Below are 72089 nucleotides of genomic sequence, written 5' to 3'. Positions count from 1 at the left end.
ATTAGTCAGTGAAATGCTATCTAACAATTGCTCCTTTCGATTGAGGATTAAAAAATAAGATTTACATTTAGGCCATTTACTAAATCTGCTTAAAACTATCTTTTAACATCCTTGATCAAGGCATTTTTGACTTTCTATTATTTATTACAAAAGGCTAATCAAACTAGAAATACCCAATTGCAAACGATTTCACAAAGTAATTTAAATGTTAACCCGCATCACATATGCCGACTCTTTGGGCAAACAATTCAATCAAAGTAAAGTCGTTCTTATTTGCCGTGTTTGTATTTGGGTTCCGTTTTACAACTTTATGACCGGCAGCATTTACGACTTATAAACATATTGGCGTGATTTGTAGCAATTTACTCATAATTCCATAAAATGGAGGGACAAGAAAACCAAATACACAAAACAGGGGGAAAAAAAGGAAACGACAAACAAAAAAATAAAAAAGAAGCAAAAAACCAGAAAAAGGAAAATGCGGCAGAAACCAAAGTTGCTAAAGCAACACACCATTATTGTAAATATTTCATTAAGTTTTAAGTGCCTTGCCTCGGATACAGCAGAGTAAAGTATAGCCCAGCAACAATAACAATAAAAATGGGCCATCAGATCTAGAGGGATGGCGAGATGGCGAACGAAAGTAAAACACAAGGAATGGAACGTTACTCATACGCAGCGTGAGACCTTTGATGCGTTAAGCGGAGTCAGTCAAGAGCAATTGCCACCACTCATATCACCACACCCATGTTTAGCTCCACGTCCTGCTTAGATTTTAACTTTGGCTCAGTAATTTTAATTGCCCCATGGCCGGCAGTCAGTGCCATCACTGGCCGTTGAGGCATACTAAAACTTTTGCTCGCTTGAAGCGTCACCTCCCTCTCCATATTCACTTCACAAGCGCAGTCTGTTTGGTCCTCTTCAATTCCTCTACTTGCTCTGCGATTTTTTTCCTTCTTGTCGAAATAAATTAATTTATATGCCCCCCGTAAGGGGACCGCCCACAGATGTTGAGTGTTTTTATTGGCTTCACGAGCTTTTAACATAATTGAGTGCAGGGAATTATATTATTGACAATTAGAAGTGTCAATAAATCTACTTTTTTAGATCATACAAGCGCACTCATACTCATTATTACCATAATAAAAGTACTTTGGACATCTCAAGAATTTAAAGAAAGTTCTCTGAAAATAAAAAAAGAAAAGAACTTTTTATCAAAATATAAATGTATTAAATTTATTTACACGACTGAATTGCTTTTCGAATTGTTAAAAAGGACCTTACCTATACTTTTGGACACACTGCAAATCTATTTGAAATATCTGCTGGGTATACTCTAGTCGATTTAGTGCCAAATCTCAGTGACTTGGCTTAACAATTTGGCGGAACAAATGTGCCCGCAATGACTTGTTAATTTGTCTGTCTCGAATAGACATTGATTTTTATGGACATTTTTTTTGTATAAGTATGTGGGTTTGCTGTGTGGGTGTACGGTGCATGACTGTTGTACTTGAGGGTGGGAGATCCTCAAAATGAGAGAGGTTTTTGACAAATTTTTTGTGTTGCCAAGAGTTTTTTCTGTCTCTTTGTGTTCATTTGGCATCAAGTTTGGCCCTCTCTTTAAGGGCTTTTGAATTGAGGCATTGTGCCCTGGGCATGACAACCATTTTCCTGACTCTGTTGTTGTTGTTTTTATTGTTTAATTTTTTAATTAATTTTGTATATATATTTTTTTTTTTGCTTCTGGACTGGGCAAATAAACAATGCCACATTTCCGGCAGGTAACTCACACACGCCTACGGGGAAAAAATAAAAACAAACGGAAAATTTCATTAATTAAATTATATCTTTATTCTTGTTGTGAAATGGGATCTTTTGGGGTCATCAAAATTGTCTACTTCAGTATCTGGCATTAATCGAATTCGCTAACTTATAATCTTGTACACCAGACTTTCTATAAAATTATTTACTGAATGCGCCTCAAGGCGCATTTTACTGGCTAAAATACAAATTTTTCTTTATTCAAACCATTTTTCATATCATTTTGTTTATTTGTTACGTAGTCCTCGGGCTCTAAAATTATGAAAGCAACAAGAGCAATATACAAACATTTACACACCAATATATATGTATATATATATATATATATCTACAGACAGATCTCATCAGGATTCTTTTGATTTCTTTGCTACACTTCAATACGCCTCTTGGCAGGGCAACAAATAAGCGAGAGAAAAGGCAAAATGAAGCACAAAAAAAAAGGAAACGAATGACGAATGAATAAACGCATGACGGGCACACACTCCTGACACACTGCCTACCTCCCTCTACCTTCTTTAGTGGCCTTGGTGCCCTTGTGTGTATATGTTTGTATGTTGCTATCTGGCTGTCTAACTGTCGTTTCGACTCGACTCTTTGACTGGCATGAATGACAAGAAAATCGTTACTCGCGCAGGCTGACATTAATTGAAGCTGATACATAAAGAGTATCGCACACACAGAACCACTCACATCCACACATATGTATGTAGCTACACACCAACAGAGATAATAATAATAATAAAAAATAAATATATTTTTGCCTTACCTACATTTCCTTTACCTACTTTTCCTCTTCTCATTTTTTGCATTACATTTCTTTCAAGGTGAAACTAAAGCTCATGGCAAATATTTCGATTGTTGCATCTCTTTGGCTGCTTTCACGGGTAAAACTCTAGATATAAGAAGAGAACAAAACAAAACAAAAAAAAAATGCCTTAAACTTGCACTTTTATTAAAGATCTGTTAAGTAGTAGGTATATAAAACAAAATCTATGATTAGATTCAGTTTTAAGTTCAAAAAAAAAAAGTACTTCACATAGACATAAGTAAAATAACAGCAATAACACTTTATTTTATATAGAAACCTTTATTTGAAGCAATTGTTAAATCACCATCTAAGAAGATCTCTTTGATGGCGTAAACAAATATTATGACGTAACATACTAAGGGCATCAGATTACTGTTGCTTAGTTTGTTCTTTTTAATCAGTGTTTCAACTTTAAAGACGTATCAAATTTTTGTCAGTGACGCCACTGATTGTGCCACATATTATTAAAACTCAAAAGTTTATTTTAAAATATATTCACCCAAACATAAAGAGACAGGTAAGCACACACATGTGATGTATTCTTTTTCAAAGGATCTCACGAAGTCCAATCAATGGAAATAATAAAAAACGCAAACAAGTAAAGTAAGAAAGTGGAAAGAAAAAGGTAAGAACCAAAAATAAACCAGGAAAAATCAACAAAAATAAAACCAATTGCTTCGCTGATGGCCACTTTGAGTATGTAATTACGGTGGGAAATTAAAATTGGTGCCGCCCTTTCAGCCAGACACAACCAAACACACACACACACACAACCCACACACATGCATACACATGAAGGCCACAAAAGAATAACATTGGAAACTTATTTCCTTCGAAATATTTATTTATTTTTTTTTTTTGCCCTTGTGTTGACCTGTTTTTTCTGGTTCAGGTGACTGCCGGCAAACGAATCCAATATGAATCGTAATGGCAATCCAAATTGCTCTGGTGTCTTGGCAATCTTCCACTCAAATTTAATATATATTTGTTCATACTTGAAATGATCATTATTATGCCGATTTTCAATGAAATTAAAAATTCAATATCCTGCAGGAGAAAAAATAAACCTTAATAAATAAGTATTTATTGTAATTATTGCGTTTCATGTCGTCGACTGGACGGGAACGTTTTTCCGATAAGCTAGTCATGAAATGGCCACAGCTGTTGTCCTACCAGCCTCCTGTGTCCAGCATTCTGTGTGTGTGTGTTTGTGTTTGTGTTTGTATGGTGAAGAGGAACCTACTTTACTTACATTTTATTCATGGCTACGCTTTGTTTTCCCAAGTGTTAAATTTTTTACGTTTATTGTGTGAGATATACCACCTTACCACAACCCCTCTGCCCCTCGAGAAACAGGAGTACCAGTACCAGCACTCTATTCCAACTGTTCCCCTTATTGTTGGAGCATCTCCATGTCTTCGTCGTCGTCAGCATCATCGTCACAGCTGCAGCCTCTGAGTGCCTCAATGAGCGCACTTGAAATTAATTTTTAACTTCCGTCTATATTACTTGTGTTTTTTTTTTGTTTCACTTCCTTCTTCCCTGTCGCAGTGTGTTTGTTTGTTTGTTTGTGTGTGTTTTTTTGCTTTTTGGTTTTTTAGCGACGTCATTTTGGCCCATTTGCCACACGCCATTTCGCCTCTGCCCCTTAATGACGCACATGCATCAAAATTAGCTGCCAGCACATAAAACTGAACCCTCCTCTTCCACCAAAATAAATAAATAAATAATTACATGATAAGATTTGTGAAGGTAAATTTATTTTTTGTGATTTGTTTGTGAAACATAAAAGATATGCCAACAACAAACAGAAAATTTGTTATAATTAACTACAAGCTATAATAAAAACGGTTACCCCGCAAATAGGTAAGTATATTTTTAATGGCCAAATGAAATTAAATGAAAATGTAGCAAGCCGACTATTTCCATAAAACCGAATGGCTTTATCAAGGCAGATGATATGCAGTTTGGGACTTCTTCGTAGCACACAAAATTTGCACTTAACATGCATTCACCACGTTCTAATCAGAATGAACGTGATTGGGTCATTAGGAGCTCGTAGCAAAACAACTGAATGACTAACACTGCGTATACGCAATTTAAAGAAGCTGCTAATATTAGTGGCGAGATACCACAGGAGGGTAAACAATATTAGTAGGAAAGCATAGAAACTCACACTGCAATAAATTTTTTAAGAAATCTTTGACTACGAATGGAAACTTTAAATAATCGCTGGCTTGGCTAGAAGTACAGCTGCACTTTGCCCTGCCTTGCCCCAACCGGACAGACAAATTGCCAAGTTTTTTTGGCCACATTTAGAAGGCTGCTAAATGTTTTTGTTTTTATTGCTATGGCCGCATAACCGATGTGAAATTTTTGCGGCAGGGGAGTAACGCAAAAGGGCTAACTATAAAACTCAGCAATGCGTTAAAACTACCACACACAGTTTCAACTCCCACACACATACTCTAGGCGAGAGGAAGAGGATGGGTTAAGAGGGCGAGGAAAGTAAATTTGCCATTTCCATTTCTGTTTTTCATAAAGCATGACAGGAGGCAAGGCACGAAAAATTTTTAATCCTTTTTGTTGGGGCAATAATATATTTGCTCTATATATGTGTTAGTGAGTTTCACTGTGTATATGTACTTTTTGTTGTGAATGTATAAATTAAACAGTTGGCACACAGAAAAACTTTTTGGCTAAATCCTTTATGAAATGTTTCGCCCTTTATGGGTTTTCACAATATATACATACATTCATATGCATGTGTGCGTGCCTGCCTCAATTTCTCTTTGAGGGATGTAAAGAGGGAATAGTATCTGAGTGTGTATGCGTATGTGTATAAAAACCTAATTAAGTCATTATCAATTGCATGAGTGAGCGAGTGTTAAGAGGATCAACTTTCTGTGTGTTCTGGGTAAGCCTTTTGTCATCTATCAAAATTTTTGAACTGCCATTGTTAGGAGCAAATGAATTTTCCTTTCCTTTCACCATCCCTATTTACTGTATTACCCGTTTTGTTATCTTTGGACCAGGCATATTAATCAATTAGTGACCTTCACTAAAAACTTATAGCACAGTTTTCAGAGCCGCCGGACCTAGAGCCTGTGCCAGTCCAGGCTAGGCCAAGCCAGGCCAGGCAAAAGGTTAAAAGTGCCGAGCAACATTGTTCTATAGTTAGCCCACTGCGTTGCCTCAGTCGAGCTTTTTTCGAAAAACCAACACTGGAAGTTCGAAAAAACAGTGAAAGAGAGAGAGAGAGACCAGCCAGCCAGTAAAGAAGAGAGGAAGCGTTTATAGCGTGTCTGAGGGTTAAGAGAGAAAGAGAGAGAGTCTGTGGTAAAGACAAACTCTCTTGTAACTGCTTACCTATTTGCTTTACAGACGTCAGAATTAGAAATTATAATTGCCGCGCATTATTCAAATCCTGTACATGACCTATACGCACACAAATGCAGATACACCCACACGATTGCATACTTGCATACGCCTACGCTGAGCTCTATATGCAGGTGAGCTTTGGCTTTGGAAACACACTCGAAGTGAATTGAATTCTAAATTCTTTTCCGTTGCAATGGCATTCATTGTTCCCATTGTCGTTTCTGTTATTGTTTGTGTAGTTTATTGTTGCTTCATTGATTCGGAAACTGCAGACGAGATCCGTTAAGATATATATCCTTTATAACCCCACCCACACATTGACATTGCATTCAATTGCACTTGACAACCGCATCGAGGTTGCTGCCTAGCATAATTTACCATTTGACCTTTAGCCTTTGCCTTTGCCTTAGCCGCAATATTATGCGAACAAAAGAAAGTTTGTCGACGCCCATTTAAATACATAGTAGAAATATAAATATATAAAGTAAACTAAAGTCCACTTTGCATTCAACTTGCAGACAGGTAAACACACTCTTTCATCGCTCTCTTGATGTCACTTCCAGTTGTCAGAATGTCTTCAAGAAATATCTGAAATTGAAGCGAATGAACTTAACTGAAACAGATAGTGGGAGAAAGGATTTCTATATGGTTTGGGGTTATGCTAAATGACATCAAAGAAGTTGCTTATAAAATTGTTTAAGCTGGATCAAATTCATTTAAATGGACTTAAATAGCCTTGGCTTAAAATACCAATCGTCTTAATTAACATATAGTTTGATATATTTTAGACTCCTAAATTGTTAAGTAGTTTGCATAAATATAAATGAGTTCTAAAGGTTAAAAGTCTAGCCTATATTACCCAGAACGTTTGCATAAACGAGAATTGTGAACCCTATATAGCAATTATATATCCTCTATCAACAAATACACACACTCACATACACACACCCACACCCACACCAAAACACACACCCACGTACTCTTACACATATGGCTGAGGGCAATTTCTGTGGGCAGTTTTATTTTAACGATCTCACTGAGTCGGTCTCTTTATGTCTAATGGAAAATCTCTGCGGCATAGTTTTTCACTCTTGCCCTCATTTTGAAAACTTGAAAGTTGTTTTATTTTTTTTCATATCCAAGTTCTGCTATTCATTAAAGTTTTACAGCTCACACACACCCACACAGATCTTTAATCATGCATGAGAGTTTTTGGTGAACTCCCTCGGCAATATGGCATTCATATATGTGTAAACTTACATATATGTTCATATGCATATGTATGTACTCGTTTGGTTATAACAAGTCAACCACTATGAGGCAACCTTCAGCTGCTGGTAAACTAATCAACACTATGGGAAAACTTAACTTGCCAGACAGTGAAGGAAAATCCTTCATATGCAATCTTAAACGAAACTTGTGAAAGTTGTTTTCTTTCTCTTTTTTGTGTTTTTTGTACACTTTGTTTTACATTTGGTGACGAAGTCGCTGCCTTGCCACACAACCTCCAACTCCTCCCCAATCCCTTGCCAAAGCTTCAGAAAACTCATTAGGGAATTTTGAGGAACAAAATTCTTAGCATACTTCAGGAACAGGCGCAGATGCTGCCGCTATTGCTGTTACTCACACATGACCGCAAAAATGAAGCCCTAACCGCAAATACTGTGCTGGCATGCAAATTATGCGTAGTTAATGTGTCCTATGCCTCCATACCCTCGTCCTTCAGCCATCATATGCGTTTTGGTTAATTTTCATCTTTAAGACACTCAATGCTGTGGTCAAAGTTCTGGGTTGCTCTGTGCCTTTGAGGAATCGTTGTGTGGGAGAGAGTCAAAGAACCGAATGAAATGTAAAAGCATTCCATGTGGCTGGGCCACAAGAACCACAAAATGCCTTAACCAGATGCTGGATATATTCGCTGCAACTGGTCAGACAGTCAGTCAGTCAGCAGGTCGGACCAGTTACTTACTCTCAGTTGGCTGTGAATTATTTACTTTCACACACACAGTCATAAATTCTTTCGCTAAATGGATAAAAGTGAAATTTCTTTATGTTGAAAGTGTTAATAATGTTTAAAGAGAGCTTAAATTGAGATACATTTATCTCACTTTTACGACAAGGTCACTATCATGATTTTGCAGAATATTAGTTTTCGTTTATCAATTAGAGAATTTTTATCAAGTGATATCCAATAATCTTAAAATCGCATCTCAAAAATCATTATTCCTTAAATGATTTTTTCATTTATTATGGAATATAAGTAATAAAATAAGTAACAGTTTCGATTTATTCCAATTCGAAACCGCATTAAATATAATCGTTTTACATTTGCCTTTCTATATTCAAAGATCCAATCAATCTGTTACCAAAATCCATTCAGGCAGTGGAAATTGTATTAGTAATCCAATTGGACATTTACCATTAAACAATACAAGCTCAAGTGTCTGGCAAACACACAAACACACACATACAGATTCACATAAAGCTGTAAAATGATAATCAAAATTGTACATTTTAATATGTTTGTGCGCATTTATGTACATATGTGTATGTTTTTTTTTTTATTGTAAATGAAAACAATAAACATTTAAAACCTAGAACAAACAGATTTTTGTTCTTGTTGTTTCTGAAGTTTTTGTTTTTATTCTATATAAAGGAGACATCTATTTTCATTGTTATAGGAGAGACGATTCAGACACAGATACAGATACGGATACAGACAATGCTACAGCTGTAGATACAGATACAGGGCAAATGGAATACGCCCCAAGGACATTCACGCCAGTCAATAACTGTTGAAGCACTTGGTTGAACTGGCAAACTCTCCAAAAAGAAAAAGAGGCAAAGGGGTGACCAATACAGCTGACAGTGACTGAGAGGGAGAACAGGCAAAGAAAGGGATAGAGTTATAGAGCGAGGGAGAAAGACAAACAAGCAAACATATCAAGTCGTTTTATGTTTGACAAATTTAATTTGATTTTGTGTGAAGTTTATTGCCAAAACGTTTTGCCACAGAGACAGACAGAGAGGGAAGTAACAGCAAAGGACATAGATTTGCTTCTAAGCGTGCGTGTCCAGAGAACGGCAAAGATTCCGAATGGGAAATTCGAGTGAACTTTTAAATAATAATTTTTACATTTGGACAAATGAAATTAAGACAGGGATAAATAAAACTAAATATTTATATAAACCACCAATTCTAATTCTCTGAAAAGTCTGTTCTACAAATATATAAACTTCTAGCTTAGTTTGGGTATAAACCATTTACAATATCAATAATTTTACTAGTTTCTAAATTCATTAATACATAGATGATTAAATATTTATGAAATTCTTATAAACTTTATATTTTTCTTTCCTTTGATGCTTAGCAACAGGAAAAAGATGACGTTTCTGCTTTTCGTTGACTGAAATCAATAAATTTTCCCATATTTTGTACAATCTGTTACGCGTAGTGACAAATTAGTAGTCCAAAGTTCAGTTTTGGCAAACACATTTTCTATTTTTATTCTTGTCCAAACTCTGATGTGACCCATGACAGTGACAGTAGCTTTAGCAACGGCTATCAAATGTCAAAATGACAAATGTCAGAGGACCATATGCATATTTTTACTCCCACGAGGGTGTGGAAAGCAGTTTTTAAAGAGCAAATGCTGCGTCACTTAATTCGAAAACAAATGAGAATACGCAGGAATGCGAAAAAATTAAATAAAATTGAAATAAGTTTATTTTTAATTGGAAGATATTAATTGATGCCCGGCGATTGAAAGTTCTTTGCTCTTTTCAGAACTCCCTTTTATTTTGTATATATTTTCTGATTCAGCATCAAAAGTTAAAACATTTCATACGAACGACTATTAGGCGATGTAATCACATTATGGTTAAATTTTTGCCTCAAGGGCTTGCAATTTTATGAAAAATTAAAAAGCTTAAAGATCAAAAGCCAAATTTTGAAATGAGATTAGCGTGTATTATGTATATGTATGTAGATATAATTTTTAAAGCGTTGACCTTTAGATGGCGTTATGATGATAGGAGATATCTTTTTGCTATCAGTTACATTTTGTGGAAAAACAATTGAACTTTAACTTATATTATGAATCTTAAGGTGGCATAGTTGTTTTATGGCATCTATTTTTTTTGTAGAGAAATTGCAGTTAAAGTCTTTAACGTTTTTAAAGTCGCTTTTCATTTTGAACTTTCGAACTCTCTTATTGAGTTTATTGTGAAAAGTTGGGGCAATGAGATAAACGCTATAAAATGTACAATTCGAAAAGCAAAAAACACAGTCAAGAGTAAATGGCCGAAATTTTATTTATTTCTTTTTTTCCACCAATTTTCCCTCATCGACTCTCTTCCAGGCGAGTGTTGCCTTGTGTTTGGGTGTTGTCTGTGTGTGTGGGTTAAGCACGCCTTGGTTACAAATTAAAAATTTGTCGTTTCAAGCGAATTTTCGATCTGAAGTCAGGCGCAATTGCCTTCGATGTCCTTGTAACTTGTAAATAAAATAAGAGCAATAACAAGAACAACATCTAGACCCAACCATATAAAGAAACTTTCATGTCGATATTGGCCTCTTTGTTTCTGGATTCTCCTCCCTTCTTTCACCATATCTCTCTCTATCTCCCTCGCTCACTCTCCCTTTTCCATTTACCAAACTCCTGGCTCATTTAGGCTCTTTTGTTGCCATTGCCAATATTGTTGCTGTTGACGTGAGGCTGGTCTATAAATAAAATAAAAAATTACTACCATGGCCAATTATGACCAACAGCACCAACAACAACAGGCTTGACAATTGGGAATTGTTCTGAATTTTTCAACGTGTCGAAATGTGTCTGCAGCAAAAGTAATAACAAAATGAAATAATGAAACAACAAACACACCTTCGTAGTAGCTATTTGGAAAATTGAATTCAACTTTACCCAGCAAAAAATATTGCAAGAATTATTGATTTATTGTTTAAGTCCCAGCTCAGCTTTAAGAACTTATTATATTTCAGCTTGTTATAAACTCGAAAGTCTAATTTATCAATATACAAAAGAGAAGATGGTAAGCCATCAGGCTTTCTAAAAAATTTACTACCTCATTCACACTGTTTCCATTTGAGATTTAATTTTTGTTTGCTTTGTTGAGATTACTAATGAAATTTCTTGCTGTTTTGGTTGATTTTGTTGTCTTGATGTCTTTTGCGGCACGTTGCTGTTGCTGTGTACATTTATTTAATTGCCCTGTCCTTTTGAGTGGCCATTACCGGAAGCACGGAACAAAACAAGAATAATAACGGCGACCAACCAGCGAGCGGTGACAAAGATTCAACTGACCATCGTCGCCGCTGTCGACGATGACAACGAACCAACGGGCCAACGGGGCAGGAACAGGAATACCAAAAGCAACAACAACATGGCATATTAAATGCGACAATGGCGCCGACCGGAAGTAAAAATTATGTTGAAACTTTCTTTCTTGTGTGCGTGCGTGTTTCACTGTATATTTGTGTGTGTGTGTGTGTGTGTGTTGTGGCTTGTTTCCTTTCTCTGCTTGGTTTTGTGTTTTGGTCGGTTCTTTTTGCTGGCTTTGCGGTTCATAAAAAGTCAATAAAGCGAGTTTATTGTTGCAGAGCATTTTGAACATAATTTTTCGTTGAAAAGTCATTAAATCAAACAAGAGTAGAACACAACTCATGCTTGTGTGTGGAAATATGAAATTTGAAATTCTGAATCTTTTAGTTTTTGTTCTGTCACAAGCTTTCAGCGGCTACAATTAATGGGTCACATTGTTTATAATGCCAAAAGAAAAGTCACCATCATAAAGAAAATTGGGGTGTTACAAGTTGTAAGAGCACTTACACTGCTTTTAAGCAAATGTTAATAATCCGACTTTAGTATATATTTATTGTAAATAAATAATAAAAACTTAAGAACCATTCAAACTTAGCCAACTCTCGCCAAGCCCACAAAAAAAGAACATTCAAAAGTTGCATAAAATATATTTATTTGTTGTTTCCATCGTATGCATACATATGTCTAATTTTCCATACTTATTTCGTTGACAAGAATGTTTATACAATTGCCTCTTGTTTCCTTTTGGGTTGCCAAAATACAATGGCTCAGTTAAAGTTGTGCCAAGTTTTATTTGCAAATTAATTTCAATGTGATGCCAAAATCGATTTGCTTTTCAAGTAAATCAGAAGTGAAAGATAAGGACAGACAGTGGGTGGCGAATTGGGCGGTAGAATATCTGTGAGATGCATAATATATGCTAGTGAAATATATATATCACGCACATAAATATAACAGCGAGTTGTGTGTGTGTGTGTGTGTGAATAAGATGCCAAAATACGAAGACATTTAGCAATTTAAAAGTGAAATAAATTGTTTTCGTGAAGCAGCAGCAACAGCAGCATGAAGAAAACGACTTCAAATCCAAATTCTCTCCACTACGACTCCCCCTTTTCTGTTTCCTTTCGTTCTTAGTCCTCTTAAGACTTGCATATGGCTCGACTTTTGGCATCCTTCCTTTTCCCCCATCTCTAAGTTGATGTATTGTGTAAATTGTTGCGCAAAGTTCTTGGTTGCGAATCGCATTTACGTCTGGTGAGAAATGTTGGCATTATGAAAGTCACCGATGGGATAAAGGGGAAGTTGAGATGGTGGTACTGTAATTGCCAACAACTTGCTGGGTTTTCGGCCATTAGCAATTTAGAATCCGCCAAACAGAGGTGCACAGGTGCCCAAAGCCAAGATGAGTTACCATTTCAGCAAGGTTGGATACCCAGGTATATTGGGCCAAAAATGCTGGAAAATGCGCAAAATATTTCAAACAACTGCGAAGCGGTTTGGCCTGCAGCAGAAGCACTACCGATAGGAGGAGAATTGGCAAACAGCAGGAGGATGAGAAAAGTCGCTTGAGCCTGAGCCTGAGCCTGAGCCGGCCTGGCATGGCCTGGTCGCCTGTCTGCATGCAAATATTTATGCATAAAGTTGGCTCTGTGCTCATTTTTTGTTGGCGGCTGTGCAGCCAAGCGCAGGTTGAGGACACCACGCTCTCTTGCTATCTATATCCCCCTCTCTTGGCCACGGTTTCTGCGGTAGAATAAGTATATGCCGATGCCGCTGCCGCTACCGCCTCACTCTTTGTCTGCTATGCTCATGTTTGTGGCTTCTGCCATTGTTTGCCAGCTGACAACAGTCAGCAAAAGTTTATGCTGCCAGCGGTTGGGTTGGTTGGTTTTGCCTCAGCTTTAGCCCCAGTTTCAGCCTCTCTCATGCCACATAAATCATCTCATTCTCTTGGACTCGCTCTTTCCATATTTCTCGTTTTGTGTCTGTCTGTCTGTCCGTCTGTCTGTGGGGCAACTTAGTTAACATGCCGCCTCCGACTGACTGCAGCTTAGACAACTCTCAACACAGCAGTCGAGATTCTGTTGTTGTATAGGCCAAAAATTGCACTGCAAGCAAATGTAAAACTGATTTGTTATGACATAGAATCATGTGCAATGGAGGTAGAGGTCGAAGTAAAGAGGGAGAAAGAGAGACAGGCAACTAGGCAATAGCTCAGTGTACTGTTTGCACAGTTAGTTGGACTGCACTTCATCAAAAAGCATCTCTCACACAAACCATGGCCAACAACCTTAACTTACCTGGCTCAAAATTTCCGTAATTTGCGACCAACTCTTTAACCCTTGCGTTAAACCGATTTTCCTACTCTCAATATATGTACATAGATTTAAAAATTACAATTTCAACGAATGGCAAATGTAATTCTTTTTATTCTATATTTATTAATTCTTATTCGTAAACTTTTACTTTACTTCATTAATTTATATTGCTCTGATGAAATTTGTCAAGCCTTTCAAAACAAACAAATTGAAAATAATTTTTTAAGATTTTCAACATAAAGCGGGAAATATTTACTAATCTTGAGTTTTAGTTTTTCATAGTCCACATTCAAAAAGTTTGCACACTCAAAGGGTTAAAGTCGAATTATGTGTCAGCAATGAGGAAACCCAGGGCCAAATGCCAGTTATGTGTGAGTCTGTGATTATCTGCACGAAATTGCAGTTGCATTCATGTAACATGCCATTTTCCCCACTAACTCTCCAAAGCCGACACTCCTTCTTACCCACTCATCTATGTTAAACTTCCTAGAATTTTTCTCTCGCAATTGACAGCTGTGTCTTAGTTTAGTTTTTTGTTTCTCTGTGCCTCGTTGTATTTTCATTATCTTAGTAGTAAGATCTAAAAGCAAAAAACATTTATTCAATATTAATTAAATGGAATACAATAAAAAACTGGCATGAAAATACACACACACAAACAAAAATGAATTAAAAATAGTTTTCCCAAACATAAATGAAGTAAGTAAGTCGTCTCGCCGACTTGGGTATACCATACACCAGGTGAAACAAATATTTAAAATTTCGAAAACCAAATGTATGTCTACTAAATTGTTTTAACATGCCTCATACCATTTGCTATCTCGCTCACTCTACAAACACACAAGCACTCTAGCGCCGCCACTAGCCAACGGCCAATTCTGCCCTTATGGATCGCGTAGCAAAATACGTTCATACGTATATTTTGTATGTTTCTAGTCCGATTTCAATCAAATTTGGTAGTTTGATAGAAATAGATAAGATTTATTAGTTTGCCAAATTTGATCGCGATGGTCAAAAAATTGCAAGAGCTAATCGGTTTTTTCTAAATTATGGAGGCGGAAGTGGGCGTGGCAACATATTAAAATATATGTGTTCTGCGCGCATACTAAGCCAATATACATACTAAATTTGGTGACTTTAGCTTTGTTAGTTTTCGAGAAAATCAGTTTTGTTTAATTTTCGGGGGCGGAAATGGGCGTGGCATAATTTTTAAATAGTCAATATCTGCGCGTCTATTAAGCTAACTTACATACCAAATTTAATGTCGGTAGCTGTCATAGTTTTTAAGAAAATCAGAGTTATGTAAATTCCGGGGGCGTAAGGGGGCGTGGCAAAAAGTTGGAACAATTATTTTCTGCGCGCTAACTAAACGAGTATATAAACCAAATTTGATGTTTCTATCTGCTATACTTTTTAAGAAAAACAGTTTTATGTAAATTCTGGGGGCGGAAGGGGGCGTGGCAAAAATTTGAAACAAACTCGATAAGCGTACATACTACACGAGACTGCATACCAAATTTGGTGCCTCTAGCTCTTATAGTCTCCGAGATCTAGGTGTTCATACGGACGGACGGACGGACGGACGGACGGACGGACGGACGGACAGACGGACATGGCTAGATCGACTCAGTTTTTGATCCTGATCAAGAATATATATACTTTGTGGGGTCGGAGATGCTTCCTTCTGCCTGTTACATACATTTTGGCGACTTTAATATACCATTTCACCCTATGGGTGTATGGTATAAAAAAACAAAACTTATGCTCGCAAAAAATACAGAAACACTCAAACGAACAAACAAATCGCTGCGAATATTTCTATTTTCCGAACTCTCAGACATGGATTGGAATGGAATGATGAGTTTTTGTTGCTTCTGTTGTTTGGGGACTGAATTTGTTGTTGCCTTTAGTTTTTTGTTGCTGCTGAAATGTTACTGACGTTGCATTTTTAACAGCCACCCAATTCAACAAGTGACAGAGCAAGTTACTTTAAATTTGGCTTTAGGACATAACAAAAAGTTTTAAAAGAGGGAAAATCAAAAATTTAGAATCGATGTGAATAAAAACGTTCAACCAATTCTAGTTGCCACTCCAATTGACAGTTGGTATTAATTCTTATTCGATTAATTATATGTTCAAAAAAGTTCAAGTTTGCTCTAGTTTACAATGGACTTTATAAATTCAATCTTAAATTAAGTAAGTAAAATTACCATTGCCATAACAAAAAGAACAAAAAAGTTAAAAGGAGCCGCCTCAGAGACATTGTCAGCAAATTACGCAATGCAAATATTTGTTTTTTAAAGACAACAGCAACGAAAACTTTTTGCTGGCCACGACCCAAGCAAATTGACACTCAGCCAGAATGCCAGAAAGCCAAAAAGTGCAGGGCCAAAAACTTTTCATTGCAATTTGTGGCATACTTTTTGGGGCTGGAGTGATGTTTCTGTGAGAGAGGAACAGTCAAAGTGGAAGTGTTTAGCCAGAAATTTGCTTAAATAAATATAGTTATAGATAATAGAAATATAAAATTGTTGGCCATATGTCCACATTTTTATGGTAAAACAGATTTACCAAAGAAGAAAGTTCCTGCTCTTTTGCTTGCTTTGATTGACTTGACAGTGGCGAAAAAGAGCCACGCAAAGAGCCCAGTCAACCCCCAGGACGTTTTATCAAAGGAACGAAGCAACAAGCGAGACATGCTGATAAAAATATTTTACTTTGTCGTATAATAAAAATTTCATTACGATTTTTGCGGTGTGCGGCATTGGCATTCCCCGGTTTTTTGGTCTCATTTTTTCTCTCTCCTTCTCAGGGAGGGGTGGCTCGCCCTTTTTAAGGAAAAATGTAAAAATGTGCAATGCATAATAAGCTGTGAGAGCGAAAGGAAACATCGAGGACATGGATGGAAAATATGAAGCAGCGGAAACAAAACAAAAGGCAAAAAAACCCAACAAAAAAAAATATATTAAAAAAACTAAATTCGAATGTAAGGAAGTTTTTATACCCTTCCGTCCTTAAATCTTATTATGTGACAAACTAAGGATTACTTCCTTACCCAGTATTTAAAGCATCAGCCGAGTCCATGGGGATACCGATAAACGAGCGAGATAAAGCATCTTCGGCTTCTGATGCACACCTCTTCAGCTGCAGCTTCTTTAATAAGCTGAGCATTGGATAAGAGCGAGAAAAATCGCGAGAATAGCTCTGTGAACTGCTCTCACTTACTGCACACGCTTTGATCGGGAGAGTAAAAGGTGAGGAGAGGGAGAATCTTTAGTAGCGCTTTCTGTCAAAAATTAGCAAATGATAATGTGTATGTGAGTGGATAGGCGGGGATAGTGATTAAAGACAGTAAGGAAGAGTATGAATGTGTAATGTTTTCAAAGAGGTTATGAGTGTTGTTGACTCTTCTTGGAAATATTTGAATAAAAAATATGATTAATTCAATGAATTCTTTTAAAAATATATTCATTAAAAAATTACTAATTGTATATTTTTCAAGTATCTGATACTAAAATTGATATTGGCTTTCTAACAAAACAAGTGTTTTTCCAGTCGCTCAACTGAAACAATAAAGACATATTTATAATAACTCATCATACACTGGGTGAAAAATATGTACCTGTTTCTCTGAGCCACTTTACCCTGATGCCCTCTGAAAGGGTATAAACTATAAAGTGAGTGAGGGGAAAAAAAACTCAGCCAAAGTAAAGGCTTCAGGGGAATTTGCATATTAGCTGCACGAAACTGTCGAGTAAATGCAAGCAGAAGGAACAAGAGGAGGCGAGAAAAAATGAAGTTTGGCAGAATGGAATGGGTTAGGATGGGGGGAGACTTGTCGTTAAAGCTGCGCAGGATAGTGCGATTGATGGCCGAGTGCAGCGCCTAGAAAAATGGTAAAATGAAAGAATAACGAAACAAAGTTTTTTCCTTTATTTTTTTTTGCCCCTTAGCTGACTGCCAATTAGATGCAAATATATGACTACCTAGTTTCTCCCCTTTTCTTCAATTTCTTCTCGTCTCTGTTGTTGTTAACTTTAAGAAACTGTCAAAAGGCTAGCAAGAAATATGAAAAATTAAGCTGCAAAGTCATCTATTGTTAAATAAACTCTTGATGCAAAAGTGCATAGATATGTCTACTCCAAGGTACCATTAACTTTAGCTAATCACCTACACATTAATTGAACCTTGTAGATTCAATTAATAGAGATAAAACAAGCAACTCTTGATAACTTAAACATTTGTACCCTTCCGACATTTGCTAGAGACTCCAATCTCTCTCTAAATTTTGTAATCATCAATCAGAGCTGAAACTGCATTGCGTTTAGAGGATAATTTGTATTCAATTTTGACTAGCTGTGCGTTCCGCTGTCAAGTTGCACCGAGTGCTGCAATTTTTTTTATGTTCTGGTTGGAGCATAAACAGATCAACACACACACACACACACAAACACACACACAGACACACAAACACATATTATAGACATTGTTCTCATTTTTGGTCGCCTTATGCCTTTCTCATGTCTCATGTACATCGTTGTTGTACTTGTTTCTGTTGCTGTAGTCCTCGTCGTCGTCATCGTCATTCATCATTATGCAAAACGTGCTCCCTAGTTGGCATGCTTTTAGCTTTCGCCCAGTCGCAGCAACATTTGGTTTTTATTGTTGTGGGGCATATCCCCCCACCCTAACTATATCTCTTTTCTCCCCCCTTCGCCTTTTAACTGTGTCGCTCTGCGGGCACTGCGGTTGCAAACTTTACGCCCAACATTATTTTACTTAGTTGATAAACTTTTATGCGCACCTCGCTCCCCAATCGCCCAACCAACATTTCTCCTCTGCATTTCCCATGTTTCAGCTCCTTTTTAAACTAGTGTGTGTGTGTGTGTGTGTGTGTGCTTGTGCACTGCATACCAAAAATGCCGCTCAGTTTGGGGAGTTAACGTTGTACTTTTTCTTACCTTTTATTTTTATATTTGTTGCTTTTGTTTGTTTCGCCATGCTTTCCAATTTGTCACATTGGCTTGCATTGTGTCCTTCTTCTCCTACTCTTTTATTTTGTGCATTTCCATTTTTATTTATTTATTTTTTGTTTTTGTGGAATTTCCAAAACCACAACGAGGCAAGCAGCTCAGCGGTGTCCAGCACTAAGGGAAATGATAGTTTTAATTATGCAGACAGTAAAATACAAAAATTTGTGATTGATTCTCTATGAAGCTGGGTAAAGGTAGATATGAGTCGATGTGTGTGTGTGTGTGTGTATGACGATGCACTTTACAGTTTGATAAATGACACACGGAACGTTTTTCCATATAAAACGACATGTGATGTGGTAGAAATAAAAAATGAATCGAAAATACTGTATAATAAATACAATATAATGAATAGTTAAAAAAAGAAAAAGCAAGCAAAGAACATGTCAATACGAAATTTATGCCACACAAAAAATTGTGTTACTTTTTGTTTGACTTGTTTTTATTTACTGTTGGTTAATTAATCTTTTCTTTTCGTTTAAGTCAGAGTAAAAATTCAAAATTTTGTTCATAGCAATAGCAATTTAAAGAATTTATTTCCCAACTAGCACTTTATTTTAGACATTAAAATTAAAGTTTATATTTTTTTATTCTCTTTAACCTTCTCTCATTTCACTTTCTCTTTGCAAAGCAATATTTTAAAAAAAGTTTCGCAATATGAAGACTCAAGGAAATAATAAATTCTTGAGCAATTATCCCAGTCACAACTTGGGCCATGCCAACTGACTTAAGTCAGTTTGTCAATCAGTCAGTAAGTCAGACGGTTTGCCAGTAAGTTTTGTATTGGTCTACCTACAACTTGTTCCTTATCGTGGATTTCTGATAATGGCGAGAGGGAAGAAGTAGCAGTTGGGTAAAAAAAACTTTTTTCGCCATAAGGCTATGACTGCGATTGCTTCGCCTTTTCCTTTTGCCTTTTTATGCATCCTGCGGCAAATAAATTGAAATTCGTAATTATTCCCAACAGCATGGAAATTTATTCAATTTTAATTGAGTTTTCTTTTGTGAGTATGTATGTCTGTTTGTCTGTGTGTATGTAGCTTGGATGTAAAAATCAAAAAGAGAAGAATTTAAATTGAAATAAAATCTGAGGAAAAAATGTGGAAAAACTATATTGTCAGTGTTCTTTTGGTCATTAAATTATTTATGAATTTACATTTTTGTTGAACGTGCTTGCAGAGAGAATTGGTTTTTCTTTCGTTTTTCAACAATTTAGTTTGTCATTTCTTTTGGTTGAATTTGATTAAGAGAACAAGAGAACTGAAATAGAAATTGTTATGCAAAATGTAAGCAAACGGACACACACACACACACACACACTTAAAATGAAAATTGTCCTTTTAAGCAAATGTTAAATGATTTCAATTGCTGGTGCTTGTCGTATTTTGTGTGCTTTTTATTCTAAATGTCAAAGCACTAAGCACGTAGCAGACCAGACTAAGCCAAATCTCTCGTCCATGTGCTATACAAACGTCTACTTCTCGTGCGTGTCCTGTGAGTCTGTATGTGTGCACACGATTGTGGGTGTGTGTGCATCTTGTTCATCTTCTTATTCTATTTATGTATTTTATAGTTAAACTGCAACGTTTTGAAATGCAAGTTTTAATTTTTAAATTCATCATCAATCATCCTAATGACTAACCAAAGCTCATTTTTCTTATTTTATCCAATATTAATTGTGATGATAATTAATTAGCTTAAAACCAAATGAGCTTGAATGGCCAGATAAATAAACGACATATTAAGTTTTACAATATGAAAAGAATTTCGGAAATAACATAGAATATTTGTGAAGGTTTCTTTTAATGTTGAGAATTGTCAATTCATTTCCATTTCTTCAAGTAACTCCAAGTTATATACCTAAAGTTTACTTCAGTGAGAAAAACTGTTTGTTTCAAACCTTACGGATTTCAATTGAGATCTTATGGCGGATGTTGAAGACACTATGTATCTAATAGAGTTCACTAACTGAGAGTAATTATATTAAGATCGAGTTGGCCAAAACGCCAGAGACATGCGAAATTCAAATTGGCCACTCGAATTCACAAAGAACTAGCCTCATCAGTTTTGTAATAAAAGTAAGAAATACTTTTTGAATGGCATAAAAAAGTTTCTGCCTAATTGATCATTTCCTTCCTTTAACTCTTTTAGTTTTGTTTTGCTTGTTTGCTATTTGAATAAGAAATGTTAAATTCAAAAGGGTTTTCCGCGCCATAAAAATAGCTAGAGCGCCTTAAATAACAAATATACGCAGGGTTGGCGAACTTATGACATAAATAAAATAAATACTTAAAATTAACTACGATTTAGCTACGCAATTACCTACGATCTCTAAAAGGGTATACAATAAAATATATATGTATTTATTTTTCAATATCTCAGATAGATATTGGTTATTTATTTCAGCCCTGGCGGTTCTTCCGCTTCACAAATTGCACTTCGTCCTTCACTTTGCTCATCCCCATTAGCAATTGCTTTGCCAAAAATAAAAAAATAAAAATAAAATCTTCTTCTCTTTGGAATTTGGTAGCGCGAAAAGACGTTCACTTATTTTTCTCACTCACCGGATTATGCTAATTTTTAAAGTGATTTAGTGTAGCCAATAAGAAGAAAAAAAGACAAGACGAAAAAGAAACCAAAGCCAAAGAAACACGAAATCAAAAGAAAAATCGCGAGAAATGGGGACTTTGAATTTTTCCCTCAATGAAATACATAAAAATAAAAACCAGGAATGAAATGAAATAAAATAAAATCTAACTGGCTGTGTGCCGCCCTCAACCATTTCCGCCTTCCATCGTTTCTTGTTTTCTTACGGGCGTTTGCATTGCGTGTGCTGCAGAATTTCCGTTGACGCACTTCCTGGCAAGTAAAGCCGATGGCGCTGTCTGCGCTCACATTCATAGCCAGCTTTAAGGCGCAAAATCAACGTAATTTTTCAAGTTTGATTTCGTGTGTTTAGCTGCGTGTTTGAGTTGCTGGCTTACTTAACCCAAAAGCCGAATGAAAACAATAACAATAACAATGAGTGTGCGATAATTTTACATTTTATCAACTTTCGTTGACTCCCTTTTCACTGCCAACCCGCAGCTTCTCTTCCATCACATGAGGCTCGCCTTTTCTGGCTGCTTATTTCTTCCTTTTTTTGTGCTTTACTTACTTCTCTGTGCTTCTCGTTGCTAACGTCCGCATCGTTGTCGTCGCCATTTTTTATGCGCGCATTAAGCGGCTTTGAATCTAAAGCCCTGCCACTTCACTTTTTCGGTATATTTTGGCTCACCAAACGCACACACACACACACATATATATATATACCTATATATATGCATATATATATATATATATATATATATATATTTAAAAAAAAAAGATAATACATAACAAAATGTTACGTATACGCCCCAACGACCAAAGGCAAATGTCACACACTGAGTAAAACGAATTCCTTGCCTTCTGTTTTAAACGTAAGCTGCTTAGTGGTGTCGCCATCGAAGATTCCTATGTCTACCCTGACCTCCCCTTTAATTTTTTTCCATTCGTTGTGGTTATATAAGTAATTCGATTAGAAGAAAATTACGAGAAATAAAGAATACATGAGATGCCACAGGTTTGACGCTTATTTATAATTAATTAGTGGAAATTTACGTTAAAAGCTCTCAAATAAAACAAAATCCACAACATATATGGATGTATAAAGATGCAAATTGGGGTTAATGTACAAAATTTTCCCTGGGAGCATGCAAATGTAGGCCAATGTGTGGGTTAATTGATGCTGTGTTCCAGCTAAAATTAAATTCAGTTGATTTATAAGTGATAAGGTTTTTGTGGCTTTAACCATTTTCATAAATTTTAATTGGTCAGAATGATATATTTTGCAGCACTTAACTTTTTAGAGATTGTTATTAAAATTATTAAAATATATCAACGATTTATAGAACACATGGGTGTAGTCCACAAGCAGTTCAACATGTACAGTTTTTATCCCAAGTAAACAAACACCATATTCAAGATCAATTTTTATTTTACTCTTTCCATTGTAATCCCTAGTAAAAACAATATTTCTCAAATATCTTGGCTACGCTCATGACATCGGGATATATACATAAGTCGTGAAAGTGAAAGCTGAGAGATGTGAAATTCATTTCAAGTTGCAATGTATATGTTTTTTTTGTGTGTGCTGAACTACTGTTCGTTTTTGTTTTGAGTATTGTGTTGCATATGTGAAGGGAGCTAGAGTGTGCAACTAAAGTGTCACATGGCCCGTTGCCAGCATAAAATTGTTAAAGTTTTAATGACGAAATGCACTGTGTGTAGTCAGGATGACAGGATGGCGGACTCAAGTGGTAACGACAGTAGGAGAAGGGGGGCAGAGAAGAGGAAGAAAGAGATGGAGGAGCAGTTAGAATGACATTAACAATGGTTGGCAATGCGGCAAAAGCAATTTTGTGCAATGAAATAAAAGGACAAGGCGAAATAGTGCAGTCTGTCTGAGGTGAGTGTGTCTGTGTTAAATGTCATGTGGTTGACTGATATTTTTTCTCATTTGTCCTTGTGAATGTTTTTCCATTGTCTCCCTGTTTCCTTTTGCCTTGTCTCTCTCTTTTATCTAATTGCTGGTGACCGTTGGCTTAGGGGCCCTAACATTTTCCTGCTGCAACTTGCAATTAAGCAGCGACACGTTTCACGTTTGAATTCAACTTGAAGTTGACCAACCTCACGCAGTTGTAATAAACATGTACAGGATCGAAGGATACGAATGGGCAAGGATATTACTGCGTTGTAATTGCAATGGAATGAGAGATCAAACATTGCGTTCGCAAAGCGATTTCCTTTAAGTTTGCTGGTGTGCATACAAATTAGTGAGGCGAAAACCGAGAGGAGACACGGCATCAAAGGAAAACAGAGTAAGGAGCTAGAGAAGAGGTACAAGGATGCTTGTGGTTTGTCTGCAATTACCTGCTGTTGTTAGCTTCTTTTGTGCGCTTATGGTAAATCAATTTAAAACCAATTTTCGTTGCAATGACTAAAGTGCTCGACAGAGTGCTAGCAAAAACCGATGGAAAAAAGGTGAAGCTTTTGCGGTTGCGTGGCAAATGAAAACGGCAAATCTTAGACTTTGTTACGGTAACGTATTAAATATTCATTACTTTAAGCCACTTGCCTCACTTTCCCTCGTTTTCTCTGTGTCTTTTTCTACTGGCAATCTCTCAAAGTTGCAACATTTCTTGTAGCTTCCAATTCGGTTTTTTTGTTCCTTTCGTTTTCTTTTCCCTTTTTCTGGTGTGTTTGTGTGTGTGTGAGGTAAGTAGAAAGCTGTTTTTAAAGACATCGAATTCCAATTTCCTTTTTGCCAGGCTTCACGTTTTGCCATTTTGTTGAACGTGAGGCGAATCTACACACACATACACACACACACTCACATACACATCACGCTGCGTCATGAATTTTCTCTGTGTTTGGCCAATGAGGCATATGAGTTTGTTCCTTCACTGTATTGTGTTAAACATGACGTATACGTAATGCAGGCAATTGATTGTGGAATTCGCAATTAATAAGCGCCACATAATTGAATTCTTAAAATGCTTTAAGAGTTCCCTAATTTGGCAACATTTCAGTAGTTTATTTTCGTTATTTTCTTTTTCTTATGCGATTGCTGACGCAAATGGCAAGACATTTATTATGAGATTGTACAGGTTTATTTATGTCTGCCACCACATAAGGCAGCAGCTTGCCCTCCTGCCGTTGGCATATTTGACAGGCTTTTGAGGTTTGAGTTAGGCTTTGTGCTTTATTTTTAGCCATGCCAAATAAAATTTGCATAAGCAAATCCAAACGATTGTAACAGTATATTTCATACATATCAACACACAAAAAATACATGCAATAGAAGTATTTACCAACAGAAATTTTGCGGTTTCGTGCTTGTTCAATATTAAACTAATTAAAATGAAGCCAAACCAATTTCATTTATAGGCAAATGAATTGCAAGGAAATATGTAGTTAAGTTAAGACCAGCAATTCTGAGCCAAAGGCAAAACAAATGCCAATGATTTAATTAGAAATATATCTAACTTGCAAAACAAAAGTATAAACAAGCATGCTGTATAGAAAATTGAAAACAGTTTGTAATTTGTTAGTTTTCTTATCTTGTGGTCATAAACGCATATGCATCAAGTCATATGCGTCGTTGCATTTGGCAGCAAATGACTAGATTTGCTTAATATCAGAGATAAGCTTAAATAAAAATTAGTAAGACACTTGAATTTTGTATTATTTTGTAGCAAAGATAAATGCAATGAATTCGATTTTTGGAATAAATCACCCAAAATTATGCATTTGCCTTTTCTAGCTTTGAAGCATGTGAATCGCACATAGCTGGCATTTTGCATTTGCAGAAATAAGTTAATCTTATTCAATGACAAGGCATTTGAAAACTACATTTAAATTGCAGTCTACTAGAATGAGGTCAAAACCTTAAGCTTTTATGTGAACTTACTATATTCCTTTAATCATTACATTTTGCAATAGATTCTGGATTAAAAATCTATTTCTGCTCATTTTCATGTTATAAGTTGGGTGAGTGACATGGCAAGATTATTTTCCTTCCATTCGTTCTTTCAAAGTCTTAACTGTCAATCGAAAGGCGTATTTTATTAGAACATTTGTTTATAGTAACAAATAATAATAATTTACTTTTAGCATTTGCAAGGTGAAAATCAATAATAATGAAGATTAAATCATGGTATGCTTAAGCATTATCCACTAATATTTGACCTAAAGAAGAGCAAATGAATTCAAAATTATGACGAAATTGTTGGTTTCTGCCAATTAACTGCTAAGAGGCTCACTCATTTCGACCTTCAAATGTTACCGCACTCAGTCAGCCGTTTTCAACGTAGCCATCCATAATTTTTCAGACCTTTTAGCAACAAATCTCAGTCACACATGGCATCAGCAAGAGCAGAAGCAGCAGCAGCTCATTAACTTTGCAAGAGTCAACAGCAATGGCAACATCACTTGACTTGGCTCCTACTCGCTGCTCGTTCAACATACAACTTGAGCTATTTAACAACATCTATGGCAAGTTATGTGTATGCGTTTGTGTGTATGTTTGTTTGTTTGTTTTGTTAGCATTTGCGCTATTGCGCTAGTCCAAGTGCGTTATATAAATATTTATTTGCTGCGTCATCCAAGAATTTACCCTAGTTGTAGCCGTAGTATTCTCTTCATTCCCCCGCATTCTCACTAATCTACGTCTATCTTTAGTTCCAGTAACATTAGATGCGTCACAATGGTGTCATATTTCTGTCGTCTACAATATTTGAATATAAATGACGACAAATGTCTCTTAACCCGTCTCGTCCATACATTTCATCATTCGCAGCCGTTTCAAATGTAATTTGCTTGCGCGTTGCACTCAAGGGTCTGATTTGCTATGGCATACTTTTCAGCGCCGTGGCTTTAGCTCTTTATTGTTTGTTTGTTTGTTGGTTTGCCCCTGTGCCAGCACTTCTATTTCAACTTCGTCTTGGAGTTCCAGTTCCTTATAGCAGTATAGTTTGTTATAGTCCCAAAGTCTCAGGCTTATTACCAAGCAACGAGAGCACGTGCAACCGAACAACGAGTACAGAGGTCGTTCCGCCATCCCTTACATATATGTATCTGTCTGTATGTAAATCTTTGCACTATTGTCTAACAACAGCAAGAGTAAGATGAATACATAGACATATGCTCCCCTCATATGTACGTATTTGTATGTGGAAGGCATAAAGATGAAGGGAAAACTTCATGTCTCTGGGGCACGCTTAAAAATCAGCTTAATTTTTCATGCTCCTGCCAATAAGTGAAAATGGGATTTAGTTCTTGTTGTTGGCGCTGTTGTTGGTTTTATTGTTGGCCTTATCTCAGTAGTTCAATTTTGAATCTTGATTGCATAAACTAAATTTTTGCTAAATGTTGACATGGTTACCAAGCAAATATTTTGACTTATTAGGGTGTAAAAGCAAAGACGATTAATAGCAGCAATTGTTTGGGAAAAGAGGTGAAACAAATATTACCAGCAAGAAGTCTTGATTTTTCAGATAACCACAACTATTTTTTAATCACGATATTTTTGCATCGTTTAAAAAAACCAAATTAAATTTCCAATATTTTTATGACATGTTTGTCTATGGTGCTTCTTTGTCATGTTATACCCTTGACATATTTCTGTGTCAGCTCTTTTAAGCCATCAATGTTGTATTGTTGGCCCTTGCCACGTCTTGCACATTACTCATAAGCCACGTGCCCGTTGCCCGAGCCAACGCTGACATGCAATTTCAATGGTCAATCAAAACAAGTTGCCTTTATGATTTTCCTACACTCTCTGTCTCCTTTTTTTCTCTCTCCTACCTAATACCTTAGTAAATTGTCGGAGAATGGATCGATAAGGAAAATGTAGGCGTGGCAGTCGTAAATCAATGATGCGCACCCAGCATGGCAGGAATGCGAATGAAATGAAGCAGCTGCCACATTTGGCTTCTTTCACTTTATCCTTGTTTCATCTTTCATCCACGGAATGCATCTGTATCTTTATATATATTTCCCTATCTCACCTGAAAAATGCATTGCGTTAGGTTTCTCTCTCAACTGTTTCACATTTTTTTTTTTTTAGTTATTTCATGCTCTACTTGGAAGTCGAGTAAGTAGAATAATTTCCAAATTTGACAGCAGACATATGAGATGCTGCTCACTACAGGCATAACACCCATCACCCTCAAAACCCCACTATTGCTTTTGCTTTCAAAAAAAAAAAGAAAAAAAAAAAGAAAAAAATGTTTCCACCGGTAACTACTGGTTACGTATGCCGAACGGAAACTCGAACGGAAACATTCAACGTGGCTGGGGACATGGAGACGAGGTCGAGTCGAATATTGAATGACGAAAGCTCTTTCTGTCTCATTCTGTCTCTCTTTCTCTCCCTCTCTCTCTGCATGCATCCTTTTCTTTTGCATAATGTAAATGCATATATGGGTGTCATAGTCAATGGGAAAAAAGTGAGGAGAATAGCAGATGCAAAAGGATATGGTAAAACGTATAGCCAGAGTGAATTTCCGTATCCTATTAAGTGTGGAAATTACTTTCATATGCACATTTTGATTTCCTAGTTGCATTCTTCCCATGCTGATGCTTGATGGCTCATATAGCCATTGGGAGAGGATGTTATCCGCCATTGGAGATTTTAGAGAGAGAGAAAGGGAACGGGAGAGACGAAAAAGGCCGACAGAAGTAGCAGCGCATCACCTGAACGATGGATACAAGTGCATTGGCTTGAGCAGTTCACAATGTGGTCTGAGACCTAAAGTGAAAGGTTGACTTTGATGGATATGTGGTAAGGTTCAGAATCTACACAATTTCCGTACAGAATTTTGAGCTCTCTATGCCCAGAGAACTGGTTTTAAATAAGTGTTCGACCATTTTAAGCTAAGTGGATTGTATTTAGAATTTCTTTGCAAAGAAAGATACCCTTATAATTCTATCAACATACGAAATGAAATTAAAAAGATAAAAAATACTCTGTTACATTTTTCAACAAATTAATATGTTATCATTTATTTACTAACTTTAAAGTTATGCAGGTTAGCTAAACACAATAAAACTAAAACAAATGCCACGGAAACTATTTACATATGTATTTTGAATCGAATGGAAATGTAATTCTAAAACATGGGCATCATAAATAATATTTTGATAATTATTTCGTTCATTTGTTCATCTAATTAAAATGCAAAAAAATGTCACAATGGGCATTATAATAATCATTAAGTTATGAATCAATTTATATATAATTAATAAACATAAGCTGGCTAATGAAGAAAGAGAAACAAAATGACTAAACAAACAAAATAACCAAATTTGCTATCCGTTGCTGTGGAGATAGATATGTATTTATACATTGAACGCATAATTTATGTGTAGACATTACCTATAAATTTCTCTATCCATTTTCAATTTAAATGCAAACTTCAGCTTGGCTCATAACTTTCTTGTTCAGTGCAAAAACATTTCAATAAATCAGCAAAATCAATGATGTTTAAAATTAGCAGCAACGCAAACAAAACCGACATCGAAACCGAAGCTGAAAAAAGAAAAGTAAAGAAAACAAATAATAATAAACCTTCGAACGGTGACCATATAGGCCAATGAAAAATGACTGAAAGCGTCGAGGAAAGCCAAATCATGAGCATGAGGTGGGTTTGTGTGGTTTTATAGGAGGGAGGACAGAGGCACAACAATAATAATAAAACAGAAACCGGATTCGTCGATAACAAGGACGACAACGAATAACATCAGATGGCCAGGCTTGGCTTGCGTTTAATTTTTTTTTTTTTGCTCCTTCTCCCTTAAAGCGATAAACCTTTACACTTCATTACGCTTTGGAAATTTCATGCTCCAACAGCTTGGACTCAACGACAAAACAAGGGGTTAAAGCCAAGCCAGCCAAGCTAGGCCAAAACTGTGTTTAATCAGTGAATCAGTTCGTCAGGCCACATGCAAACAACAAAAGCAAAAAAAAAAAAAAAGAAAGGAAAACTCATACCGAAACGTTATGTACACTTATGTAATGACTTTCATATGCCTTTTCTTTATGCTTTCCAAGCAAAAGTATTTTAATCCGTTTGAGGAAACTTTACCAAACTTCAAATGCATACACTCCAATATACCTATTATTGTTACAAGCGTAATGAGAGAGCTAATTAACTTTCTGTTAGGATATAACGAGCAAACATTGTCACAACGATTGCATCTTTCACCTCCGCTTTCTTTTTTGTCCTTTGAGTGGTTATTTGCGAAGACAGCTGTTCTCTGTACATTTCACTTACAGGCAATTTTTGCCTTTTGCCTGGCCAATGTATTGACATTGAAGGCACAAAGTGTCAATTGCAGGCAACATGGCGGATACGCAATGCAACAAATTATGACCTACATACTACATGACGTTTAATGAAAATGTATAACAATTTATTGCAATTCGATGAAAAAATAATATACGGTCCTATACGTGAGACTACATGTGTGTGATTATGTGTGCGCTTGTGTTTGTGGACAAAATAATTGCACGTAAAAGTTTTTTAATTAAAAAGTACGCGTGACTTGTGTCAAATGTGCGTGAAAAACTAAGAGAAAATGAATCATAATGAAAGCCCGTGTATTAAATTAAATTGTTGGCGAACTAATCGGACTACATACACATACGTATGTATGTATATGTATATGGGAGAGACTTGCGAGTCACCGCATCCAGGTTTCCTTGAAGCGTAGTTTCTATTGGTTTTTGGGCGGAAAAGTCTTGCATAGACATTTCACCTAGAATGTGAAAAAATTGGGTAGATGGAGGAAGTGAAACGCAGTTGTAATAACGAGAAAAAGCACGCTCAACATTATTAATTTTAAACGCCTGCTGTGCCCGGGCCAAGGCATCTTCCATCAACAGCAGGTGGTCTCAGACGGGTGTAAAACGAGAGTGAGTGAGCAAAGACTTGGAGAAAAGAGAAGAAAGAGATGGCCAAAGACTGACTTGCTCATTCATAAATTTTGTGTCATAAGCGCGTGAAAATGGTACAAGTATTTGAATTTAATTATGAACTCGTTGTGTGTGTGCTGTGTCACAGGCAACAGACAATGCCAGCCACTGTGACTCTTACTAAAGTCCCTAGTGATAAATGGGCACTTGCACAAAAGAGAGAGAGAGAGAAAGTGTGTGTAACGAATGAAAACGAGTGAGAGTGAATGGGAAAGCGAAAGTTACCGTTGTCATCTCTAAAGCATGCAAAATGCTGGGGCTGCATTTCATTTTTTATATTTTCTGTCCTGGCTTAACAAACGCACACACATTTTCAACCAGTTATGTAAATAACTGTGTGTTAGTGTGTGAATGTTATTTTTTTTTTTTAATAAAAATATTATTTACCTGCATGCTGGAGCATTATTCGCTGTCTCCTACTCCATACAAACTGTAAAAGGTTTACATGTGCAATTCGAGGCGTGCTGTGCTCAAAGGAAACGCCTCAATGTGTGTGCAACAATGTGCAAGTCAAGTTGAACGGAAAAGGACCTGGGTACCATTAATGCAACACGTTTATTCTGGGGATTTCTCTCTCTCTCCCTCTCTTTCGCTCTTTATTTCTCTCAATGGTTGTAACTTTGTGTGTGACTTTACACCTTATTGCGATTTACTGTAAAATTGCAAACGCTGCAGGGCTATGAACTTTTTTTTTTGCCTATGACTTACACAGTTATGCACTTTTGATTGGCCTGAGGTGCTCGGTGCAAGTGCGTGTAATAGAATTCTTACAAATCTACATAAAATGCTAAAAAATTCGTAGATTTTGACTATCGCATAAACTTTTCACATAAGAACAAACCTTAAAAAAAATGCTATAAAGAATTCAAATATTTAAGAAATATAAATAATAAAGCTAGTGTGAAGCAACTGTTAGTAGCAAAACTGAATTTTTTAAGAAGTACTAAGAACACCGAAACACATTACTCTTAGATTAATTATAATATGAGGAAACCATTCCCTTAGCTTAATTTAAGAAGAACACATAATTGCCTTTTGAGCAAACTTTACATTCAGAATGAAATAATATTATTTATTACAACTGCCATGGCACTTACACTTTTTTCATATTTATTATTGCGTCCAGAAAAACCTTAATTGACTCAATTTTCATACTCGTTAACTGACAACTGTATGATTGCTTCGTCATACCATTTACAACCATTTAATGTAATGAAATGTCCACAACGCTTTCGTTTAAAAAGAACTCTCGAACTTATGTACATGAATTGTTATTTTATACCCTGCAATGCGAAAGGTTTATAAAACAATTAATTCGAAATTTGATTAAAGACATTTCATCTTTTGCTACTTATGATATATTTAGCAATTCATTAATAGAAAATATTTCAAGTAGTGGAACCTATTTCTTTCCATTTCTCTTATACATTTTAGTGAAAAAGTCTATTTGCAATAGACAATTCCACCATCTAAAGGGTACTTCGTATTCGTTAATTTTACAGTCAAGGGAAAGTTGTTAAATTTTTCCATATGTCCAAACGATATCGAAATACATAATTGCATTATGCAAACCAATCAAAATGAAGCCAACAAACATCTGCTCCTCACATCTGGAGGGCGCGAGGAACACTGGAAACGAGAGATAGGGAGCGGAGAAAATAAAGAACCTGCACCAGGTTACGCCATTAAATTGCAATTCCTTTCGATTTGCGCTTGCTGGCTGGGCCATTTATTTCTACCTGCTCTGAATTTTCACTCCTTTTTTCCAGCTTTTTCTCTATCTCTCTCTTCGTTTGTGTATTTGTCAGTACAATTCTTTCAGCTTTATGCCCTTTAATCTGCGTCGTGTACTTGACACAAATGCCGCATAAAAACAACAACAACAACTAAAGTTTTATGCATATACACAGTCACACACCTTCACCTACATATATGTATGTATGGTTGGGATAGGTGCGGAAGAGATGGCAAGCCGTTGCACTTTGCATAAACGTAAAAAGGCGAAAGCATGAAGCGGCAGCCAAGCTGGAGTTGGTTGTGCATAAATCCTGGCGCTGAAATGTATGCAACACATTTATATGCATATTTGGCCATGCTTATGTGTGTGGCGTGTGTGTGTGTGTGTGTTTGTAGAGAAAAGAAAGCTAAAACAATGCCAGGTGAAGTCAACTGCACTTGGCAACCATGGCAACAACAACAAAAACAACAATCAAAGGAGTAAAGCAAAAACATGAAAGAGGTAAAAGGAAAATGCGATTCCTTTATTAATTCTAAATCATGGTTGAGCAGCAGAAGCAGAGAGGAAACAAGAGGAATGAGAAAAAGATTGCAAACGGTAGAGAAACTCAAAAAGGATACTCGCGAGGTGGAAGAGACATCTTTGGCAATATTTTTCCCGCCGCACCAAGAAACGGAAACAATACAAAAATGCGCTTAAGAGCCGAACCATTGTAACTCCGTCTAACCGACTCTCCTTGATACTCCGGACTGATGAAGTGCACTTACAGGTGTTGCCATTTGTTGCTATTAGCATTGTTCCACAAAGTTCAAGAGGAGTGCAGCTCAGAAAAACCGGAAGTGTCTAATATGCATTTCTTTCATTCGTTTTTTATGTTTTTTCATGCTACATCACGTAATATGTAAAGGGGAAGACGGAGTGAGCGAGTTGGAGTTGGAAAAGACACTACAATCCATGCGTTGGCATTAATAAAGGCAAAAAAAGAAATGAAAGCAAAATACTAAGACGTGACTAGCCTACGATGGCCAAACATCACACTAAACTAAACTAGACAGACAACCAGAGAGCCATGAAGGCAAAGCCTTTGTATACTGCGCATTCAACGTTGCGTATGAGTAATGTGCGGCTTTTTAAGCTTCTGTCAGTTGCTTTGGCAATTGCTTTCTTGTTGTGGTCTGTCCAGCTGTTAGTCAGTTAGTGCGCGGGTGAGTGTGCAAGTAGTTTTCAATTAGCTTAGTTCGGACATCATTGAGTACTCCCTCGAACAGTATTTCTGTTTGATTAAGTGCTCTGCCTTCTTATTTATAAAAATAAGCTATAAATATTTGTTAAGAAACAAATTTTGTTCCACTTTCAATTAATTAACATAGTTTGCAATGTCATCAAAGTCATAATATTATCAAAAATCTTGAGAATTTAAAGTAAAGCTCAGCTTTTGATTTAACAAAGAGTATTTAGCCATCACAGTGAAAAAAGAAACTTGTACATTTTTGTGTTAGCTGCTAAGAGCATTGCAGATTTTCGCCCAACCCAGTCTCAATTTAGTGCACTAAAAGAAGAGAATCAACTGCAATGGCCAATGCCAGTCAACCAGACAACAACAACAACAACATGATAAGCAACAGCAACGATGAAGGACTACTGCATAAAGAAAAGCGGCAATGGCAAAGGAGAAGCATTTGTTTTCATCGGCAATTGGCAAGTGAAAGCTTTTAGCGCGAATTGTGCACGGCAATCACTTTAAATGGAGTAGAAGCCGCCTTGTACAAAAGCAGCTTGTCGAGATCTCTTACCCTCACCTTTTCACGGCATTTTTCCCATTTTCTTTTAAGCCTATCTTCTTCATCTTAAGTCGAGTTTCACTCGGCTAAATGGTGGAGAATATTCTGACTAAAAAAATAAGGGACAGAGAACTACATCTTGCATTTACAAAAATAAGCTTATTAAAGTTTCTTGGATAATATTGTGCTCTTTTAAAGAAGAGTACATCAAAGTCTCTATGCTTATTGCCAATTACTTTCTCTTGTCTGGCTTGCATTCACCTGTTGGAAATTATTTGCCGCAGCACTGTAAGCAGATTACATTTAATGCCTCAAGCGTAACGACTGCGGCAGTTAAATTTATTTAAGATGCAGCTTACTTTTTCTTCACTTTTCCTTTTATTTATTTATTTTTTTTTTTTGCCTCTTGCTTTTGAGCATCCTTTTAGCTGGAAATCAAATTCCTTAGCGAATCTGGTAATTGACTTCAATTGACTGAGGGACTAAGGGAGATTGATGTGGGAGGTGGCAAACGATTCATCATCAATGCTTGTCGCTTGATTAATAAAACCACAGACCACATGCAGCGCTGCGAAACGAGTGCCCTCAATTCCCCTTAGATTTGTTATGGAGCTGGACGAATATTTTTCATAAATTTATAACCAAAAGGCCTGCCGTCCCAAACTGTGTGTGTGTGTGTGTGTCCATTGTCCGATGTCCTGTAGCTGTTTGGCAAATGTTTTATTGCGTACATAAATTGCAATTAGTCTCAGCTCCTGCCGGGATAAATGCGAGCACACGCATGTCGCAGCGGTCCTTGGAGTCGCCAGGGAGAAGCAGCCTGTGGTATGACGAACCCTTGGCTGGTCTTCAGCATACTTGGCCCCAGCTCGGCTGGTGGGTTAACAAAACATCAATTGACTTATTAATGTGTTTGCTCCAATCGCCGAAACGTGGGAATAAGGGAAAGGAAGACTCAATTTGCTTCATGTGGTGGCCAATTTTTGTTGGTTTCTCTTTCTTGTAGTCACGTCTGCATTTAATGTGAAATTATGACTTTAATGGCCAAAATTTATATTTATAAATAAATTACTCACAATCAAGTTCTTTTCTTGAGCACTCTTAATTGCTTGAAGTTTAGCAAAAAAAAAACAAGGTCAATGACATTTGCAACATAAATATACAATAAATTGAAGTAGAATCTCATGATTTACCAATTAGCTGAAAGCTACGTAGTCTCCTTTTAGGGTAATTAGCCGATAGACATAAAAAAGGGCTAAGCTGGCCATCCAAAATGATTACTAATTGAATTAAAAACTTTGCAAGTTGTTGATGTAGTCCAAAAAAAAAAAAAGAACTTTCAATAGCTGACTGACACTTGTGTTTACACTTGCCTTCACCATTCTCCCTTCCTGCAGTTCTCTTCACGCCATTCGAACATATTTTTAAATGCATAAAAACAATACCAAACAAAAATCTGCACAGAATATACAAGCTGAATGCCAATTTGATTGATTGACTTTGGTGGTTGGTGGTTGTGTGTGTGTGTGTGAGTGAATATGCGGATACTGTTGGCAGACATTTTCTTTTCATTTTTGCTGCCGACTGCCTTAACTCCATTTGTCTGTTGCCTAAAAGTGCTGCTGGAGTTGCTGGTATAGGCGAACGCTATGTAAAAACATTTAAGGTTTCAATTAAGTGAAATCCCAAACGACCAAAACACAAAAAGGAGAAACCTGCGAGAAAAAAAAAGGAAAATGTATAAAAAAAGGCAACTCCTACAAAGGCTGACCATGCGATGGGCAAAGGGGGAGAGTAAGGGGCCCAAACTAAAGATGGTAAGACATTTTTAAAGCAATCAATTTGGGCTAAGGAAATTGTATGAATGTATGTATTAGGGTTGGCCTTATTTATGGGCCGACACAGCAATCTAATTCTAAACTACCTATGAGTCACAAGAAAAACCGATATAGAGAAATCTTCCAAACGATCATATCGACAAAAAGATCTTACTTTAAAATGTGTTTTTTATTTAGTCTTTAGCAACAACTTATTAACTATTGTCTATCTTATGGCAAATAAGCCTAACCCTAAAATATAGATATATAATAAAACAGTTGAGTTCAAAGGGTTGAGAGTTTGGGTTGAAGCTTGATAAACGATGGTCCATTGATGGGGATTAAAGAAAGTGGAGAAAACCAAAGCCACTTACAACCCTTCCATCAAATGTCAAAGTTTAGACTGCAACGGTCACTTGAGTTATATTGAGATTTATTATGCTTCAATAGCAGGAAACTTTGCAAACAAAAACGTTGGCCTAGCGAATCATTAATTATAATTGCATTTTATTTGCTTTCCAAGGTTACGAATTTATGGTCAAAATCCAGTTATTTTTTTTGTGTATTATTTATTGTTACCATTTGGGCGTCAGCTTGGATTTCAATTTCATTTGCAGTTGCATTTTCAGTTGGATCGGAAGAAATTTTTTTTGTTCCTTTTATGAAGTGCTGCCAAGTTACTGGCCATGGGCCAAAATCTGTAATACGCCCACGCAGCAAACTTGGTTTTGTTGCTGAGACTGAGAGTGAAGCTGCTGCTTTTTCTTTTCAGGACTTAAGAAATCAACAACTTACACTTTCTTTTTTGTGACTTAAATATAAGGTGGGTGGGTGTCTACTTGGACTGCAAGTTGTTTTGACACTTTTGGGCCAACAAAAGTTTCTTCGAGCATCGAAGACACACAAGAAAAAATGAGGCAACTAGCCAGAAAGAAATGTTCTGTTCACGAGTTCGTCTCTACACAATTTCGTATAATATTTGAGCTCTTTTCGAGAACATCTTCATGCTAAAAATTTGCTTATTTTGTGTGTACATATATATTTACGTGTGTGTGTGAGAGGGCGTTTATATATGACTGCTATTTGGTTTGGTTGTTGGCTGATTAAAGATCTGCACAAGTTTCGCTGGCATTTCTCTGGCACTTTGGGGCCCAGTTTTTTCGGCTTTGTTTTGTTTAACCCAGTTCGCTCTCTCTCTCTCTCTCTCTCTCTCTCTCTCTCTCTCTTTCGGTTGCTGCTTTTCTGTAATTTTATAATCAGCATGCTTAAAATAAAAAGTAAAAAACTTTGCTATGTAAATTAAATGTCGAAGTCGCCAACTTTTTGTTGACATTCTCGTTTTTGCTTTTTTCTTCTTGTTTCTGTTTTTTGTTCTGGCTGTGTACTAACATCTTTGTTGCAACGCGAAAAAAAATTATATACATATATATATATTTCTTTTTATTTACCTATATGTATGGTATACATATAATTTTTTTTATTGTTGCCGCAAAAGGTAGCAAATAAATGTGGTTTAAACATGACAAGCCCCCTTGGGCTGCCAGCTCGTTATCACCAAATATTTTTGCACACGAAATGAGTGAATAAATAAACCCGAGGTCGGACCATGCCGTAACCCACAAAAATGAAAAAACAGGGGAGCAAAAAAAAAAAAACAAGAAAAAGGGTGAGCAATATGCCTACCTTGCGGCTCTCACGGTAAATAGCTAAAGAGACCAGAAGAGCAGCAAAAACAGGAGGAAAAGTCAGCAGTTTGGTGGCTCGTTTATGGTCTCGTCACTTGTTTGACAAATAAAACGTGAAATGCCAACCAAAAAGCGAGAGACGAAAAAAGTAAAGAGTAACCAATAAAAGCTTAATTAACTGTTTATAGCCATGGCATGTCAACGGACCTAAAAGACCAAAGTCCAATTGGGAGACTGAGTCATTAATTTGCCGTCAGTATATGGCTGGAAATTGTGTTGAATCTTAATAGACGATATAAGTACGTACCAAAATGAACAAAAAATACAAAATAAAGTAAAACGAAAGCCAACCTAAAAGTTTCTGCATCCGGCCGGTAGTTTTTTACGTCCAAGTCAATATTTGTCAACTTTGATTAAGGGATCAAAGTTAAAACAAGGCCCAATTAACACGGAAACCAAGTCACTTTACAAATGAACGAATTAAAACTTACGAAGAGCTGTCCAGATAAATTAAAAAAGAGAGAATGTTAGGTTATACCTGCCATTTAATATTAATCCTAGTCAGCTAGGAATAAAGATTCAGATTCATTTGCCTGTTATGTATCACAGATTTCATTGAAGTTCATAATCAGATCAGATTTTAGAGAGAAAACGTTAAAAATCACAGAAACATTTTTCTTCTATTTTCGGCCAAAGTAATTTAATTTTGTTTTATTTTTTAAATAAAAAATATATGTAATTGTGTTTTCTTGTGGCTCATACGCGGATCATGTCAGAATTGGTCACTGCCAAGGAATACATCAACAGCAACAGCGAGTTATCGGTCTCAGTGAAGGGGAGCAGAACGACTCTAAGGAACGAGGTGAAAAATCAGCCTAGCGATAAATTTCTTGATCTATCGTCCTGTGCATCGTTTGCTTCGTGTGAATCATTTGTGAATATCAAAAATACGATATTGAAACGTGAAGTGCATACCTCCAATGCAAGTCTGGATAGTGGCATTGATCTCGAGTCGTTGATGGGTACGAGTTCCAAGAGTCTGCAAGATGATAAGCCCAACACTTCCAACACCAACATCAATCGCATTATGGATGAAGAGGAAGAAGATGAAGAGGAACAGTTGAATGTCTTGGTGAAACGTTCATCGATGCGTGTGGTTATGGAACGCAAATCGTTGCAACTGACCGATGATAGCAGTGATTCGAGCGAAGAAATTGAAATGGATGAGGTGTATATGGATTATGGTCGTTGGTTCCGCCCAATAGAGATTGATGAGACGTTTGAAATATTTACATACTTTGATCAAGATTCTGATGGCTATCTCGATTTGAGTGAATTTAAGCGGATGCTTGAGAAAATGGATATACCGCAAACGCATCTGGCTGCCAAACTCCTAATGGCGAGTGTAGCTGGTGAGCTTGCCGTTAGGATGACATTTTGTCAATTTCTTCTAGCATATGCCAAGTTGCAGAATCGTATGACCATCAGAAAGACCTATCTGAGAGACAGACAAACGGAACGTTTGGCTCAAACCCCAGCCGTTGATGTCTCCCAGGTCGGAGTTAGTGGGGCCAAATTGTTTTTCGAGGCCAAAATTGCAATGCAGTCGGACCAAATGGTCCATTCTGCGCCGCCAATGCCGGCAACGGCGCATATGTTGGCCAAACATCATCAGGCAGCAGACAATGCGAAAGGTTCAGTGAATCGGGAGCAATTCAAAAGTGCGGCAGCTGTCTTCAACAAGCAGCTTCTAAATGAAAATGATGGCAAGAATTAGAGGCGCTTCCAACCGATACAAAGCATAACGGGAGAAAATTGTTAATTGTTTCAGGTTGACTTTGTCAGTTTGCAAACTTTACCAAAATTTCTAGTTATTATGTTTATAAAGACAAACAAATTGCACGTTTAATGGCTTTATGTCTGACCTTGTCCGCTGGACCCATAAATCATTTGCCAATAAAACCCAAAAAACTTTTGTTTAAGTGACCAATCAAAGGTAATTGCCAGGTGGAGGAGAAGCAAACCAAACAACAAGAAAAAGTAAAACCAAACAGAAACAAGGCGATACTTTTCAATAGCCATTCCTGCTTCTCCTCCCCCTTTTTCTTTCACCTCTCTTTTACTGATTGCTGGGGTTTTGTGGAATGACGTTGAAGGGGGGAGATGAGGGGAATCGTTTGGCATACACCAAAAAGTGAAATGTGCGCCACACACGCCAAGTGCCAAGTTGCGGGACTTTGCCCGGAAGTTGCCTAGCCTCGAAGGCAAAAATATTTTCGTGCAAATAATTTGCGCGCTTAACTACGTTAAGTATTTCGATATGTATATAGCAATATGTATGTATATACGCTTATCCATATACATACATATATAATATATATAACCTAGGGCGGTTTGAGAAAAGGCTAGCAAAAGGGTAGCTTGGAATTTTATGGTGAAATAAAAATCAGCCCAAGGCTGATAAACTCTTAACTGAATTTGCCCAAGTTTATATTCGACATGAAAGTATCTGTATTCGTAAGTGGCTTTATTTTAGGCCCGGTTCAACAAACTTTTGTACTGATTGATAAGAAATTTATATAATTTATGTACAGTATATTTGCGTATTTAATATCCAAAAATTCGTTGAATTTGAGCTTCCTTTAGCATGCCATATAATTATGTTGCCATTAAACCAAACAGGATTTGTGCTAATATTTGTTGCAAATTTTCGCCAGCACCGCCCCCGCTCAGCGATTCCAGTTACTGCGGGCTACACGCCATATACAAATTATAATGAAAATTGCGAGCGGGCGAACGTTGCGTATACGCAACCAACCAAAGGCAACCAAGCAACCAGCGACTTATGTAATAAAAATCCAACTAAAGTCAAGCAAAAATAATGAGCATAAGCGGTGAAAGGGGGCGTGGAAATAGTTTTCAAATTAAAATAAATGCCGCAGCTGAAACAACTTTTATATGCCAGCAGCGTCGGCAATGCCAGTTCTAGCTTCAGTTCGACTGGAAGGCGGTACTGGGCGTTAAGTGAACATTTTACTGGATACGCGAGAGGGTGGAGGATGGAGGATCGGGGATGGAGAGAGAACTGGTCCGAAGCAATTTCGTTGACTTGGCCTTCCCACTTAGCTAACCAAAATGCCATGAAAGTAAATTCACTAGAAAATTAATTATGAACAACGAGCACATGAGTATATGGGAAAAGGGAAAACGCAGGACAGGGCGTTTGGGTAATGGCAAGTGTAACCAATGCAGCATGTAAAGGGGAATGAAGGAATAAGGGGATGTACCTTTTAATAGCATTGCCATCAATTTCGCTCAATTGCGCGCACAATCGCATCTAATCACATTGGAACGACCGACCAAAAAAATAACCCAACCAAACAAACTAACAACAACAACAATAACAGGAACAAATTGTTGTTGTTTCGTAATAAAAAGGATCGACTTGACTGCTGCTCATTAAAGTAATGCTTAAATAATTACAAACGAACTTAAATTTATGTTAAACTAATGTCTTTTTGTGGATAACGTACGCAAATACAGTTATGTAAAGGAAAACGTTTATTTACGCGGTTTCCTAAGCTTTGTAAGCCTTGAAAACTATTTGTTCTCAATTAGTTCGATTAGTTTTTCCTATGCTATCGATTTTACTTGAAATGAAAGGCAAGAAAAACTTTGTAGAGAAATATAACCACGACTAGTTTAAGTCCCAACTAACCCATATGCACCCTGTGCTGCAAGCAGGAGAGAAAACTCTTGGATGGCCCCCGACTAAATGTTTATGGTTATGGTTTTATGGCAGCCTGCGCTCTCTGTATGTGTATGTGTGTGGGTCTGCGTATGTGTGTGAAAAAGGGTCACGTGTCAGATGTCATTGACATGGTTTGCCTTGCCTTTAAGCATTTGTAAACATACACACACACACACATATATACATGCTCAAAGTCTTTTCTACACAGACAACGCCAAGAGCAACTCATACAGATGAACGCCCAAAAGTATGCCACGGTGTTTGCCTCATTTGCTTCTGAGATTCACCAACAGAGCGCAGACAAGCATCAGCACAGCGCAATCCTTGTCAATTGCAATTAGTTGATGTAATAATTTTTTTTTTTCCTGTACTCATAGAGAATAAAAATAATAAGAAGAAAAATATATTTCAAAGAGACATGTCAAGTTGTTGGTTGGTTAGTCCTAAATTCAAAGTCGAAGAGATGTCACCTCCTGTGTATATCTTTTGCATATTAAATTCGACCGTAAACTGTCAACAATCACTTTAAGCTGACCACATAATGAATGTATACTCATTATACCCTTTTCATTTAGCATTAGGAAAGAGAACGAAAATAAAGAAAAACATTGGTCAGAAGTTTAATTCCACAACATTTTCAGTTATCTATAAACATCAGCTTTGTTAAAATTTGTAGGATTGTGCCCATTCTTTTTCCTTTAAAATAGTGCCGGAAATTTTGACTTCTAGTACGTTAGTGTGCGTAAGTGAAATTAAGATGCTTAACTAGAAAAAAATTATTGCCTTTGTATAGTTTTTTCTTTTTCTTTTTTTTGAGTTTAAGGACTTTTATAAGAAAAGTGCCATGTGTCAAGGACTTGATATCTAATTGAATATAAAATACTTTGTATCTGAGAACTCGAACATATGTGGATAATTACATTTAACTTTAAAGCAACCGCACAAGCCATCGAATGAACAAAGAAAAATGTGAACAACAAATGGAACACCGTTTATTTAGCATGTTAAGTGTATTTATAAATAAATGGAAAATCACCCTGAATTTTTAAATGCTACCCATCAAAGCTGATAGGGCTCCTAGAGAACACAGACTTTTAATTCTGAGTTGTGAAGTGTTCAAGTTTCTTTCAAGTTGTATGGTTGCTGTTTATTGAAATAAAGCGAACAAAAGGAAACTAGAATGAAGTTGTTTCAACAAAAAAACTGAATAAATGTTAGTTGTTCAAGTAGCAATGAAAAAACAACATTGTTTTAAACCGAAACAACTAAATCTCGAAACCAAATATGCCAAAAATTGCATTCTTCGTGTAGGGAAAGAAAATAGACTCAAAAAAGGGCACATGCATTACACTAAACTTCCATATCTTTGATGTGCATTGCTAGTTTGGTTTATTTCTAAGAAAGTGGGAGATAGAAAACTTTTCGCTCTCTAACTAAAAATTGTTCGTGCCAAAAGAAGGAATGCAGACAGTGAAAATCAATCGTTTTGTTAACACGCCCATGTTTCATTTCGCCCCCTCCTTTTGCCTTTCTTATTCTTCTGTGGTGAAAAGTTTCACTTTTGCCCGGGTACTTGGCCCCAGTTAAAACCCCGACGCTTTATACATTCGTCTAGTTGATGTTTTTCTTAACTTGGGAGAAGAAGTATTTTTCTTAGCCCCTGTTTTTGCAATGCTCCCCAAGAGAGAACAACCAACAGCTTTTCGATTCAATTTCCTTGTTCACAATACGCTTGTTGCTATTTTGCATAGCTAAAGAAGTAGCTTGAGGAGACTCAGGCCGAGGCATGGGGTAAAAGCAAGAGCAGAAGCATAAGACTTTGGCAGGCATTGGCAGCTTCTACTGGTATAGGCGTAACTTTTTACTTGGTTTTTTGCCGCAAAGTTTTCAGTCTTACAGCTTTTCTTCCTTTAAGTAATTCGCGCACAAGATTGCAAAGATTTATGCACTCGGCAAGACCAAAAAAACAAGAGCAACAGGGGATACCAGAGAGTGTGTAAAAGAGGCAACATACAATAAAAAACTGCAGTTGCAGTTGCTGTAGAAGGTTGGCAGTTAGTTGAAATGTTGCGGATGGGATTAAGTGGGCTTGGCTCCTGCTATTGAGTTATAGTGTCGGATAAAACTTCTCCAACTAGATTTGTCAGGGCAAAATAAATGTATATATTGAAAGTCGTGTGAATACTAACGATGCTGGTGATAAAAAAAAAAAAGAAAACAAACAGTCTTAACACAAATCAAATTAAGTGTAAAATTATCAAAGTTCGCAGCGGGTTTTGGGCTAAATTTTCTGATAAAAAACAGACACACATACATACTTATCAAAAAAGAAAAACAAGAGAAAATAAAAAAGAAAGATGATGACGAAGAAGGAACAGGGCAAGGCAATCTATGAAACATTCATTTTTCTTTTGTCATGGGTTTGAGGTTGAAAAATTGAAAAAATGAAAGTCAACGCCAAAGCAAAATCTTTGCCTGTCGCGCTTAACCCTTCTGCCGAGACTGCCAGAACAAAATCTGCTCTTACCTCTCTCGTTCTTACTTTCGCTCCGTCTCTCTCTTTCTCTCTCTCTCCTTAACTCATCTTCGTTTCTTCTTTTTTTTTTCATTTTTGATGATACTGAAAGGCAACTTTCATAATGATAATAATTTTGTGCATGATTTATGAATGAACAAGTTTTATGGGCACCAAGAACCAAAGCCGAAGCTTAAGCCAGGAGCCAGGAGCTCTATAAACCTTATATAAACGTTAATTTTGTAGCCAAAAAAAAATATATATATATATATCTTATGTATATATATTAGGATGGAAAAACGCAGCCAGGCTGACCAAGGCCTTTGGCTGCCCGCCGGCCTTCAAGTTTGCCCATTTCTCGTTTTCCGTTTTTTATTCACTTTAATATTTATTTCAACTGTCGGACCGTTTTGGAGCATAGTAAATTTGCATCTTTCAACATTGTAGAGCAATGTGGAAAGAAGGGTTGAGGTCTGGTTGGGGTTCAACCCTTTGAAAATCATTTCGGTGTGAAATTGTGTCCGCAAGAGCCGGGCTAGGCGCACCGACACGTGAGCCCATTGAAAATGTGCGCTAGTAAAAGTTGTTTCCTCTTATTTTTGTTCTCTCGTTTTCGGTTTCACTATTAAATTGGAAAACTCCGAAAGTATGCTATGGGATCCCATAGCTGCTAGTTGTTATTCGTTAGCGTTTAATGGCCTCTGGGGCAAAGCTGATAATATGAAATTAATGCCCTACACAAAAAGTGGAAAAAATAGAAAAAGAAAATCCCCCTTTCCACCGAGTGCAAAGACTTATGTAGATTTACGAGGCATGCCATCGATGCTATGCGGCCAGCAAAATGTAGGAATGTTACTCGAATGCATGCCTAGCAATTAGGCCAAAAAAAATTAGAGAGAACGACCTGCACAGAGTTAGAACGAGTGGGTCAAACTGCATTTGAAAACTGAAACTCTAAATTTCGTGAATGTATAATTCATTTTCAACTGATGAGGCCATCAGCAAGTTTTATTCGAGTGTATACGCAAATCACATGAAATAGTAAGCAAATCATGCACACATCATGTTGTTCTGCTTTCACATTTTCTAGAGTTTTATATTTTGACAATTGTGGGTTTAGTTCTCGACTCATTCCATTTGATGGATAATATTTGATATATTCAAGGTGGTTACCAAGAGAAAGTTATTGCAAAGACAGGAGCCAGACACTCCCTGACACTTTTGAATTGAGCACCATGTGCAAAATGTGACAAGGACATTTGCATAGAAATACCAAAACGCAGACATTGAGACATTTGGAGACCTTTCTTTGGGAAGTTCTAAGTAAATGTTTGTTGCAGTTTGTTTGCTTAAGTAATTGAGGTTTACAGACAATAAACCAAAAACACACACACAGGGCTGTCATGCTAAAAAAACCTATATAATTGAACATTTTAACCACAACTCTGCTGTCAATTCAGATAAATGGATGCACATCAATTACTGTCTGACATTTAATTATCTTTTTTCCCTTTAATATAAATGGAAAATTCAAAAATATCTCTAATAAATTTGGAAACAAAATGAAGACTGACAACATTTGTATGTTTGAAACTTTGTTTTTGTAGCATTTCAGTTTGTAATTCGTCATATCTAACACTTATATTAGTTACAATTAATAGAAATAATTGGTAATATATGAGGATTATCAGTTATATTTAGTCTTTTATAAAGTTTGTCAGGGTAAATTGTATGCATTTCTTTGCAGTTTTCACATTATTTTGGAGTGACTATTGTCATATTAACAGCATGCTTTGCAAAAAGTCACAATGTAAATGTAAAAACAATGTAAAATCCAGTCTATTTCACATCTCCCATTTATAAATATGTACATATTGTATTTATATATAGCTTTTTTTACATTTTAATGAGTTCTTGTTGCTTGTCATTTTAATTGAATATTGAATTGGGAAAATTACATAGCTTGTTATGATGTTATTACTTCTCTTCATTGTTTTTTATATTATTGCCATTTAATTAAACAACGGAAATGAACAATTTAATTAATTTATAGCTCATGCTTGTAAATTGTAAAATAATTTTATTTTATTAAAATTTATTTTACTGCTTTACCAGCTAAGTCTATATATTAATTTAATATCAGTTGATTAAATTAGTTGTAACCTCAGGCTTCATAGAGATGGAGAGCATAAAAATCGGCACTGACAGCGAGCATGGGAGACTGATATTAATTATTTGCAACATTTTATGACCCCGGGCAACAAAAAAAAAAACAGAAGACATTAGAGTAAAGGGTTAGAAAGTTTACATGGGGTCACATGTTGTATTGCAGTTGTTGAACCGGCGACAGCAATTGTTGTTGGTCATGTTTAATGTTTAATCACTTGACCACACGCCATGTTAGACCAGGTCAAAAATGGCCGCCCCAAGCAGCCATAACGATTTTCGTGATGCATACTTACCGGCGCAGGTTAAACTCGTCTCAAATAAACAAGCAAACACAGAGCTCGAGGCATTCAATGGCAACAGCAATGGCAAACGTAGCACGAACCAAAAAAACATGTCACAAATATAATTTTTGTATATTTAAATAAAATGTTAATTCTGTTATTTTAAGAAGCGTAAGGTAAACATCAGGCAAGGCTCGAAGCACGGAGTGCGTTTTAGTTTATTAAATTTATACATAAAAACCACATTTGAAAGGATTTTCATATTGTTTTTAAAAGATTATTCAATGAATTTTTGACCATGTCAAAGTATTTCTTGTTAATTTTCTAGAACGAATTTATAAAATTAAATAAAAAAGAAAATATTCTTGAATGTTTAATGTTTAAATTAAACTTGGCTATAATAAATTCTCCAAGGCAATATCATTGTTTCTGCATTCTCAACATGTTTTCACCAAGTTTTACATAAATATTGGAATTCAGTTCATTTTGTTTAATGTGTGTAATCTTTGAGGTATCTTTGGGTATATGCATTCAGTTAATTATCTTTTAATGCCATCAGCATTTCAAATTGCTTGTCATCATTATCATGCCACTGTTGCCTTCTCTTGAAAGCCATAGAGCAAAGAATGAGTGCAGTGGAAACGAGCTGGCGACCGATTCGTGAAGCGATTTCATGAACACTTTGAACACGATAAGCCAACACAAAGTGCAAGACCAAACGATGGCAACAACAGCAGCAGCAACCAGTTTCAATCGATTTCCGTTTAGCAAACCATGAGGTCTCTCCTCACTCTGGAGAAGAGTGGAAAAAGTAGGGGCAGGAAAAGAAAAAAACCAGAGTTGCCTGTCGATTGGTTTTTGTTTTGTGTTTTTTTTTTTTGCTTTTGTTGCTATTGCTGGACTTTCCCTTTTGCCGTTTGCACGTTTCACTTGTTATCGTTTGTTTTGTTGCTGTTGTGCAAATTATTACATTGACCCACTAAGCGAAAAACTTTTCGCCCATCTCAGTATCTTTGTGTTTATAAATGTGTGTGTTTGTTGGTTCATAGAACTAAGGAATTGTTGCATACCTTGAGGCATAAAAAATATTAATTCATAAAACAAAACACAGCAACAACCTTATGGCGGAAACGAAGCACAAAAATATATCCATAAAAAAGAGAAATGAAATTATCTTAATTTCCTTCTTTTTCCCTTTCTTACACAATGCCATAAATCATTGGAAGGTTCTGGAAAATTAATAAAATAAAAGAAAAAACGAAATGTACGTAAAATTTAATTGTCAGCCAGATGGTCGCAGCTTTAACTGGAGTTTATTATTGACGTCAACTCTCATCTTTCGTACATTTTGATCAAAATTTAAAGCGGTTGTCAAGCAACCAGCTATTTTTTTTTCCGTTTTTGCTTTTGTTGTCACTGACCAGAACAAGGTCTAATTCAATAATGGCCAAAAGCCACAGCAGCAAAAAGAGCTCAACCTTGGCAAATAAAAGAACCAACGACAAAAAAATCGACAAAAAATGGCCAACAATTTAAAGCCTAACCGCAGGCGTTGGTGCCGGATGAACCAACAAAAAAACTGAAACAAAGGCCAAAGCAAAAAAAAAAATTAAAAGTGAAAGAACACAGAGAGTCCACAAAACACCGAAACAATTTTTGTTGAGGCGTTGCAATTAATAAGAGCCCAACATAGACACACACACACACACGCAGGCAGATTCATAAGGGAAGGTGAAAGGATCCAGGACATTGACATGGCTACAAAAGAAAAAATAAGAGAAACTTGCAGTCCTGACGGACTTGCAACTGAAGCCAAAAATACACACACATATACAAACACATAAATTACGGGGCGTGTCTTGAGTTGAAACGGTTTCCTTTTGTTTTTCGCTTTCCATTCGTATGGGGTGTGGCTGTTGGAGTAAATCTTCAATGTTTTGTTGCACAAGGCGATAAGAAAAGATAAATGAGGCTTTAATGCAAAATAAATTAAGCACTTGTCGTGTGTATTATGGGTGGAACGGCGTTCGCTTAGGCCACACTGGCACTGGCATGCCAAGAATGACATTTGATTATCAGGCTCTTTTGGATGTTGCCTCTGTTGGTTGGATGTTCAATGTTCGTTCTGCTGTTGAGTGGTGCCTGTCGAGGCGGCACTAAACCGCGACCAAAGCGCGCACTTTAAATAAATCAACGACAGCGTTGACATGAACATGCACTGTCCTAGTGTGCGTGTCTGTGTGTACCTCTGTGTGTGTCAGCAGCTGCCTTTAATTAAACTACATTTAGTGACTGGGATCGCCAAAAACTTGGCTATAAATTTTATTATTTCAGGTGCAATTTGCAAAATTGTGCAAAAGAGAATCCAATAAAAACTTGAGTCAATTTTACAGTCGGCAACTACAAGTTACCCTGTAGATGATAATTCAAGAGTCATGTTTAAAAAAATCTGAGATTCTATATATGTTAGAATTTGAAGTATTAACTTAAGATAAATATATGACAACTCTTGAAAAGACATATCCTTTTTATATCTTAAATTTTTATTGCAAATTGAAATTGCCATTTTCATTTACAGAGTAAATTTTTTAACAAAATATATATGAATGTATAGTAACACTCTGTGGATAACAAAAATATTTGGTTTGCCCATATCAAAGCCATTTTAATGAAATAATTTACCAACAGACAGTTTGCAACTATTAAAGCAACCGTAGTCTTTATATAGAAATTTATTTTTAAAGAGATTATGGTCACTTACATACGTTGTTGTAGTTGTTGCGACTCCAAGACATATTCCACTCTAGAGAGCAGACCCAGAAATAAGCCGTTTCCATGGTAAAGAAGTAGCCACAGTGGCACTATAGCAAAAGGTACAAGTAGCATCTGTTCGAGTATGCTTGACTTATCTTATACGAATCATACAGTTGCCTGTAAGCAAAATCCATGATTATAATTAACCTAATAAGACAAGTTAACAAAAACAAGCTAAGGAAATTAGTTAACAATGTGCAAACTATCAATAAATCTATGAGTCGTTGTCAAGTTTCTTAGATTTACTGATATAAGTAAATGTATTGTCTACTTCAGGGCGAACGTTTGAGTTTGAACTCTTTAATTTCCTGTACATTTTCTATTACATTTTACATAATTTTCGAAAGTGCAACGACTTAAGAACTGTTGCTATTTCTCATTAACCGCCATAAATCTAATAATTTGGTACATCATTAGACAAACTAAGAGTCCTGTAGAATCGAAGCATTCATGTTAAATTATTCTATTGTTGTTTCTGTATTGCAATGCGAACACTTTCACTGTTATTGTTTTATGCTGCTGGTTGCTGTTCGTTGTTAATGTTATTGCTGGTAAGCATAACACGCATAATTACATGCCAAGCAACAGTTTAGATTCAGCCATTAAAAATTTACTGCAAACACAGTAAAAACTCGTGTTTATCTACCACAACTCAACCCATACATACATATATACACAGTAAGCATAAATGAAAACTAATTTCGAGTTTTTCAATCTGGGTTAAAAGGGTTTCTCCCTGCTACTATTGCAGCTGCCGTTTGCAATTTTTAATCAGAAGGCAAACCCTTTGAGTAGAGAATTAAGTAGAAACTAAAAAACAGAAAAACAGACAGAGAAAGAGCGAGAGAGATAGAAAAAAGCTATTCAGCGAAATTTTTTTTGTACCGTTTTTACAAATCATTTGCAATTCATTTGCTGGATACTTATGAAACATTTAAATGCTAGTTTTTAATTACGCTTTTCACTTCATTTAACTATCTATATACAAAATACATACACAAACTTGTTAAGGAGGCAAAAGGCTGTTCAGGGGCTAGGGCAACTGTATTTGTTTCGCATTAACTAAATCAACCGAATTGAAGCAGCTGCCACTTGTACTTCTGGTCTAGTGCCACTGTGGCTGCTCCTTTTGCCATGGAAGCGGCTTACTCTTAGGTCTGCTATTTATTCGCAGATCGAGTTCAGAGTGGAATGTACCTTTCCCAGCAGCAACATAGACAACAAAGATGCTGATGATGTTCTTTGTGCTCTCCCTCTAGTCGTATAGTCGAAAGATACTTTTGTAATCAATGTTGAAAAAACGAGTATAGAGCTCTTATATGTATGTATGTACACACACACACGTTTGTATAACCCACAAGCTGATTCTAGTTAAGACCAGGGCTGCATGCAACTTTAGTTTAATTCTGTTTGTGGTGGCTTGTGGCTTGTATAGATCATCAACATCCAAAGACTTGCAGGTGTTCGGCAACAATTTCTACATTTCAATTTACATGGGATATGCTCAAGTTTTCTGGTTACTTGAGAAATATGGTTTCTTAATTGAGAATTAAGTTTTTTTGTGTAAATGGGTGGTCTTATTAATGGTTTTCTTTTGTTTTCTCTCAACTGTCTGTTTATTATTACTTGGTACTCAAAACGATTTCGGTTGCAGCCCTAGGGCCAAGGCTGTTAACCGTCTTGCAATCAGCGGCAATTGTAGAGCTTCTCCAATATATAAAAGCTGAGCAAGGCGAATAGCAAGGATGAGCCGTTGAGTAAAGTATCCCAAGTATGGCACTCCATGGCTCGACCACCCTCATTCCCGCATTCCCACAATTCCACTGCCAATTCCAATACGATTTCAGACTAGCGGCTGTCACTCAGTGAGTGGGCCACTACCGGCTGCCGCCTACTGCTGACTGAATGCATGATGCATGATGCTCTCCCTCCCCTTCCGTCTCCACTACAACTTCTCTGGCAAATGGCGATGACAGGGCCCAAGACCAGCGTTCGGTCTGGGCATAGTTGCAGTTGTAGAGATTCGTTTCATTTCGTTACGTCACGGTTCGCTCCGTTCTGTTCCGTTTTTTTTTTTATTTTTTTTAGTGTTTGTTTGTTTTGGCATGGCAGTTTGTTGTTTGCTTTGCTGGTTGCTGCTGTTGGATGTTGAATTGGTCGGGGATTGCAGTGACTGCTCCTGCTGCTGCCATTGCTCCTCCTCTTGCTGCTACTTCTTCTTTTTGTTTGCTTTTTAAAGTTACAATCATTCTACACATTACACCATGGCAAACATGACCCATTTTTTGTTTCTTCCTTTTTTTTATTTTCGAACCTACTGCCCTGACTGAGCATCTTCAACCATCTTCCCATGCGCCTCTCGTTTAGGTGTTGATTTAAAAAATTCATTTCTTTTCATTAATTGCAAAATAGGCACAACTAGTCAGAAGTCGAGGCTAAAGAACTGAAACTGGGCCTCTTCTCTGTTAGTCTCTGTTTGAAACTTCCTTTCAATAATTTATACCAATGCTTGGCAACAAGGATACTAATCAGCAGAACTCCTGCCAAAAGCATTTTCTCCACGAGAAGTAGTCTCTACTATTTGAAAGCCTCTTTCTAGGAAGCTGTTGGCATATTTGTTTCCTGCTTTTTTTTGGCAGTCACTTTATTTCACTCTCTCTGTCTCTCTCTCTCTCTCTCTCTCCGTCTGTTTCGGTAGCTGCCTGCATTTCCTTTTGCTGCAGTTTTTGCCAGTTTTCACCATTTGTTTGCTATTGTTGTTTCTGGCCCCTGTCGACGCCGTCTGAGGCAAGAATTTATACGTATGCGAATATACGTCGACGCCACCATCAAACAATGAATTTTATGGCCGCAATGCGTGAGTTTGTTCTTCCCTTTGCTTTTGTTTATGGAGATTTTAAGTTGAGTACTTGAAATTGATTGGAGAAACTATGGGTAAAAAATTAGACCGAAACATTTCACATAAAACTCAAGTTGTAGGGCCACAAAAGGCAATATAAAAGTCACAAATGGGAAATGTTTGCGTTCAGTTCAATGTGGCAAGAAAGTATATTTAATGCACATTATAGACTTAAAAAATTTTAAACAATATTATTTTATAATAAATTAAATTCTATTAATTGATAATGATTGAATTTTAATTAAATGTAAATTAAATTATATAACAGAAGGGAATAATCACAATATATGTACTCACAACTGCTACTCTATATTTTAATACTGTAGATGAAAGGGTAGTTTAGTAATGAGAGAAGAAATATATTCATACTTCCACAAATCTTTGTACAAATCATTTATATAGAGTATCAGGTAATTGGCATTTTATTAATGCCGATGTCATATTCAGAAAAAGTCTTTAATTATGAAGCCTGAGAAAACTTCGAATTTGCCTTTTCATTCTGGCCTTTCATTCATTTGCCTGAAGGTTAACCAGCTGCAGCTGTTGCTGACAATTCAAAGTTCCTTTAATTTACCTAAAAATTTTGAACACTTTTTTAATTACATTGAAACTGTAGACCGAGAGTCCAACAGTTGCAAGAGAAAATTGATTTTCCAACAGTAGCAGTATGGGAAAACGCCAGCCAGGTAACACAATTCTGAATAGCTTGGCTTGAATCTGGGTTAATAAACCACAAAAGCACCATGAACTCACCAGCAGCAACAGTAATACATGAAAATTCTAGTGAACTACATAGGAAAACAAGAGGCGATGGCAAATGGCGAGAAGGGCAATGTTGTTTATCTTGGAATGAAACGAAATGAATTCCTGAGATATAAATATTATTGTCAAAATATTTTCTTATGTTTATTGCTTATAGCTTCACTTACTTTATGAATTTTACTTTAATGTCTTTATTTTCTTATCTTTTTGGTAATTAACTAGTAGTGTTCTTTAAAGACAAATCATTTTTCATTTTCTTGTTTTAGCTTAATAAACTGAAAACTTAAACAAATCTTGATTGACTGTCATTGGCTTGTAATTTAAGTAAATTACTAAAATGCTACATCGACTAACCTGTATGATAGCAATGGCTTTCGGTATTAGTTTTTGAATTTATCGGTGGACTAGATGTAGAGCAATAAGGCAATCAGTAAATGCGATAATGGGAATTGAAATAATTTGCCATAGCTTTAGAGCCAGTGAGCAGTCAGGGAGCAAAGGTGTGCCCATTTTTTTACAGTAGCTGTCGCTCTAACCTTACCGCGTAAATCAAAACTGTGCACAGCAAAGTTGACAGAAACGATGCCCTGGGGAACGGGGTGTAAGGTGAAAAGAGTTTTCAACTTTAACATACAACAGCCACGCAAGCTAAAATGTATGCTATAGAGTTTGTAAACACACATATACACACACACATTTGCTCGCACATACACATGAAAATGGCGTATATAATAATAACTTCATGGCTGCTGCTTACAACAAGCAACAAGAACGAAAAGAAAAAGCAAAAATATTGTTGCCTACTTGCAGGCGCAACGAGCCAAAAGCTGAAAAAGTTTTGCGTTTTTTTTTGTTTTGAGACTGCCGCAGCCAACGTTTTAACCCCACGTTAATGTAGAGAACATGCAAAAGTCTGAGCTTGCTTCAACTACCCGCATCTCTTCTCGGTCTCAACGCTGCCGCTGGTTGAAGTTTTTATTATAGGCAAACAAAAGAAGCTAATGTTAAATTTACTGAAAACGTTTGTTTCAAGTGCTTTATGATTATTTTTTACACTTTATGTGCGTTCTTTGAAGCAAACCAGACCCAGTCTCAGACAGGTGGTGGTCTCTAGAAGAGAGAGAGAGACAGGTAGCAAAGCCATAGCTTCAATGAATGCATTTTAAACTGATGGCATAGCCTTTAATACTGAACGATTATGCGGCACATAGACAGAGTGTGGGCAAATGAATATGGGGGACAAAGAAAAGCAAACTGCCCAGATAGCAATTGAAGCACAAAAGCATTGTAAATCATCTTGCAAAAATGGTAGAATGCAGACCAAGCTCAGGTAAAATGGTAAAGGGTAAAACAAGTCCAAGTTGGACATTGGGCATACTGTTTATTTTTCATCTAACACTGAGTGAGGGGTTTCTAAGAACAGGGACAGACAGAAAGAGTGAACGAGGTGAAGCATTGTGGCATGCCTTCAATGTGCCAGCGTCATGTTCACCTCTCAACCGCATTGGACACTTGTGCAAACAAAACGACAGTAGAATCAAGCAGCTAGGCGGCACCCGTTGAGACTCGAGCATAAAAACAGTTTGCATGCACACACAGACACATGCAACTGGCCAGCCGCAGCAGGTACCCCGCCCTGTAGAACGGTAAAGCAACAGCAACAGAAATTGCCATTGAAAGTGCCAAGAGGTTAGATGACTAGATGGCTGCAATCTATGGCACACCTTGCTACCCACAATACTTAAAGGAGGCGAAGCAGTTATCGTGCAGCGAATACAAATGACCGACACTCACCCGCCGTTTTTCCCGCTCTCTTTACAATCTTGGTAGGGAAATAAAGAAATTTCGCCCCATTGCGCAAGCATTTAGTTTTGCTTTTCTCTTGCGATTTATGTTTACTTAAGAGCAACTCATTTTGCATTTTTATTGGCGAGACATAAAAACTGACAATGATCATCTAGCGTACATCCTGTCGAAAGACAAATGTCATTTTATGCATAGAAAATACTATGAGTAAGCTATTAAAAAGAAAAAGCTAGGCAGCTAAATGGCAATGTCACAAAAATGTTGCATTATAACGACTCGTTAAAATTTTCCAGCAATGAATTGTTTTAAAATTTAATTTCATTAAAAATATAAAAAATGGGGGTACATTTAATTTATTAGTCTTGATATTTCTCTAGTTGACCAAATACTTTCTCTTTGTTGTGCATTTTGTTGTGGCCTTCTGGTTTTTTTTTTTGTTTTCTTCTCTTAACTGACTATGAAATTTTCCTAACAAGTTAAAGTGGTTCTGATCAGCCTTTAGCATCTATATTTTTGCTTCGTTTTCTCATTCCCTTTTGCCCACTTCAAGATTCTAAAGCATTTTCGCTATCAGTTCTTGGGGTTTTGGCAAAGCACCCGACGTAATGCATAGTTTGGAGAGTACGGGAAAACGAACCGACCCAGCTCCAACATAAAACCCATTAGCAGGCCAGGCGAGGCAGCAGTAGCAGCAGACGTTTTGTATTTAAGTGGAGCAAACAGCGCAACAGCAAAGTAAAAATCAAAAATAAAAATAAATTGTTGAAAAAAAAAAGTTTTACGCAGCTAAAAAGGGAAATATAAACAAGCTGGTCCAAGACTTTGAATGTCCTCCCATTCTCCCTCTCTTCCGGTTTCACAGAAATACTGTTATTAAAAAATATTTCTTTTTTGTAACAGCCGAAAGACGAGAGAGGGGCAGTTGTTCGAGACAATGTTGATGGCGGGACATTTAGAGGAAGGCCGGGGGAATTGTTTGGTGGCATTCATCCGGCTGGGCAAATTGATAGGCGGCGCAAGTTTCTCTCTAGGAGACGAGTACACAAGTTTTCGACGAGCTGACGAGCAATTACCTCCCAATCGCTTTTGGGTTTTGACCTTTCGGCCAGCCAAGACTTTAGGGCACTTCTAGCATTAATTGGAAGCAACATCGTCATCGGCATTGCCATCATCACCAACTTGAGCAAGCCTTAGGAAACAAGAGGAAAAAATATGCTACTCAAATATTATTTGTTTAGGCAAGCAATTAAAAGTAGATGGCCACAATATGAGTTCCTGAAGAGCCAGCAGCAATGATTGTTAAAATGTCGGCAAATTGAGTTTTTCGTTAGCTCGTCTGCGTGCCAGCGGGCAGGCAGGCAGGCAGGCAGGCAGGCAAAAGACAGCTTAAAGTGCCTATAGGTCACTTCGAGGCATCCTTGGCTCCTGATAATGGGACTGTGGGCCAGGGCAAAATAGGCGTAAAATGAAACTTTTAAGTACTTTATGGCCAACACTATAAAACTGGCAGCAAAGCACAACACACAACAACTACAACAACAACAACAACAAAAAACAAACTGAAGAGGAGAAGCATCAACCATGTGGCGATATTCCAACAAAAGTTGCCATGTGGCAGCAACTAAAAAAATAAAAACAAACAAATGCAAGGCAGCAGCAGCTGGTTAGATATATGGATATATGTGGGTTGCGGTGAAGTTACAGCAATGAAGTAACATTCGGCCTAATTCGGAATATTACACCGGTTGTAAAATGATTATAAAACATAACGCAACACTCAAAAAAGGAAAGAGAAGTGGATAAGATAGCGTGACTCACTGAAAGTAAGAAATAGAGATAAACTGTGCTAATTTTCATAACGGTTTTTATTTTTGAGAAAGCAGATGACATTATTTTTAAGAATCGCTCCATAACATTTATTAATTTTAAACGATTATTCCATTTTAAGGAATTCCAAGGGGCATATTCAGTTAGATTGACAGTTGCATGAAATTGATTGAAAAATAACTAACGACAATTCTTCACTTAACTTTTCAAACAATACCGGTGCAAGAATTATTGAAATGTCAGATAAAACATGACTAAAAATTATAGAAATTCAATAAAATGTCATTATCAATTTGCACCGCCTGCTGTTGCCATGGCATTTAGTTGAAAACAATGTGAGTGTCACAATGATGTTATGGCAAATACATTGCCTGCTTTTAGGCGCGTGCCGACATCAAAGGCAACGCAAAAGACAATTGGGCAATTGGAGAGAGAAAGAGAGGCATGGCAATAATGACAGTGACAGTCAGTCCGTTCGTCCCTCGAATGACAGTAAAAAAACAGGAGTCAACAGCAGTTGACAATTGAAGTTTTTGTTTGGCACTCGCATTACGAAAGCTGGGCGAACGTGGCGTATGCGCAATGTGAGAAGCGGCAATACGTTCAGTCAGCGAAAGAAGATTGACAGGCTGTAGAAAATGCAATAAACATCACCTAGACAGAAAACTTGCAAAGTGCAAAAAAAACAGACATAAAGAACAAAAAATTAAAGTGGAAATATCTTAAAAACTGTTGAACTAACTAGATTAAATCCCCTAACAGTGGGAGTGTATGCCTACGTATATGTGTATGTGTATATTTGCTTAACCAGAGAAAGAAAAAAATTATATTGAAATGGCAATTTACGCACTGTTAGGGACACATCTACATACATACAATATGCTGCAGGCAAGGCAAATCCAAGTGCTTCCTCCTTTTTTTTCGGTTCTTCAAATGTTTGCAAGCCCCAACCCCTTTGGGCAAAACACAGAGACACAAACACACACATATACACTCACACAAATGCACAAATAGATATCTTTTGGTGATTGTCGATTTGATTACGTCAGTGGTAGCTGGGCCAGTTGGTCAACTTTGTGTGTCCCCTGGCATGATTCGAAGTTGAAATTTGTTTCAGCCTCTCCTGAACCAAATTATGCCAAGTATTTGCTTATTACTTTTTCTCTATCTTTGACTTATTTGGGTCTCTATATATATATATACGCATACACATATATATACAGAGATTCTGGTTTTTTTTTGAAGCTGTACCAATAAAATTTTGTTAAGGGTAGACGTTATTCGAAAAAGGTTTGGTCTGATAGTGCAAAAATGCCTGCAAATGGCTTTGAGAGGACTAAGAGACATTTATATATACATATATACATTCGTAATATGATATGAGCAACGCAACAGCATTCAATGCTTTGGCATTTGAGGATTGTGTGGCTAGTTGCCGAAAGAATGTGAAACTGTTATAGTGTGTGTGCGTGTATGTGTGTGATTGGGGAATGGGGTGTTGACACTGAAAACCATTAAATGGTTTATATTCTTTTGGGTTTGAGAATGATTTCATTCATTCATTTAAATGAAAGAAGAAAAAAAAACACAATTTGACCACATATCAAATTTATCAAAGTGTGGGAGAGTATCATAATAGAAAGTTGAAACAAATCGAGTTCACGAAAATTTTAATTTATTCTGGTCTACATATTTGATTAAAATAGTCATAGATACGCATAAACCGTATTTAGCAATTGATATTGAATAATGTATATAACGTACCAAGAAATTTAATTTATTTTCTATATTTAGAAGTTGTAGTTAATGGCAAGAGATAATAACTTAGTTAAGTTCACTTGAATGTCAACGACTTCTAACTGGGCCAAGAATTGTTCAATTGTTCAATAAGTAAAATCGTTTCAGAGTTTCACACCTGGATATATATATTTGGATAAGAAGGATTGCCTTTCGAATTTTAATCAAACAATTTTAATGATGGTTTGATAAAAAATTGTTAAAGCATTTTCCCGGAATTTTAAAGTTTTACAAAACAAATTTCTAAATTGATTTTATTGATTAGCGAATGCTTGACAATAATTAGTTTCTGCACAGTGTGAAGGCTAAAACTTCAATCGTTGAAAATTTGCGATATGCCTCTATGGTTTTGGCTGTTGTCAACTTGTGCCTAATGGATATTTGAGCGTTCCCAAATGCTCTGAGCAGCAGCAGCTTGGCATGGCCTGGCATAGCAAAATTTGCCCATGGACATGCCCAGGTGATGGCTGGCCCACGTTTGGTATGGATAAGAGGGGAAAGCAGTCGGCAGTGCACACACAATCCGTACCTCTCAGTTCTAACTGGTTCTCTCATGGCTGCATGAGCGTGAGCTAATTAGGCAAAGTGTCGCCTGCAGGTTGCTGGCAAATTTTTTGTCAGTTGGTCGACAACTGTCAGTTGAATTGCCTTTTGCAACTGCTGCAACTATAGCAGCAGCGACATCAAGTGCAAATGCAATTGGAGATTTTGAGTTTTGCTTTTCCGGTTTTGTATGTAATTATAAACGAAATTATAAGCTGCGGCCTTTGGCAACGGAGATTAGACGGGAAATTGCCAAAAGCAAATGTTCAGCTGAGTGAAGTTTAGTTCGGTTCAGTGCAATGCACCACTGAAGGATGAGTTATTATGAAGATGAGAATGTACAATGTTTGAGTTGCATTAGATGCTAATTTACACATTTTGATTTGCGGTTTCTGTCGAGTCATTCGTGGGAATTGAGGGAGGTGTGAAGGAGGCAGGTAAATCACCTTTGTCCTACGCCTTCAACTTGGCCTGATAACATTATGCGGCATTTTTCTACAGCTTAATGCATAATTTGCGTCCTGGGAATAACGACAGCAGCTTCAACATCAGCCCTCAATCTCTTTTTCTTTCTCTTTAAGGGAAAAAGGAAGAACAAGATGGGTGGCTGGGCAATGTAGTGAAGGGAAGCTTGGTAAGTGCTTGGCAGTACTTACCGACTCTCTGACTGCCATTAGATTATTTTATGTTGAGCTGCTGCTTGGGTGGCATTTTTGGGATTTGACTTTGTCAAGGCGTTTGCCTACTCACTGGCCTATCAAGATCCTGGCTGGTTTGTATGCTTCATGCTTGTATTGAATCGAGGGTATACGGGAGAAGAGAAGTGTTGACTGCATTTAAGCCTCTAAACGGCAATACCAAAAGGAGATAGATAAATGGACGAAAAGGAAAAGAGTCAAAAAAGAAATTACTGAAGATGCCAGATTATGATACTGTTATATCTATTGAGGCTTAGATGTGAGCCAAGCAGGTAGACCAATGCAAATTGTATCCGATAGATAAAATAAATAGAATATCTTAGTAAAAAAATTCAGTGAAAATTTCTGGTATAAAACTTTCGCTTTTATCTCTTTCAATGTCAGCAATATCGAGCATAAGCATTGATTCAAAGCTGGTGACATAATTTCTATTTTTTGCGCCTTTTGTTTCCTTTCTTTCCCTTCTAATCTTTGGTGGGCTTATATGGCATATGAACAATCCCTTTTCCTCAGATGTTCCTTGTAAACATTCTTGTTGGTTGTTTTGTTTTCTTTCCCAAGCTAAAATAAGACATATTATAAATTTTCTTGTCTTGACAGAGATAAGCACAAACTTCATGACATACATGCTGAGCAGGCGGCTAATCAGCAAATAATTTGATTGAAGGACTTGGCTTTTGGGTTCATGGGTGGCAGGAGAACGGGGGGTTGCCGAACTAGCCAACAAATGTGCTGTGCTGCGACTAATTCACAATAATTATACCCTCTCGATAAGAGATACTTCTTGTAATTAGAAGACGCCAAAAGGGCGCCGCTTAATGAGAAAAATTATGGAAGCAAAAGGCCAAGAAAATTTTGTAATTGCATATGCAGAAAATGTTTTAGGCGTAAGCAAAAGCAACAAAAATGTTCCTAATATCTTATTCAAATTGAAAATGAGAACATAAGCAGACTTTCAGACTTCAGACTTGAGACTTAAGACATATGACATATAGCAAACTCCAACTCCCAAAAAAAAAAAAAGAAATACATTTCTCGAAACTCAATTACGAATTCATTTCGCTTGTCAACTTTGACAGACAAACAGAGAGACAGAAAGATAAAACCAGTATATGTGTATGTGTGTTTGTGTGTATCTCTTATAAGCAGCGGGCACTAATTTCAGCTTGTAAACATATTTTAACAAAGATGTCAACAGACGTGTGACAAAGAGATGAGATGACTTCTGCGAAAAAGGGCAAAGCGGAGTAAGGGCGACAGCGCCCTAGCAGAGATATATGTCTTTCATATAGAAATATCATAAACAATGTCATTTCACATGCAAATTTATTTATGAAAATAACACACACAGAAAAAGCAGGAAGAATGATACGAAACAAAAAAGAAAAACCCAGAGAAGTTTACCAAAAAGACAAGGGCCAGGAACAGAAATGCCAAACAAAAAAGGGGTCAGGAGGATGGAAAGAAAACGAAAGAAAAATCACAGAACCAACGCACATGCTCGATTGAAAATGAGCTGCTGAGCTCAGCGCAAAAGGACGACCAAGGAGACAACACGAAAAACAAAACAAGAGAGAGGGCAAAAAAGAAATGGAAGAAGAAAATTCAAGCGTAAAGCAAAAGTAACTTAAGCAGCGGCAAACTGAGCAAATAAAGTGTGGGGTAACCTTGGATGGTATAGGACAACAAAGTGAAAGTTACGGCACTCACTCACACACACGCATATTCTCTCACAGAGGCACACACACATATTGAGACCCGCACACGAAGTGCTGAAAAATTCAACAGCATGTGGCCGCATGCCGCGTGGAGGATAATTTTTTCTCTTTTTTTTCATATCTTGAGTAAGTAAGAGTATTCCAATTGGGGTAAACTTAATTGGCATTGTTTTAGTAATGCATCTCCATAATAGAGTATTTGCAGATCGCCTATGTTTTATTTCACTTAACTGCCTACTTCTTTGCGCTTCCTCGTATTTTTGGCTTCGTTTTCGGACTACAACATACAGCATATGAGAGGCAGAGGCGGAGAGGTAGCCCCGATATCTTTATGTTTCATGCAGACAACGCAAAACAATATGTGTATCTGTATGTATATATCTATTTATGTATATATAGGGCCAATATTTTGATAAGTGTAAGCAAAAATAAACAAGCCGTGAAAAGAAGAACCGAAAAGTTGTACAATCGTCGGCTCAACAAACCCAAAACCGAAACCAAACCAAGCCAAACCATTCAAGAAAGGTTAAGATTGAGTGTGAGTTTCTCTAGGGAATAAATGCCAAAGAAGAGATGCCTCCTCGCCTTGTCGGTAGATGGGGACATTGTCCATTGGTTAAGAAAGTTTCAGATTATTTTTTTTGCTTACAGCAAACAGTTTTCGTTTTCCGTTTCAGTTTCCATAAGTGGAGAGTGAGTGCATGTGAGGTGTATGGCTTTTTGAGTGGGGCTACTTTGCTTTTTATGGCATGCTTCGTGGGGTAAATGAGGGAACGATTTGAGTCTAAGCAAATAGGGGAACAACTTACTTCCGTTGGGGGAAATTGTGTACTGATAACAGTGAAAAGGCTGAAAAAAAAGAAATAATAAAAAAAGTAGCTACAAATAATGGTAATAATTTACATAAAATACGATTACATAATCAAATAATTAATTTCGTTTAGTTTTTTTGATATAAAAGCTCTTTAATGACACATATCTATTCACCACTAAATTCAACAATACTACGCTTCAGAGAAGGGAATTTCCGCACCCTCTATACAATTAGGCACTTGCTCTATTTGTTTCAATCATGGTCCATAATATTATTATGCCAAGCGGCATGTGAAAGCCCAGAGCAGCAAGCCAAATGTCCTTGGGCATAATCAGAGTTAATTTATTTAAGTCGCCAACTATACACATGTATATGTATGTATATGCGCTTATATCGTTACATATATATGTATATATTATGCCAGTCCAATATTTGCCCATAACGAGGAAACGTGTACACTAAATTATGATTTCGCCAGCGACCTTCACTCCATAAGTTAAATAAATGTCGATATGTAATTCAATATATATCAAATTGCGTTAAGTAGGCTGCTTAATAAGTTTATTTTGACGAATGCCAAAATCCTGTAATCAAAAATACATTTCTCCCAAATTAGATGGGCTAAATCAGGTTCCCTTCCTTTTGTCACATGCAAAATGCAAAAACGCTAAGAACAAAAAACATTTACACGTCATTAGATCAACAGCTTAGCTTTTTCACAAAATTGTGTACTTAAAATGAAGCGTCTGTCGCCTTCTTGAAAACGAATGACAAATGTGAGTTCAATTTAAATACAAAAATTCTTTCAAGGGTCGACCTCAGAAATATCTCGCAGAAAGGTGTAACAAAAAGGGTGTTATTAGTTAAAAGAAAATTCCCAGTAAAGTCTTTAGTAAACACTTTTCAGTATACCCTTTTGCTACCCTAACGGAAGCAACGATGGAGTTAAAGGGGAAAGCCATATGTGTAATATTTGCATAAAAATGAAAAGAAAAAATGAGAAAAACAAAACGAATGTCAATTGTCTCATACGGATTGTGATTGTAATTCTAAAATTCCCCTTACCCTTGCCTCAGACGCTGCTTGTGCCCTGCTTTATCATTCCAAGTGAATAAACAGCAAACCCCAACCAAAGGATTTTGTGGCTCAAGAGCTTAGACTAGGACGAAGAAGGGGACGGTAAAGTGAAGAGCGAAGATAACCAAAGACTTGTTGATAGGGGGTTGACCAAAGAGCCACCGCAGCAAAATCAATTCCGATTTAAATGTCTGTATTCTACCCCTAAAACGCGGGCCATGACAGAATGTGAGGAGAAAGACACACACACAAACACAAACAAATAATGCATTTAAATACTATATACGTCTATATATGCATGTATGTACATATATCTCTAGATATAGATATGATAGATTTGCTTCACCCAAACAATTTCACTTCCACTTCAATTCGGACTATCATCATGCAATCAGTGCGAACCAAATCCAAAATCGCATGAAAATAGTTTTGCAAATCGAAAAACTTCATGCGTGCCGTCATCGTTTCGTTTGAGAGAAGTGAAGAAAGAGAGAGAGAGAGTGGGAAAAAGTGAGGTCAGTAGGGAGTTGTTATAGAACAAATTGTATAGCATAAATTGCGGAGCCATTGTTTGAAGTGCTTGCCGTGTCCGTGTCCGGCTTACTCAATGAATGAGCCAGTAAGCAAGTGTATGTGTGTGTGTGTGTGTTTGAGAGTCAATGCGAATTCATGGACCACAAATTGTAGTTGTCGTTGCCAACATTGGCTGCTGATGTTCTGATGAGCGAGTGTGCATAAACATTTTCCGTTTGAATATTTAACATAATGTCACATGAACTCATAAATGTTTGTCCTACCTCCATGACACACCCTGCTTCTGCTGGCTCCATTTTCATTTCATTTATCTCATCATCATTAGCATCAACATCATCATCATCAGCATCAACATGAACATCATGGTTTCTGCTGTTGCTGACAATGATGGAATACTGTTTTGTGGTTTGATTGGTTTGCTTTTGTTGATGAAAATATTGGCTACAATGCTTCAACATTCATATGTGTATATGTATTGTGATATGTGGGAGGGGCAAACCACACTCACACACAATAGAAATGGTAACTGTGCGTCACGTGTGTAAATGTTTATATGTGTGATATGGAATGAGCCAAAACTTCGTATGTTTGTGTCAAAAAATATGTTAAACCAATAACTTGAGGTTTCGATCGTTCATGATGAGAAGTTAATGAAGCGTCCATCGATGCAGATAAAGGAAATTGAAAAATGATTGTGATACAGGTAAATCTGTTTCGCATACATATAAAATATATTTTAAACATATTGCTTGCATTATATAGGATACTATTACCAAAATGTCTCTAAGAGATTATCTAAATAATAACTAGTCCTTCAATTAAAATCATCATTGTCCTTTTTAGGGCTTGACATTCGCTGTTAACAAATTACTGTGCTAATTTCTGCTACATAGTTTACGTAATCGACATTAATGTAGTTGCAAATCATTTAAATGCTTATTAAGTTTAATTCACTAATTAGTTAGTCTACTAGACTGACAAAATTCTCGTCTGTTGAATAATTATAGCATAATTTTTTGGGTAAAGCTTTATCTCATTTTTGGCTGGTATTTATAATGATTAGAATTTATGAACTGACCATGCCAACCGCCAGGCAACTTTTGACAACACTTCCCCTTCTCCGGTTGCTCTATCTCCCCTTGACCACACCTCTTTAACTTTGTATTTCACGCTAAAACCAAAGTTAAACCGAAAATGCACATAAATCAAATGCAAAAACTTTTGTTTTCAGTATACTAGTTTTTATCGTTAGCCATGCAGACACACACTCTGCATGTGTATATGTGTGGTTGTCTGTGTGTGTGTGTGTGTGTGTGTGTGACAAAACAGTTAGTTTGTTGATGTTACTCTCTAAGCATTTCAGCAAGCAAAATACAAAAGCAAACCAAACGTAAATCAACAGTAGCAGCAGCTCATCATAAAACTCATTTGGCTACAGAAACGGAAAAATGGAATGAAAGAGGCAAAAACCAGGAAAAGAGAGTGATGACTGGAGAGAAACCAAGAGGGAGAAAGAGGGAGACAAGTGAGGAAATAAGAGAACAAAGCCAAACTGCTCGTTTTGCTGTCCGCCTCTTTTTCGTTTTGTGGGACCACAGAAGTTCCTCACATACACACTCACACACATACACACACACACACACTGGCTGGAACCCAAATTAAGTACAACAAATGAGTTTGTAGGCGTATCCAAAGCAAACAAGGCAACAAAATAAATTTCTGTAATTGATGTCGCTAATTTGTCATCTACCATTTTTTGAGGCCATTTCTCCAGACACATTTACAGGTGGCCAACTTTTACTCTTATAGCTCTGCAGCAGTTTAAGTTTCACTTGACTGATATGTCAGGTCGAAAGAAAGACTACCAAGAAATTTTTCTTCACCCGCAATAAAATTTTGATTTAAAAGCCGCAACACGCGTATGACCCCAAAAAAAACATAAAAAGAGAAAAGGCAAGAAAATGTAATCCTATGCGCCAAATTAAACAGGCGCCAAAAGAAAAACAGTAAAAAAAAAAACAAACAACGTAGAATCAATTGTTGCTCTTTTTGCACCCATGGATTAAGCTTTTTTCATTTTAGCCAGAAACAAGCGAACAAAAAGGAATGAAGTTTTTGAGAAAAGTGTTCTGAGTAGATGTATCTATTCATTTAGAATCTTTGCAAAAACTAACAAAAATCAATGTAAATCATTTGAATTTCTACCATTCGTTTTTATTTTAAATATTTTCCCCAAGGTACATTTTACAGAAGAAAACAGAAAATGTAGTACTGAGTTAAGCAAAAATTTGGCTTGGGTTTCAGAAAGAAAGTTAATAATGTAAAGCTTTTGGAACATTTTCTTAAGTAAATTTTTGTCGCAACTTTTTCTGTCTTTGGGCAATGTTAAGAGAGAGTTTTCGACGGAAAGAGTCGGCCCAGGCGGAAATGTGGCGGCACAATTAAAAACAGCGTCCCATTCAAAAAATTAAAGAAAAAAAGACAATAAGAAGAAAAATATAAGAAAAAGAAAGAAAGGGTTTCTCGAGTCTTTCTACTACATCGTCATCTCGAGTTGAGTGTAATTAATTCCCTTTTTGGTTTTTGGCAAACATTTTACGCACTGCTTGCTTGTCTTTTGTCTTAACAAATGAAAAAGAAAGAAGGGGGCGGGAATTGAGGAATATGAAGATCGCCGCTGACAACTTTAAACTGGCGGCAACTCAATTCAACTTTTCCCTTTTCAAAGTTATCAGCGGGCCAAACAAAGCATAAATAAACTAATTTAACTTTAAGGCAAGGAAAAGCCTCTGCAGTCGATTCTACTGCCACTGCTACTGCTCGTCTGGCAACAGTTGCTCCATCACCATCATCATCATCACAAGGCGACTTTAGCATAATTTTCAGGAATAATATATATCTATATACATGTCCATGTCCATGTTAGAGGTTCTTTGTAGCATTAGCAAGAGGCAACAGCTCCAGTTCAAAGTTCAACATTCCATCTCGGGCTCAGGGATTGTCAGCCTTCCTGTCCAGAAATTTGCATATTTGCGGTTACCATTCCCGTGCCTTGCCTTCACTGCGTGTCCAACGCATGTGAAATTCTTTTTTTTTCTCTTGTCCTCTCACGTTTCTTTTTTCTCCTCCTTTCAAATCTTTCACTCCCTCTGTGTTGTGTATGTGTGTGAAATTTAACGCCAGTTTTTGTCGCATTTTTGCCTTGGCATTTTGTTACGGTTTTTTGGAGGGTTTGTATGAGCAGAGTTGGCAGCGGTGGCAAGCCATGGCCATAATAGACTCTGCATAGAAAATGAGACCAGTAATTTGATGGCACCACATTGTAGCCAAATATAGGCAAGCTGTGGTCGACCACGTGTGTGTGAGCGACCATTTCAATGTGGGAAACTAAAATTTTTGTTGAAAGTATTTTATGTTGGCATAGTTGTTCAAAGAATCTGTTGGTTTACATTTCTTTAAGCCCTCCATTCATGTCATCAAAAGGTACTACTAAAGCCATCAACATGTGGGCAACAGGCAAAGGATTTTGTTCAGCAACAACTTGCCAACTCAATCTAATCATATATGAAAGCCAACTGAATAGGAGTATTTATACTCATAACTGCAAATTCCAAGCGAAATGTATGCAACAATATTGTATGCTTCATTATCCATGCAATAATCAGCTTTAAAAAAAATCGAAAAAACATATTTAAAATATTTCTTGTAATTAGTTTCTGGAATAAACTAAAATTAGTTACTGTTTCTTTGAAAAGATTTTTACACTATTTTATTTTTTTAAATGCATTGAAATGAAGAACTTTGTGTAGCAAAGCTGCTTATTGAAACTTTTAATACTTTTTACTGTTTGCATGTTTTTTCCACGGTTTTCTCTACAAGAAAATACCACTTTACTTTACGTTTTCGTGGAAAACTTACTTATTTTTTCATCTTTTTCATTGTTTCCATGACTTTTCATATTCATTCACATTGAAATTATTTGAACATTTTATAGTTGCATTGTTGTATTCACAATTCGTTCAAAACTGTGGGGCTTAATAATAGCGCAGAGGTTGGAGTGCCGGAAGACCCACAAACAGAGAAGCACAAACTTTGATCTTTACTTGAAAACCAAACCCATTCACAACCCCCAACCAACCGCCAGCAAACCTTCACACTTTTGACATCAGTAAACGCAAAGTTCGCGCTCAATCAACCCTGTCTTGAGCCCACTTAACACGCCCGCACTTCGCTTAGATTTATTTGCCATTGGGCCACGCCCTTCGCTTTCAACAATTGGCTTTGCGGCTACTTACTTCACTGCTGTTCACCGTGTCCGTGTCCAAGTCCATGTCCATGTTCAAATCGGTAATGTAATGTAACTTTGTTTGTATATTGCCGTTGTATGTACGTCTGTGTGTGTGTGTGTCAACAGTTTGGCAAATTGTTCAACATTGCGTATACGCAATACTCAACTCGCCGTACGGTTGCGTATGTATTTAGGCCTAAATTATTAACCGTACAGCAGTGGCTGATGTTGTGAGGCAAGGGCAAACAATATTGCTTTCCCATAAACGTGACTGAGAGGGGATGGAGACGAGCACTTGAAACTAAAATATACACGCACACACAAACACTCAAAATGGGTCGCAGCAGCAATTTCATGAGTCATTTAACCGAGTTTTGCCACTGCAAAAAAACGAAAAAAAGAAGGATCGATGGATGGATGAATGGATGGTAAAATGGTTGGTTGGTATGTATGTTGTCGTATGGCACATGATTATGTTTATGAAACTGTGCTCCGTTTTGTGTGTGTGGGTGTAAGAAGGAGGGCTATGGTTGGTTATTGGACATTCATGTTGTTGAAGTGCGCACAAAAACATAAACACAAAATCGAAAAAAATAAAAACTTGCAGCGGATGCGAATGGGCAGAGAAAAGGTTCTTTTCTATCTTTCCATCCCTCTCGCACTCTACTGCGAAAATGAGCAAAAATTTTATGTGTCTATGTAGCGTGAGTGTGTGTGTGTGTATTTGCTCATAAATACAAACAGGCAAAACGGAAACACGCAACATTCACATCCGCCCTTTGCCTTTAATCTGGGCTCTCATTTTCAAGTGAATAAGCGCAGTGAGGGGCATTTGGGAAGCTCTTGTCTATGGACTGACCCAAAAGTGCGGAAATTAAAACATATGTATTTATAGCCCCACACATGCTAGCTAGCTAGCTAGCTATCTAACTGCAATGGTAAAAACAACATCAACGACAACAACAACAACAACAACAACATCAACAACGGCCACAAGAAACAAGTTTGCCTCCAGCTTCAAACTGACCCCATATTCCATAAAAGCAGCAAAGGCAAAGAGTATGCATCTGTTTCAATAGAGAAGTGTATACTTGTGGGGGTGATGGTTTTGGTGTAAGTGTGTGTGTGTGTGGGATAAGGTGGACAATCTGTATGATGAGCATAAAACCGGGTATATGGCAATTGGGTCACAGCTTGCCAAGATATCAAATACCAATGGCTCATGATGCTTTCAGCTATGCAGTACTTTCTGTTGCTTTTTACGATGTATTTGACGTAACATTCATGATATAATTATGGAATTGCACTATTTCTGTTTTTATTGCAAGTTAACCCATTTAAATTCTGTTCAATGCCAGATGTCACAATTAATTTCTTTTATTCACTATAAAAGTGTATTAAATCTTCATTGCATTCATTTTATTATTTCACTTACCCGTTGGTTACTTACATCCTGGATTCAGGACTTTATACTATTCACTTGGTATGAAACAAGTTTGTTCTATGTGTGTACCTCCTGTTGCCCAAAAACAAAAAGTAGAAGAAAAAAAACATGCTTGCACTTGGCCTAGGCCACACTAGTAAACCGATAGGAGAAGCCCTCAAGTGCTGGTCGAGTCGAGTTCCATGTTCGCTCCCATGGTAAGTATCTGCTTCCTTGTGTTTCCAATGTTCATGTTGGGTTGCAATAATCCGCTTTGCCACGCCCACACACTAGTTGGTTGCCAGATGCTGTTGGGGCTCTTGCCCCATGAGTTAAGTGGTTGTAAAATTACTGTTTGTGGATTTTCGAATGGAAATTAATTTTCAGGAAAAAAAACGCAGAAGAGATCCTGACGAACTACTGATAACATTTGGCTTAGGAAGATTGTGAGGAATTTAATTTTTAGTTTTATCATTCAATTATTCCTGGGAGACTCTCTCACTCTGAATTTTAATATTTCAGCAGCTCTCTTTCCATTGCTTCTATTGGTACTTAAACCACATTGGATCTAATTCTGCAAACAGTTTATCGTATTAAGTATACGACGTGTTATGCCAATGTCCGCTGAACTAGCTGGCATACAGTTTTCACTTCTTGTTCTCTGCCTTTACTACTTTATGCTTTTTTGTGTTGTTTTAATATGCTGTAGATGGGTGTGTTTTTTTTCTTCCTTTTACTGCTCTCTGCTGGTAAAAGTTTTAATTTAATTATAGTTCCATTTGTGGCCAGAGCTCGAGAGGGCAGAGACGCATAAGACCAGCCGGATTATGGGGCCGTAATAAATGTCTGTGCACACGTAAGCATAAGAGCAAGCTTTTGTATTTATTCAACACTTGCCGGTACAAACACACACACACACACACTCACACACACTTAAACCAATAAGACTTGAACGTTGCAGTTAACCGGACCCTGCATACTCCAGCAAGTACAAACTTTTTTAATGCTGATTATCTTCTAGTTTTGTATGCTCCTGCTCAGCTGGCCGAAAAATCTAATAAAATATTTTGTTCTCTCTGGTGTGGGCAGATTGTGTTCTCGGAAACTGAAAACTATGTTGAAGACTTTGATACTCAAGACGAAGATTGAAATCGGAAGCTGAAGCCCACATATTGACCTTAATTAAGCTTTAGTCGTATTTAAATCACTATGCAAACGGGCAAATAAATGTTCCTATATAAATTTGTAATAAATAAAATAAACCACCATGGTCGAGCATTTTCTTTGCTGTTTTGCCTCGTTTCATTGATTTATCAGAAGTGGCTGCTGCAACAATTCAATAACTTTTCGTCCAGTGGAGAGCAGCACGTTAAAAAAACACACACAAAAATCCAGAAAAAGAAGGACCGCAAACAACACAGATTCAGAGAGTGAATGTGTAAGAGGCTCTCAGGCGAAATGTATGACGGTCATAAACTGCAGCATACACATACTGCGAAAGAAGCACACACGGGAACAACATCAACCAACACTATGTTATATACACGGTAAGAAAACAGTATTCATAGGTTTGGCTTTTTGCAATAGAAAATCCATATGAAAGAGACTGTAATTGTTCTAAATCTAATCTTTATTCTTACTCTAAAGACAAAGTAAAAGATTTTATAAAGAAGGACCTTTTTTTTTGTTAAGTGTATGGATGTATTGTTCTGGTTTATGGCCATCTGGTTTTCAGAGTGTGATGACAGCATTGTTGTTACTCTGTCGTTTTCATCAACGGCGAGCTTTCCCCTCTTTTTCTGGTTGTATTTTTTATCTCTCTTCCTCCTTTCTGTGTGAGTGTGCGTGGGTGTATGTAAACTGAAACCAATGAACCCAAATCAATTCAATTCACACATGACTCGCTTGATAAACACTAGTCAATTAACACCTAAACACACAACACACTCACTGCATATCAATAGTTTAACTCTTCACCTCACCCTGTGCCACTCAAAGCGAGGTGTACTTACCCATTTAGCCTCATCATCGCCCACCAATTGCATATATTTCGTAATGGCTGCACTTCACAGTGTCAAACTACATATATTGAGCTGATGGCTGGGGCGAACAAGAGGCAGGGTAAATGCGCGCCTGTTAGTCGTGTGTGGGTAAAAGCCATGCATATTGGAGTGGGCATTATATGGCCTGGCCATAATATATGACACATTATGATGATGCTGGTGCGTCTGCGACTGTTTGTCCTGGTCCTGGCCAAACTTTTGTCGACATAAAACAATAAAAGTTTTTTGCCCACTTGTCCTTGAGTGGTTTTGCATGAAGTCCAGCGGCCACAAAGCTAACCAAACCAAACAAACTACCAACCAACAATTTATGCTCTTGACCATTGCCCTATTTTATTCAGGTTTCTCTTGGTGGCGCTGCTGATGCTGTATCTGTTAGCCAGGGCAATTTTTCATCAATAAAATATACGTATACAAGTATATGTAGCATACTTTCCAGCGCTTTGCTATTAGTCGGTGGCTTTTATTGATTTTCCATCAGTGTGGTGCGCTCAAGTGTTTAACTATGTGCTAATATTTATTAAAAAACACGTAAAGCCATGTAACGTAATGGCATGTAACAGCGTAACGGGTCTAAATTATGACCCAAAGTGAGTAACGAATGGAGCCAGCTAGCCGAGCTAGCACGAAGTCTCTGCTGTATATGCTGTTGGCCTACATGTCGTATGATTAATCCCATTTCATTAGGTTATCGCCTGGGCCACATCTTTCTCTCCATCTCGCCTGGCTTTCACTCGGCCATGAAAAATGATTATGCCTTTGTTTTGTTAACATTTACTTTCACTTACCCTTACACTCACACACACACACACATACATACATGCTTGGCAGCATACACACATAATTTACTACCCATTTGCCATTAAAACAACTCAATTAACAGTTGACATAATATGCTTTAGTTTTTCATTTTTCTTTTCATCTTTTTATTTTTTTCTCTCTCTCTGTTTCTTTGAAATTCTTACAAGATTTCCTCTTCTTTTTTTTTTTGTTAGATTTCAAAGTTTTTATTAAGTTTTTTGTTTTTGT

General features: G+C 36.9%; 1 protein-coding gene across 1 annotated transcript; it reads left to right on the top strand.

Moving 5' to 3' along the window:
• Positions 1 to 37877: 37877 nt before the first annotated feature.
• Positions 37878 to 39267, top strand: LOC6647337 (EF-hand domain-containing protein D2 homolog). The gene has a single exon (XM_002070454.4). It carries the CDS (start codon positions 38051 to 38053, stop codon positions 39056 to 39058), a length of 1008 nt encoding a protein of 335 aa, XP_002070490.2. The 5' UTR covers positions 37878 to 38050; the 3' UTR covers positions 39059 to 39267.
• The last annotated feature ends 32822 nt before the right edge of the window (positions 39268 to 72089 follow it).

The sequence above is a fragment of the Drosophila willistoni genome, chromosome 3R (genome assembly GCF_018902025.1).
Source record: "Drosophila willistoni isolate 14030-0811.24 chromosome 3R, UCI_dwil_1.1, whole genome shotgun sequence".
Lineage (NCBI taxonomy): Eukaryota > Metazoa > Arthropoda > Insecta > Diptera > Drosophilidae > Drosophila > Drosophila willistoni.
Note: the sequence above shows the minus strand (reverse complement) of the source record. Positions and strands in the feature narration are given on the sequence as shown.

Coding starts and splice junctions, on each gene's coding strand:
- LOC6647337 (XM_002070454.4), top strand. CDS start 38,051: ATGTCAGAATTGGTCACTGCCAAGGAATACATCAACAGCAACAGCGAG.